A 72,089-nucleotide genomic window follows, 5' to 3' on the forward strand; every position below is an offset into this window, starting at 1 on the left:
TAATAAACTTCAAATGGTGGAGAGTGACCAATCTTGGGGGCTTTCACTTTTACAACTTTTTTTAGTTGTACAAAACATTTAGATAATTATTCCACCATCGGAGATACTGGTAATCAGACCTTGGTCACTACATTCAACAGAACGCATGTTGTGCCACATAGGCCCATTACATAGCAGAGGCACATTAATATGCACATATTATACATGTCATTGTTAAGGAGTTGGTATAATGTGATAGTAGGCGGTATTGTGTAGTCATGTGATTAGCTTTGGTGACACTTCTGTGACAGACCACAGGCACGCAATAAGCATCTAATCAGCATGGGCGAAACAGATAGATGCATTATACATAAAGTATGGGCTCTGTGCCTCCCAGTAGCTCTAATCTGATTAGTAGTTTACAGAACACGCAATAAAATTCTAACAATAATATAATCCTACATTTATCTCCAAAGTTGTTTACTGTTGCTACTGACCTGGTGGTTACTAAACTTTACAATCTACAATAGTTGCTGGTTGTGTTGTGTTATCTATTGACAACCTCTCATTTATTTTGCAATTTATCAGGGGACCACAACGTGCAGTGTCTGAAAAAGAGCCAGAGCCGAAACCAAGAAGAAAAATAAAACTAACGCAGCTTGATAAATTTACCCACTGGACTTTATGATTACTCACTTAACCCATCCCTAAGGTCCAAGTGACTACTGACAGTCACTTGTTGCATCCTCACATGTCATGGGTTGGATACCTGCAAACAGAGAGTTGCTGTAGCCAATCATATTTCCCAGCGAGCCTGTCAGTAGCACATGTCGGAACATTTCAGATCTTGAAAAAAAACAAAACAGTAACTTGTATGAAATAAACTCTTTGGTGATTTGTAGGAGCCCCTCCTCTTATACTCCATCCATAACCGTTGGTCCAGCACCTGTGTATGAGAAGAAGCAAAGTATTTATTGTTATAATATATATGTCATGTAATATGTCTTGTTCTTTTCTTAGTATAACATAGCATTAACACACAGTTCTCCCAGATCATTTCAAAAGTGTCCTTATATTAGAATATGTCAGAATATTTTTGTTCTTTGCATCATGGGCAGCACAGTGGCCTAGTGGTTAGCACTTCTGCCTCAGAGCACTGAGGTCATGAGTTCTATTCCCGACCATGTCCTTTTCTGTGTGGAGTCTGTTTGCGTGGGTTTACTCTGGGTGCTCCGGTTTCCTCCCACACTCCAAAAACATACTGGAAGGTTAATTGACTGCTATCAAAAATTTACCCTAGTCTGTCTGTCTGCCTCCCTCTCACAGACAGAGAGTCTGTGTTTGAGCGTGTGTTTATATTAGAGAATTTAGACTGTAAGCTTCAATGGAGCAGGGACTGATGTGAATGAGTTCTCTGTACAGCGCTTTGGAATTAGTGGCGCTATATAAATAATCGATGATGATGATCATATGCATTTATGTTCAGCCTTTCAGCATTGCTAATTAATATGTTTGTTCAAGGCGCAAATTGCTCATATTCTATTGCAAACCACTACAAGTCTGTCCCTGAGTGCATATAGTTCTAAAAGTCTTAATGATAAGATTACATTTTAGTGAAGTGTATTTGTAATAATCATGTATTTTGCAGAACGGCTCATTGTGTCATGGTTAAGAAACCTTAAAGATCTGATTCCTCCACAGACTTCAGTTCACCAGAGGATGCGGAAGCTAGCAGGACTGTGAGACATTTTATATATGAACCTTTTCATTTGTCATGCCTGGTATTATAGTTTGTAAATCTACATTACATCCTCTGTGTGTATTGTACAAAAACAATATTAAATCATGTGTAGTTATATTTTCAAAACAGATTTCTCCGTCCTTCACCTATTTACCTATTTACTAGTGCTGTGGGGACAGCGATATTAGGTAATTTATCAAGCATGATAAATATATTTTTTCTACATAGGAAAGTTGTTACATGTTAGAATAAATTAGGCCATCACAGCAAACATATGCTTCCTTAAGTAAATATTATTCAACTGTCAAATAGAGCTTGAAATGGTAAAATTCTTATAAGACACTTAATTAACATGTTCAGATCCAGGTTATGTAATACCACTTGTATTTGTTTGTTGCTCTTTGAATTGTAACTTGCTATTTTTTTAATACATTGTATCCAATTTCTCCTCACAGGGAATTGGAATAACATTTGCTGAACACGGCATCAGGACAAAAACCCTTATTGACACTGAAACACCTATGTCAGTAAAATATGTAAATAAAATGTAAATAAATCTTACTGCAGAATTGTCCATTGCTGTGTTCTTGGTTTGATTCATCTAAACCCCGCTGTAATGAACTTGGATGAATATGGTTATATGGAATGCCCTCAGGTATTATAATTACTGTGTTTGACATTCAGGGCTAGATTTACTAAACTGCGGGTTTGGAAAAGTGGAGATGTTGCCTATTGCAACCAATCAGATTCTAGCTTTCATTTATTTAGTACATTCTACAAAATGACAGCTAGAATCTGATTGGTTGCTATAGGCAACATCTCCACTTTTTCAAACCTGCAGTTTAGTAAATATACCCCACAATGTATATGAGATGACCCCACCTTTGATAGGACTGTAATCATAAATTAATACTTTTTGTTTATAAATTGGTGTCATGATGAAGAAAAGAAGCAAAGTCGCTATTTCATACAACTTTAATGGATATTGTGAGGAACCTCATTCAAATGGAATTATTACTATCTGACTTCTGTATTGGCAGTCAGTAATAATTTGTTAGGGGTAATATTAATGTAGCATTATATTATGTATGAATATATCATTATATGAAGGGGCAATACAATTGATTGTTAATGGGGCCAATTGTTTTTTTTTTGATGGGGCAACACTTATTATTTCATGATGGGAGCCCCATTTCTAATGCACACATGTGGCACGACAAGTGCCAGCCTGCACTTGCGGCCATGTACATATTACATTGTATAAATATAAAATTTCATGGTATTAAAATAGTAAATCAGGGTCAGTGGTGGTGACAAGTTAGCACGCCTACGAAAATGTAGAACTTTTTGCATTTTTACTTTGAATACCTTCACACCGCATGGTCTTAAAAATTATTATCATTTTATTGTGTTTTTGGAGGAATGAGCTCTCAGAGGGGAGTACTCAATTCAAAGCGATCTGCCAGCGCTCATCAACTGTATGTCCAGCTGCGCAAATAACATTATGGTATGGAATCTCTGTTCATTTTCCTGTGCCACTCTATGGGGTTCGGGGAAAAATAAGCGGAGATACCTCAGTGCAGACTGCCTTCACGGACGGTTCCTGTGGTACTCTGCGGCGCATCACTTCAAATTGATTTCTCCCCTTAATGTAAATATTGTTACTTTTAGTATTCCAATTGCTTTATATTGGAGATGAGTGGTTTGGATTAGTGGAAATACGACAGATCCAAGTTTTGGGGTTCTGAGTGAAACAGAGTCATGATTCGGTTTTGGGCGCCAATTTCAGATCTAAACATGAGGCAAAAGGTAATTTCTGGAAGAATTTCCATGGAAAACTCTTGCTGAAAATAGGACTTTTATTGTGCCTTCACAATAAACAGCACACTTTTGTCAGGATGACACCAGTAAACACAGTAAACAACATCAAGTTGTATACAACTCCTTGTGACCTCAATGCTAGCTAACACAGTGCAGCTCTCTAGCCACTGGCCGGCTTGTTCAGCATCAGTCACACCTTACAACTATATAGGCAGGTGTAAATACACATAGCCTTTGGTCTAATTACCCCATTAGACCATATTGTCCACATTTGTTTATTAAACCTAGTGTTATTAGTCTGTAAGAGCTTAACCCTTTCTACAGCTTGTACCTGCAAACTTCCCGGGACCCCACCTGTCCCTATGCAGGAGAGGTGTGGAAAATAGGCCTCTTTGCTACAACAGTTATATGGTGTGGTTTTTTTTTATAAAAAACTTAATAAATGATCTCTAAAAAGCCAGTATTTTCTAGAGCTGGAGAGACATAATTCTAGAGCTGGAAAGCCATAGCTCTAAAGCTGGAGAGCCATAGTTCTAGAGCTGGAGAGCCATAGTTTGCCTGCTTCTGGTTTTATGTTTAATATGATAATAATGCTTACAGATAATTGAGGCAATGTATGCATCAGGCAGGACAAACATTACTATTGAAAGCACAAAAACAAGGAAGTTTCTTAATGTGGAGAATTAAAGGACACAAAGTGATATTTATTTTATTCAAATTCTCATTCTCTGTCTCTGTTTTATTAAAATATGCTCTATTATAGAGCATCTATAGGTATAATAAGGAGAAAGGATTATTCTTTATTATTGCTTTGTGCACAATTGTTTCAGTAGGGTCAGCATAGTAAAATCTTTAATTTACTTACTTAGATTTTACAGTTGTTGGCTAAGGTAACGGCACACAGAACATATCCTTATCAGAACTAAAATCTTACGCCAAATATTATCATGGTTTTAACAGGTCCGTTTCTCAGAATAAAACATGTTTTAGTGTATAAAAGTTTTACAATACATTTTAATAATTAAATTTCTTTAATCAAAATATTTTCCAGGGCCATTCTAAATTCCCAAATCAGTATTCCAGGGGCATCTGTCAGAGATATCTCCCAACTGTTCTGGAATCCGGAGAAAAGTCCTAATGTCAGGACTGTTCTGCCTAAACTGGGACACTTGGGAGGTATGTTTCAATGTATCTCAGCAGATAGGGCCCGTGCCCACTATACTCTGGCCTTCTTATACCAAAGAAGGGTACCCAGGGTACTCTATGCAAGCTTCACCCGCCTCTCGGTGCCCCTGCTACTACACATGAAAACCACTACAGAGAAAATGTACCCCCTTATCTGGATGTGGAGTGGAAGCAGGCTTAAGAACAGAATGACATGATGGACAAGACCGACATAGAGAAGTTACTATTCCTACAGATGTAAACGTAGACTGTTAATACCCTTATTAATGGCAGAACACTAAACCATTACACTAAAATTACACTTGTATTATTATCTCTTTTATATACTGACCTGTTAATATTTTTTTTAACCTTTATTAATGAAATTATATATGCGGTATTCATCTAAGGCACGTAAATTGTTCTTTAAGTATTAGTTATTAATATAAATTATTAAATAACAATTTAGGGCGAAATCTATCCGCCATAAGGAAAATAGTTTATTTGTCAGTGGATTTGGAATATAAATCAGTAGTTAATATCTAAATATTTCCTTAACAAGTACATCCAAAAACCTGATACTGTCATTACTTAAAGAGAACGTTCACGTGATGTATTAATATCGCCCATCATTATGTTAAAGTCCTTTATACATCTAGTCCATATGATGAAAATATAATCTAGATATTCAAGATAGATATGTATGGAATAATTATATATGGGATGCCTTTAGAAAAATAAATGATCAATTTGTAAATAAGGAGACGCCATACTCATCCTTTGTTGTTGTTGTTGTTGTAAATAAAAATAATTTATAAATGTAAAATAATTGTAATCAATAATTCAACGCTAAATTGTCTTAAATCATCTCCTATATTGGGTGTCATTTAATATTTTCATACAATGAAGATTAGGACCCTGGGCATACACTGTATTAGAGGATACAGTAGGCAATTATCTACTGCCAAATTAAAATTTAGGACAAATATTTATAGTTGTGTCAGCAATTATTATAAATAAAATGAGACCAATTCAGGCTGGCTGTCTGCATGGAGTAGCCATCATCATCATTACAAAAAACAACAAATATAATGGCACAAGATTATGGATATGATAAGAAGGAGCAACTGCACGGGATCTGCAAACCCGTAAGTAAAATATATATATATTGTTATCAAAATCCTCAAGAGATGGTGGTCAATACCATCTGAATATCGTGTATTTGGTACAAGTTTAAGTTTGTGTCTGTTTTAATAAATATTATATATTTTTACTCAATCACATTACAGTGCCAGTGTTTTATGATTTGAGGACGTACTGCAATTTGTGTTTATCATCATCATTACAGCCCCATTATTACATCATCATAACATTCCGGATTCTTGTTATATATCTAAACTACTGACCTGTGATTTCAGTCTGAGATCGGGTGAAGTTGGAGACTAACCGCTATGCAGATAGCAAGAATGAAAATGATCATTTTTAACGTGTTATTTTTCATGACACTGATTGGGAAGACAGAAAAATGTAAGGAACAATTAACCTGTAAGAATTTTTTTTATAGTAAATAGCGCTAAACTAATTTATTTAAGATTAGAGGCCTATTTATCAATGGTAGAGAGCCCTATTGCTGGAGAAAACAGCCCTATGTATCAAAGGGATTTCCCGCCGGCGTTAAGTGTTGTCGCCAAAGACTCCCCTGTGCTTATGTATGGGGCAGCCTAGTTATTGCGGTGGTAGCGATACCATGATGCCTATTCCAGTAATATCATTGCAGAATGGGTGTCACTCACCAGACTGTGAGTGCTTCTTCCCGTGTGTTTAGGAACCGTGGCCGTCCACCATCCTGAGGGTCTGCGCATGCGCAGCCCTTTCAAACCTTCAGTACCTGTTCCCTTTAGTTAATTGGCTGATCAGGCAACACTCCCTATTTAAAGCAACTGACAACTTCCGGTTTCCGGCGCTTCTAACGTGGAATTGATGAGAAGCGGGCATTATAAAAGAAGGCTTGTTATGTCTGGTAATTATTCATCCTTTTGATAAAGTCTAACAGACGAAACGCGTCAAGGATCTTTTCTGAGGTGCACTCGTTTTTCGGATTCACCAGCTGAGGACGCATTGTCACTTGCCTGAAAAGGGCTGAGGAATCTTATCCCCTGTCGGTATATTGATGTCAAGGAGCCAGGATTACCGGTGTTTGGCGAGATCATAACTGGACTGTGGATGATTCTAGTGCACAGATAAGCTTGAATTGATTTTATATAATGTACGGGCAATGAATTTGCTGTTTATGGATACAATTTTATGAATTAAATGATGTTTCACTTTTGTTAAAACGCACTACTCTATTGTTTGCTATTTTCTATCTGAGTTTTAGTCTGGAATACCCTAATCTGCATAAAAAGGATCTGGAGTTCGCAGAGGGATACTGTCTCAGATAAGCGAAATTTTATTATTTATCTGGTACGAGGATAATTTGATAATCAATCTGATCACTACTCCAACTTGGAAATATCACACTATGTTTTGGTGCTTCTTTTTCTCGTTTGTTTATTTAGATTGTACATCTGCAAGCTGATGTATTAAAGGGAAGCAGCCTAATGTATGTGATTTTAAATATTTTGAGCACAGGTTTTTAAACACGTGATCATTGGTGTTTGCACTGAGCGCCGTTGTCTTTTCCACATTGTTTTAATATATATATATATATATATATATATATATATATATATATATATATATATATATATATATATTTATTTATAGTAACAAAATGCACCCTTCTCGTGGCACTTTTATCACCTTCTGTTGCAAGAACACACAGCAGATATCAGCAACACGAAAAATTATTGTTTTAAATCAAATATATTTATTGTTTGCATCACAATAAATGGCACTTCTGTCAGGATGACACCAGCAAGCAACCCCTTTTGCTTGCACCTCTTGGTGACCCTTATGCTTACTAGACATAGACCATCTCTCTACTGACTGGCCAACTAGTTCAGCATCAGTCACACCTAACAAGAGCACAACTCAAGATTAAATACACAGGGCTCCTCCTACAGGCTTGGGTGACTGACAGGCGACCTTCCCACCTTGTCTTTAAAGGAAGTCTCCTCAGGTGCTCTGAAACGCCTATTCAGTACAGCCACCCTTATCAGCTCTACTGCTAGCTGTGGAAACAAACACGTTTAAGCATGTAAGCAAATCACATTTTACATCTACTTTATCACATGTCTCCGACATTTACATAACTGAACTTAAGCACAGTGCTACACCTGTATATAACTTGGTTTGCAGCTCTTTACCTGCAGACTGTTAGCTTCATAGCCATTTCCACTCTGAGAGGCCTGTGGCAAACCACTCCCATTGCCACATATGCCTTCCCCTAGCGTCGCCAAGTAAGGTGGCGCGAACCTCACGAGGAGCACCTCTCTGTGGAAGAGAACCTCTGCGACCATTTTGTCCACCTGACATTTTATAGCCTGAGATAAAGAAGGTTCTATTGTATCTTTGAATGTCTTCACAATCACACCCATCAGTGCATTCATTGGGACCTTCTCTTCTTGACACCTAAGAACCCTGTTTTGAAACAGCCAATCCTGTCTCCACTCATAACCCCTTATTTTCTTAATAGGACGTCTATGAGCTCCTTCTGATTGTGGTTGTACTGTTACAGCGGGATAGGCCGTCTGGCATTCCGGACAAGCCCTACAAAACCTTTTTACTGCCACATAGACTCCAGGCCAGTAATATCTGCGTAGAACTTTTGCCCTCATTTTACCTTTCCCTAAGTGTCTGCCACTCTCCTGCATGTGTGCAGCTTCTAGCACTAAGGGTACATGGTTTTGTAGGACTACCAACTGTTCTACTATTCTCCCTTTCACAGTAGTCACATGAAACAGCACATTATTTTTAACAATATACAATGGCACGCAGTCTGTCGAATTGACAGGCTTTGATATATTCCCAACATTACTAGCCAAATTAAAGATACGCTTTAAAGCTATGTCATTTTTCTGTTGACGTGCAAGGTTTGGCACAGGTAACAGTTCGGGATAGTCAGACCAGTCTATATTGTCACCAACAGGTAAGGTGGGCACATCTGCAATGTCACCCGCCAACACTGATTCCGTGTTTCCACTTTTCTGTGAAAGTTCTGCTGTGACCCCCACGAAACTATTCCGGCTTGGCGGCTCCCAGTGATTGAGGTTCAGACATTGTGGTGTTTTTAGCAGATCCTTTAAGATCGGGCTTCCGACCAGTGAATCAATTGCCGGCATGTCCAGCCGGATTTGCTCACCGAGGACCTCATTATAGAGTGGGAAGTCTCGCCCCAGAACAATTGGATACGGTAGCTTGGTCGCTATAGCAGCCACTACCTTCACAGTTTGGCCTTTCAGACTAATGGCCAAAAGAGTTCCTTTTAATCTCCTGACTATGCCATGTGTGCAGCGCACATTCATTTTGGGCAACCACGAGATCTTGGCCCCAGCCAGGACAGAATTGGAAACCAGCTTAATGTCACTCCCAGAGTCCACAACTGCATGTACAATCTTGTTGTTCAAAAACACATTGTCACTTTAAATAAGGGTGAACCACCGCTAGTGAAACTCTGGCAACAGCAACGGGAAGAGACAGGCCCAGCTTGGCCAACTGAACAGTTCACTAGGTTTTGGCGACTAGTGCACCTGGCTTTATAGTGACCAAGTTCTCCACACATGAAGCACCCTTACAGCTTGACCTAAATTAGCAGCAGGGTTCCCCTTTAGGCCCTTGACTTTGGGTTTACCCACTTGGACACGCTCATCTTTGGCATTCACCAAACTCCTGAGTGGATGTCAAGGCCACTGCTTGGTCACGTTCCTCAGCATACCTAGAAGACAGAGTTTATTCTTCTTGGAGCAACTGTTCCAGCTTTTCATGCTGTTCATCAAGTACAAGCTTTTCCAACTTGCACTTCTCAAGCTCTCTTGCAGACTCTCTTGCTATGAATACCTCTTGCTGAGCCAAGACAAGCTTCTGTTCTAAAGCAGCAATTTCTCTATCTTTCTCTGCTACTATTTCATTAAGAACTTTCTCAGATTTTTCTCTTTCTTCCCACACTTTTTGCAATGCATGCAACTCATTTTCCACAGATTCAAAAATCATATTTTATTGCGCTCTCTGTTGCTTTAAATTCCACACTTTTTAAGACAGCCGTTTTCCTCAATAAACATTTTCTCTAAAGAATTATACTCTTCCCTGGTCACAGGTTCTGACACAGGTAACACTAGGGTTGTACAGAGAGCATGAGATTCTCCTCTCTGATTTTCCATGTTTTCCTGTTGAGAATGTACCTCAGACACACCTGTTTTCACACTTTCCTTTTGAAACATTTTGTGCTTTTTCTTGCCCATCTTAAGGAGTAAAGACAATTTTGTACTAGCAGCTTTCAAATGTCAAGCTTCACATCTGTCCAGCACTTCCACAGACAATTAGTAAAAAGGTGCATTAGTCTCCCACACAGGTAAAACAGCAACTTCAATGCATAGGCAAGACAGCAGACTTGTGGACCACACCCAACTCACAGCTCAGTGAATGAAGAAGGTATGGAACTACAATGCCAAGCCATTTTATAAAAAAAACTTTTGCTTTCTTTTGCAAAACAAATGCTGAATAGTTCACAGTAATATTGCTTCTGTCTCTCCACAGACAAAAAAAAATTGCTTGCTCAGCAATAGCAATCTCTTCACTGCAACTGACAGCATATACAGTTTAAGGTGTGACAGCAGTATTCAATCATTTCCCACTCACCACCATTTGCATCTGGAGGTTGGGTAGACAGCTGTATGTTGGCTGTCCTTGGCAATCCTACTTCTGACACCACTTGTAGCAGTAAACGGCTTGAAACATCATTTGTCCATCTGCAGTCTACTCACCCAGACCACTGAAACTCCCAACAGCACTGAATTTCGACAAAGGCGTTTTTAACTACAACTGTGATTAGAGAATTATATGCCGGTGAGTACGCTGGACGTCATTACGAGCACACAGGTGCGTTCCGAGTGACTGAGTGTTTGGTTAGAAAAGCTATCTGGCATGTTTGCAAAGTGTATTCAATGTATGGTAAGTGTCTTTTGTAACAATTATTCACATATTTGACAAATGAGCTTAGCTGTTTGTGTTGTTCAAAGATCATGGTTTAATGAGTGTACATTTGAAAGGTATGCAAGAGAACATATTTTCCATTTGGTGTAGATGATAGTGTGGTGGTTAGGTATTCAACCCATCAATGCTAAGGTCTGAAGTTCGAGCCCACAAGTCAACCTTTATTACAAAGTGGTATAAGAGCCTTCAGTAAGTTTCCACACAAAGAATAAAAGTCAAGTTAAATACGCGATTGCTCATAATTCGGCCTAAGAATTGCATTTGCGATCATTCATTGTTTCTATTTTAGTATTTACAGCTCTGCAGGTTTTGAAAAACAGTCATTCGTGTGTGTGTGTAGGGTGATCTACTTGATTGCCCATTAACCCTCATGTTGATAATAATAACTGGCAAATCAAACAGTATACATGAACAAGACAGAGAAGCAGCTAAACCTAATAAGTTGATTGCAAACACGTTTAGGATTCATCCACTAATGAGAGTGGTGTAATTTCCAAAATGTCCCCCAAACCCCTATGACCCAAAAGTGTCCTAAATGGTCAATGCAATATTTTACCCACATTTAAAATACTGGTGTGTTTTAATTTTTTTTAACGTTACACAGTCCATATCCCAAGGAGTGCCATCCTAATCATTTATTGTGAAATGATTGCCATTATCGCTACCTATAAATCCCAAAACTTTGCCCCAACTAAGGTTGCTAGTCTGTATTTCATTTTATGCAATTAACATCATTTTGAGATAACTTGCCAATTGGTGTAGCAGTTAGAGAATGCACTTTTGCAAACTCTAACCCTGAGTTCAATTCCTCCCCAACACTCTTGTGCGTGTGTAATCAGTAATTTTCTACTTCGTATCTATGTATAAGATCTAAAGTGTCTCTATTGTAAAAGTTAGCTAGCTCTATTTTCTATCACTTCTGCCGATAAGAGTGAAAATGTAGCAGTATAAATCTGAGTAGCGTTTTTTAGCAATTTGGTTTACATACAATAGAGAAAGATGTGTAGATACACGACCCATGTTACCTTGAGTATAAATGACAGATTTTGTGTTTTAGACCAAAGTTTCCCATACATATACTATGCTATAACTCCATGTAAAAGTGAGAAATGCTTTATTCAGGATACAAGAATGTTTTTGCACGTACCTTTTCCATCCTTTCCGGCTGCCGGAGTGGATGGAGAATACACTCTGCACTCCATTCCAGGAGTAAACTGCACTCAGCACTCCATTCCGGCAACCAGAATGGATGGGGAATGAACTCTGCACTCCATTCCGGGAGTTAACTGCACTCAGCCCTCCATTCCGGCAACCGGAATGGATAGGGAGTGATAGTAGAGAAGATATCTGCGTAGCATTTGAAAATGCAGTGTACAGGCCTATAAAAGCCAGGCATCTTTACTGAAGACCCAGCAAGCAGCATAGTGCGCTATATTAAGCTACCTAATTCCAGCATTCCGGCAGTTCCGGATTGAACCCAAAGGGCCAAAATATCATCAAACATCTTAAACTTGACAGTGGCATTTATTAGAAAGGTGACTGAAAGGAAAAGAGGCTTACACAAACGTACTAATGGAACATTTGTAATTTATATATATCTCCTAATAAATGTAATTTTTTTAAAAAAAATGAAAATTCCTAAAAATGTCTGTATTGATATGTATGTATGTTGTGCATATTTCGTGGTGCATTTTAAAAGCACAGGATGTATTTATAGTAGTTTAATAGTTGTTTAAGCTACCTGTTTTGGACTTAAACATGTCCCTGAGCTTCCTTAACTTTTATCAAGGATTTGAGGCATGAGTGATGTCAGTTTCCCGTAAACGCAGAGAGGGAACGCCTACTGTTCTTAAGTTAAAATCCATAATGCCTACTTTACTCAAGTGATCTCTCATCTCCGCCCAGTCCGCGCCCACTCTCCTCCCATTCCCACCCCTTTCTTCTCAAGTGGTCAGCCACCATCTCAAATGTATTTCTGATGGAGTTTGCATTTGAGTTGCCTTTGAGTGCCGGATCTGCTCGCCAGATTCGCTGTTTGAGCAGCGTATGTGGTGTTTTACAAGGCTCAAGTCCCGTTTTCGCGCATGCGCAGAGACGACTACCAGATTATCTGTATACGGATGCGTTTGCGTACCTTGATGAATCGGGCCCTCCATTATTATCTTCTCTGAGTTACTTCCTAGTGTATGCCTACAATTCAGTATATCCTGTCTGCAGACCACATATTGGACTTCCACGCTGTTCCAGTAACTCCGTTATTATCTTCTCTGAGTTACCTCCTAGTGTATGGCTACAGTTCAGTATCTCTTGTCCACAGACTACATATTGGACTTCCACGCTGTGTCACTTTCTCGTGTATCGCTGCAGTTCAGTGCCTCTTTTCAGCAGCCTACGTATTGGACTCCCCCATTGTTCAAGTGAGTCTACTACTTACCACTCACTCTGTTCACTTCTCTCCAAAACCGGTCTGTCTGGTACTCTCTCAGGGGGCCGCAACCTGCTGGACAGGGGCTGCAAAGACCATACCTTCTTGCGGGGGCTCCTGGCAAAGGCCACCTTTTCCGTTAGACTCCACTTCCTTGGGTACAGTTGTTTCAAATCAGGAAGATCCAGGGGATCCTAAGATCACCTGTGAATTTCGTGACAGTTTGCCAATCTGCTGCAGGAGACTGCCAGGACGTTGATGCACAAAGCTGGCACCCAGACTGTGGAGGAGGCAATAGACTTAATGTGCCAAGAGCAGTGTCGCACTGGAGGTGAAAGAATGTTTGCTGGACAAGAAGCCAGCCACCTTGGAAGAAGCGGCCCAGTTGGCAGATAAATATGTGACTGTTGGGCCCCACTGCAGAAGCGCCAAGTTAACAGCCAACCCCAAAGGACTGTACTATCAGGGGGACACCATTCTTCTACTCACCCCCAAAAGCAAGTATACAACCATCCGGATACTTCTCACCAGCCACTGCCCCGCCCTATCCCTGGGAGTTATCAGAGACCATAGGAGCCCAGGCTGGAGAAGAAGTGCTACAGCAGCGGGAAAACTGGTCACCTAACGATGAACTGTCCTACAGCCCAAGACCCCAGAGTTGTGCCCCTAATCTGAGTCCTGGGGCCCGGCTGACTTGTTTAACTGGCAAAGGTGAGCCTATAGACACTGTTTCCATCTCTGCCAGCACAACAGAGTGTGGTGCGATTGAAGTTAACTTGGAGGGAGGAGTCAACTGTTTGTCCAAAAGACCCCCCAAAAACATGTGGAGGAACCTGCAGCCCGTCCAAGTGGTACCCCTGCAGGGAGAAGGACTTCAGACTCAGGGACCTCAATCATTGTAGTGAGTCTCCATCTTATTGAGATGCCACGGTATTGCAGGCTCACACTGCCAAAGTTACTTTGGAAGATGGACTGGAAAAGGAAATGCCTGTAGCAATGGTGTATCTAGACTGGGGAGATGGCCAGGAGTTTCAAGATGTTGTCAATATGGATGGCCTCCCAACCGATGTGATACTGAGCAACGATGTTGAGGGTGGAATTTGAACCGCATTTCTCTTCTCCATTACTTGGAGCCAAGCTGCTAGACTACAGTGTTCAGGATCTACACCTGCACATCCCAGCCCAGAGGAAAAGACTCAAGGTGCTAGACCTTCAGGACCCAGCCAGTTGTTTGCCTCTGTCCCTTAGCAATACAGAGGATTTTGTCTTCCGCCAATCTGAAATTGTGGGGGATGCCCGGTGATGCTCATGCCCCTAACAGTATGCCAGATACGGCAGTGTTTATAGCTGACCACACTGACCTCCCATTGACTGACTCCACTTTGACTGGCCATAGTAACCCCAACATATACCTCCCCTGCAGAATATCCCAACTTAGATGACAGTGAGGGCCACAGGAAAGAGTTCAGCTCAGTTCTATAATCCCTCACTGGAAGGCATGAAGCCACCAAGCTGGTAGCGACCTTCCAGGGATGGAGGTGTGGAGTGTGACCTGGCGTAAAGGGTTGCTGTACCATGTAGCTAGAAAGGTAGACGGGGATAGACCAGGCCGGGAACAAGTTCGACTGGTGGTCCCACAGAGCTGTCCCTCACAACTGATGTCATTTGCCCACAAAATCTCTATGACTGAACACCAAGGCAGGGACGGTACACTGAAGGGCCTGACGAATAACTTTTTATGGCCTGGAATGTCGGATGACGCATGGGACTACTGTAAGTTCTGTGCTGTGTGTTAACGGCTTGGGTGCCCCAGTGCTTGTACTTCCCTCAGGTCCTTGCAAATAGTTGGGCACCTTTCCAGCAAGAGGCTGTGGACATTGTAGTTCCACTACCTGTGCCCAGTAGATCGAAAAAGAGGTACATCCTCACCGTGGTGGATTAGGCTGCCAGATATCCAGAGACTGTGGCTCTGTCCGCCATCCCTGCGTAAAAGGTAGTGGACGCGCTGCTAGGAATATTTAGAAGAGTAGGGTTCCCTAGTGAGATCCTAACTCATCAAAGGATAGAGTTCATGAGTGAACTAGTCCAGTGTCTTTAGTCAAAGTGTGGAGTGTGGCAAACTTCGTACTGCTATCTACCATCCCCAGACCAACGGACTGTGCGAGTGGTTCAATGGGACTCTGAAACATATGCTACATGCACTTGTTATTTTGGATGGGGGGCTGGGAACGTTACCTGCCACACCTCCTGTTTGATTATCGGGGGTGCCACAGGAATCTACCAGTTTCTCCCCCTTTGAATTTCTACTGTCACGGGCACTAGGAGTCTTTGCCCAGGATATCACCAGATGATGATCTTACCAGAGTAGTGTGGGTTACACAGTGGTCCTCTGGTAGCAGGGTGACTAGCGGAACATATGACTCAGCAGATGGTGAGAGGATGCAAATAGAAAAGTCAATGACTAGCAGCAATCTGTTTAATGATTAGGTAGATATGAACACGAGGATCTTGATGGACGTGAAGAAGTGCAGGAAGGTAACAGGGAAGTCAGTGGTCTGCGTACAGCAAGTTGTACCACTGCTTATGATGAAGAGACTTGTCCAGGTGCAGGTAGGTAGCGGGGAAGTCAGTGGTCTGCGTATAGCAAGTTGTACCACTGCTTATGGTGAGAGGACTTTTCCAGGTGCAGGTAGGTAGCGGGGAAGTCAGTGGTCTGCGTATAGCAAGTTGTACCACTGCTTAATAGGTGAGGAGGTGTACAAGTGTTGATGAGTGGAAACATAGAATGTAGACACTGAGAGCACAAGGAACTTGATCCCAAACAATATGCACAAGTCTATGTTGGTGTGGCAGGCGCTGCTTGACAGAGACAAATTCACTACTGGAATCCAGGCTAATAGCAGAAGGTCAATTAGCATATGTATCTCACGACTGAACAAAGAGGTAAACTTCCCAGCAGATATGCGGAGTAATAACACAGTCTCAGGGAGATAGAGGATTCCGTGGGTAAGTGGAGAACAGTCCAAGCGGATATGCAGTAAACGAATACAGTCAATAGAAAGTAAGCATACCGCGGTTTAGTTGAGCAGGCTGTCCACGAGAGGATACAGGAACAGCTGAGCGGCTGCACGCCAGCACGAGTAAAGAAACCACAGGTGAGTGGTAGCGGTAATCAGGGTCCGGGTCAGCACACAGGCAGAGAACTTGACACGGGTAGAACAACGATGAGCAATGCAGGAATCACTGGAGATAGCGAACACGAGTAGAACACTGGAGGTAATAGCGGACTGGAAGCCGCAGATGATTAGAGCAGGAATCAGCAAGGAACTGAAGACATAGTAGAACGCGGGAGACTTGTAGCGGTCTGGAAACCGGCAGGAATCAGCAGGGAACTGAAGACATAGTAGAACACAGGAGACTTGAAGCGGTCTGGAAACCGGCAATGAGTTGAGCAGGAATCAGCAGGAAGCTGAAGACACGGAGAAGTACACAGGAACACCTTCAGAGACTCACAGGGAATGAGACTCCAAGATCAGGCAACGAGGTAATGAACACAGGTGCTTTAAATAGGGAGCGTTGCCTGATCAACCAATTAACTAAAAGCAAAGGTCAGAAGAGTTCTTAGGAACTGCGCATGCGCAGACCATCAGGATGGCGGGCGGCCACGGTTCAGGATAGGTGCTGGCAGGAATACTGGAGAGCCACGCACCAGTGAAAAGGCACTCACGGTCCGGTGAGTGACATCTACATGGCTGCAGATCCGGGCACCTGTTGACCTGTTGCGGGAGTCTTAGGAAGGGGAGTTACCTACCCAGTATGTCTCTGTGGTGGAGTATGTTATCAAGCTCAGAGATCAGTTAGAGAATGTCATGGGGCTCGCGCAAGCTAACTTAGTGGAAGCGCAGCCAAAGCAAGAGACTTGGTATGATCAGGGCTTTCGCAAAAGTATTTGAGGTAGGGCAGAAGGTTCTTGTTGTGATGCCCACATGTGAGAACAAGCTCCAAACTGCCTGGGCTCAAACGTGTACGGTCTTAAAACACCTAAGTGACATCACCTATGTAGTGTTGTTTGAGAGCAACGGTAGGCGGCAGCAGACCTACCATGTGAATATGTTAAAGGCATACTACAAGCACGTGGAGTCGGTAGCTAGAGTTTGCATACCTCACAACTGTCCCGATTCCAGTGGGACAGTCCTAATTTCAGTGTGACTGTCCAGCTGGAATCAGGACAGTTGTGAGGTATGCTGCTAGAGCCATGGATTCTTGAAGTGTGGCTGGGTGATTTTGCAAGGGAAGCCAATCACGTTTCCTGCTCCTTGCTTGTTATTATGACCGTCTCCAGTACTTGCTTTGCTGACCAACTAGAGAGGAGTAACATCTACGCAAGCCTTTATATCATTGTCCAGCGACCTGTAAGAAGTTGCGCAGCATTCTGGGTATTGTAGTCTTGCCACCTACCTTTTATCAATTGCTTTGAAAAACATGTTTGCCCATAATAGCATTCACTGCATAGTCTCAAAATGCTGACAATGATCATTAGTAAAACCCAATACTTCCAGTGTTAGATAGTAAATATTGCTAATAATAATTTCCTGAGAGGGTGGCCACACCCGTGATGACAGACACAACTGATGAGGCCATAGACAAGACCCTGTGAGAACAAGCATGCCCCCTTTAGTCGACTGTCCGACTTTGAAATCCTCCAGTGTTGGGAGGTATGCCAATTGTAAAGCGTTACTGAATTTACTGACACAATATAAATAAATGTTGAGGATGCTTTATTTTCCACATATGTATTGCATGTATCCTTGCAGTGTAATGTATGTCAGAACAGAGCAAACCTAGACCCGTATTCAACAACAGCTGTTTATTTACATCTGCTCCTTGTAGAACGTGGACATTAATATGCTGGATTTTTGTGTATTTTTTTTAAAAAACATACAATGGGCCTGATTCATTAAAATAAGTAAGGCAAAAATATGAGTATGTTTTCTCTTGGACAAAACCATGTTACAATCCAAGAGGTGCATAGTAGTTTATTATTTTCCATGTAAGTTAAATACTGTCTGTTTTTTCATACAACACACAAATACTTGAGAACTTAATTTTTACACTGGAATTTAAAGCTGATCTAGCACATGCTCTTCCTCAACTATAACTCTGTTCCCACACTTTAAATTTACCCTCCCTTCCTGCATTGGGGACATCATTTATCAAGGTGCAAAGTTACTCTTTTTTTTGCATTCCTTTCCGTATCGAATCAGGCCAAACATGTTCATTTTGTGTAATCTTGCCTTAATAATCTATTTCTACATTTGTGCAGCAAACACCTATGGCATTGCGCAAAAAGTGCAACTATCTTTACTCTGACAGTAAATAGAAGACTTTATAGTAAGATCACAGCACCGCCTCCAACCTATTTGATTATGTCACTTTGTATAGCGTAGTCTACTCGGTAATCCTAGCTTTCCTCCCGCCTTTGTCTTCCTCCTTCCCGCCCCTTTCTTCCATTCTAAATCACATTACTGTATTTTTCTCTTCCTACAGCCAGTGACGTCACCACCACCTTGCTGTAGTGGGCGTGGATTACCCGTGCCGCTACCACCACCTTGCTGTAGTGGGCGTGGTTTACCCGAATAGACTATTGCTGCCTAATGAGAGGTAGAAAGCCGCGCTGGGAGCGTGAAAGAGTGTAATTACAGTTCCGGGTTGGGCGTGGCTTCTGTCAGAGAACCGGCTACCACGAGGGGGTTGGAGGTCCGAGTGGATTCGAGATGGTTGATGAGTAGTTTAGAACAGGCCAAGTATAGGGAAGTAACACACATATGTAAGTAAATGTTTATTGCTACATTGTGTAAATGGATGACGTTCTGACGTTTAATCATCCAATCTGTATGCTTTGTTAAAGAATATGCTGTGTGTCTTTTTTACACATTCTGTTTTACGCCCCACAGAAATCTTTTTTTAAAAAATGTGAATAGCAACAGCATGGGTGTTAATACACTACAGATTCCTTTAATTTTCTCCAGCACAACAATCATCCGTTCACAATGGTCTATAATAAAGTAGTATATTTTGGTAATGTTCACTAATAAGTAGCTGTAAACCTCTATATTAAAACTTTGCTTTGGCTCTAACAAACCAGTTCCAAAAACTTGGATCAGACTCCACTCATTATTCCATTAATATTTAAGATAAAATAGAATCCAATATTTGACCTATATGTGTCAGACAGGTGTCTGTGATACCTGTACATGCCCCAGCACTCCTCCAGATCAGTATTATATGACTGGACGAGAAAAAACGGCAAATGACAAGAGAAAAAAGACTGGCAAAGCAATTTTTGTTCTCTGAAGAATAATAAAGTTTTGTTGAAAACGAACAAGGGAAACAAATGGCAAGGTTGTTAAGGTGATGGTAAACTAACAATATGGCTCTTATCTGTGCAGCCACATGTCAGGAAGTGAAGCTGCAAGTGAAAAGCAGGAAGTATTTGAGGACTAAGTGATTAGTGCAGCAACTAATGTAATAGTCCAGGACACTGATAATATAGATACAGGGGAGAGATGAGGATTAGTAGGTGAATAATGTAAATACAGGTAGTTTGGTGCTGCATTAGTTACTGAAGAATATATGACAGTGGTTCTAATTATAGTGTAGGCCATGAGATAAAATACAGTATAATGGGGGATGTAGGCATTGGGTAATTTTAATACCATCTCATATATCTCATATATATCAATTATTTGGATAGAAATGCCCCTTAAAATGTTAGGAGTAGGAAAAAAATGTAGCGTAGTCACTGATATTTGGTACGTTAAAAATAGACAATAACTTTGTTATTGTTTGATTTGTAAGGCTCTTTAGCGCTGGTCAGTAGGGAAAACCGAGCATACATAAAACGGGCACATACAAGGTAGATAAAATAAATGCCTGTTTTATAACAAAAGGTAGAAGACGTGAGTAAGTTTACACATCTAGTCAGAAATGGACAGAGCTTGACAATAGGAGCAAGTGTGGCTCAGACAGGATTTTGGGACTGTATAGAAGGTGTACCAATAGTATAGTAGTAAAGGTGGGAGTGTGAAAGGGTCTAGTAAACATTTGGGTTTTCAAAAAGCATTATAAAATGTGAAAGTGGGGGAGAGCCTGATGAGGTGTAAGGAATTCCATAGGCGAGGAGGAACACAAGAGAAGTCTTGTATGCTGGACTGATATGTGGTGATCAGAGAGGAGGCACGATAAGGCACAGGCCAGAGGCAGCTCTTAAGAGGGAGTGAGGATGAGTATTTTCATATGAGGTGTGAGATGTATAAAGGGGCAAGTGTTGTTGAGGGCTTTGTAGGTGAGAGGGAGTAAGTTGAATTTGTTTCTGTAGGATATGGATAGACACTTTAGTGATTGCCATAGTGGGGTGGTGGATGTGGAGCAGTGAATGAGAAAGATGAGAGCGTGCAGTCCCCTATAAGAGGCGGTTGCTATAGTCGAGGTGATGAAGAAATGTATATTTGGATGCATTTTCTGTAAGAATTATTCTGTCAATATTTCAAAGGTGGAGATGACAGGACTGTAAAAGACTGGATGTGAGGAGTAAAGCAGATGATGGAGTCAAGGGTGACAAAAACAGGAGGGGATGAGAGACCGGTGCTGGTGTTGATGGTGAGGTAGATTTGAAGAGAGGCAATGACTGGAAGTAGGCAGGATGATGAGCTCTGTTTTAGACATGTTGAGCTGTTGTTGATGTTGGAAATATCAAAGAAACAATAATGGAGGAGAGGCCAGGAAAGGAGAGAGAGATTCCGGTGTCAGCAGTATAGAGGCAGTATTGACTGCCAAATAAAAAATAGTTTACCAAGAGAAGAGGTGTACTGTAAAAAATTAAAAAAAGGGAGGGCTGAGCACAGTCCTGTGAGACCACCATCAATGGTGGGAGGGGAGAGTAAAACATACTGAACTAATTTTTGGTGAGGTAGAAAGTGATTTGGGAAAGAACTGCATTAGAGAGGCCAATGGAATGAAGAGGGTAATTAGTGGTGATGAAAGTGGCATAGAGGACCAGAAGGATGAGTATTGAGCAGTAGTCCTTCGACTTTGTTGTAAGAAGATCAGTCGTCTTTTTATAAGGGGCAGTCTCGGGAGGAATGTTGGGGGTGATGTCCAATTAAAGATTGAGAATGGTGAATGTACACAAGCCACAAGTAGTTTGGAGACAAAGTGTTGGAGATAAATAGAAAAGTAGTTGAAGGGAGAGACTGGGTCAAGAGTAGTTTTCTTTAGGATAATAAAATAACAGTGTGTTTAAAAGAGGATGGTAATGCTCCATGGAGTGAGACTAGTTAATAGCAAAATCTGACTTTTCTATCGCTTGTTAAAATGCAAGTAAAAGGCAAATAAACTTCATTGAATTTATGTATGTGTTTGATATGTACTTGCATTCAATATACATTTTTGTAAACATATCTTATGGAAAAACAGAAAGTCCTCTTGTCCAAGCCAAAAACACGTCATTGCAGTGAACTCTCATTGATATCAAGTTAAATTTAACTACGTTGTTGCTTGTCAGAGGAACTGCTAAATAGAACAAGAAGCCTTTGAAAAAGGGCAACATAAGTTACATGCATGTAAAACACATTTGATAGTCATTTTTATATTTGCATCCATTTCCATGCATTTAGCTTGTGTAAGAAATGCATGTCAAATGCAAAATTGTAACACCAGTATCTAAGTAGCTCTATTTTGTCTATGATAATAAATAATGATCAAATTAAAAAATAAACTTGCTATTTTTTTAAAATTTGTTATGGTTTCCTTTTAACCAAGCTTATTTTCAAGGCATTCTGTCTATTAATGTATTGTACATCCATTGCTGGTGTAGCGATTGCTTTATCCTTAATATGGAAGTTTAAGAAAAACCTGAGATCTTTCTCCCAAGACATAGATATTTTATTACATGGTGCTCCTCACTTAAAAAGCTACTTTTACTGTAACTCCTACACAGGACATACTGGTGCTTGCTGTGAAAAAAAAAATGGGAAAGCCACCAAGAGTCCCAAATATAGTTGCTACAGCTGCTACCTCTTTTGCTATGTTGCTACATTTGTAATTCCTACCTTTGCTGTCACACCATCTGTTTCATATACAACACATATATTTTTTTCCAGACATGTCCTTCTCTATTTTTTTTCTATATCTTGCATAAGTGTGATATTGGGAGTACAGTTTAAGTAAAATACTGATTTTTGAAAGGTGGAAATCATGTGACATAGGTGAAAGTTGGTCGTATATCACTTAAAAGATAGTCCCGTAAAACAGCGTCTGCCTGTTCTCATAAAGGTTCTGCTTGGATTCATTTAATGCTTCATAGTTCAGAGCACTGAATGGTTTCTATCATTAGTGAATGAGAGATACATAATTAAATTAGATGAAAGCTGTGTGCTGAACTAGGAGTTGTCCTGTGTGTTGTATTACTCAATATAACTGACCTGTGTTTAATTCCTCTGTCAGACAAGAATAGGTTACTATAGCACAAATGTAGAACATAAAATATAGGTATAGGCATTCAAATGTATACTGAGGTATCAGCATTGTAACAGTATTTATTTGTGTTTTACAGGAGTGGAATCATGGAGATAAGACGCTGGGATCCGGCACTGGTGCTACCTGTGTGCATAACATGTATTCTTGTATCTTCTGTGACACTGGAAATGTTTTATCTAATCCTCACAAGTTCAGGAAGTGCACAGTTCCCCCTTCTGATGCTAACGTCGTACCTTTTGTTTAATGTAGTTGGGAACATGTTAAAGTTTGTCCAGAGTAACTCTACCATTAAAGGTGTCTTCTTGGAGCATGGCATTCTGGGTCAAGGCTGGGTGTGAGTATAATGTGTACTGTAATCCACCAGAGAAATCTGTATTTCATACCTGCTGCAATCCTTCAATTTAAATATTTATATGTGCAGCACAAACTGTCAAGTCAGCCATTTCTACACAAAGTAAGTGGCTGCAATTATTTCAGTTGCATGCTGCAAGTGTGCAATTTTTACTATGCACAGACATTCCACTACACTAATTGGAATGCGGTATATATTAAATAAACTACTGTAGCTGTGTTTCATGTGCTAAGCCTTCCTGCTTATTGTACTGCGGTATAAAAAAATAAAAAAAAATCTGTTCTAATGCATTCTTTGAGTCATATGTATGATACCACATGCTCTTTGTTAGGTGCTTGTATGAATACTTCACCTCCTTTTTTTTATTTTTTAAGGTACTGCTATACCTGTCAGTCACACATACCGCCAAGATGCCACCACTGTTATGATTGCAACGTTTGTGTTCTTCGACGTGACCACCACTGCACTCTACTTGGAAAGTGTGTTGGCTACTCAAACTATCGATACTTCATTTGTGCATTACTACATGGGTGGCTGGCATTACTTCTTGCTACCATTCTCAATGCTGAAATTTTCATAGACTTGCTGCATGAAGGTTTCAGCCTCCACAGCTTCTTCCTGCTTCTCATGCCTTGGATGATGTTGATCATAGGTAACAATTAAGTATTTATATAACTCTTATTCATCATTTGAGAATGACAGCTGTAGATTTAGTCCATTGTTTCTCTGCACCTCAGTCATATATATATTTTTTTTTTTTTGCTTTTGTTTTAACCTCCAAGAAGTAACTGTATCACACATATAGAGATTATGTTGTTTCTGAAGAAACATTCAGGGGGAACATCTACTTGTGCCCATTTCCAGGCACTATGGTACCCGAACATGTACACGTCTATGAAGTGCGATGAGAAATCCGTGATGTTACATTGGGAATTCCCCCTTAGACTTTTGAATGATTGTGAACTGAATGTAAATATTCTGCGCTTCCCTAGGGTAGGGGGATGCAGCCAAGGGGATAGATGGTAGGGTATGGTCCCAAACCCTAGAATAGTTAGAAAAGGTCAATACCCCGGCGCGGGGAGGGGAAGAGAGACGGGGGAAAAAACTAACAGAAAAGGGACAGAGAACCAAACCAACAACAAAACCAAAAAAAACACAAAAAAACAACACAAAAACAAAAAATAATTTCAGACAAGTAGGCCAATCTGCGTACTTGTATTTTATGCTGATAAAAATAGTGAAGTACACTTACTTCATCATATAAAAGCAATGCAGGTGTAAGAAAAAAAGAGTAATTGTAGAAAGGTACAGGCTAATAGCCAAAACGTCTCATGTTGGCAGTGAATAACTCCTAGTGTTCAAACCAGCCGGCTGAATAACTGGATGACAAATGTCTTGGTTGAAGCAGGATGTACAGTATGGAAATACTGATAAGAAGGTAATGTGGAAATTGTGAAAAATTCCCAGAAGGGATAGGTAGGTCTAGGTGAAAAATAGTCATATATATCCAAACAAAAATCAGAAAGTTTGTATGGTACTTATTATTGAGTCCGTGAACTGGACTGTCAAACTGGATGTATAAATCCGTATAGAAAGTTATCCGGAAGCAGCTGGGAATATGTAGTATAAGTAAAGGGCAGTGCACTTACCCTATCCGGGAAAAAACCATCCTCCAGGTGTCCAGTTCCTTAATCTTTCCTCCCAGTCCGTTGCTCATACAGGGAGAGCCCGCCGGAAGTATGAGGAATTAAAGAGCCGGTTTTCCGCGCATGCGCGCTGGAGGTGATGGAACTGGAAGAGTCAGAATAAATGTATAAAATATTAGCGATATCGCAAAAAGATGTGCTGTGTAAGGTCCTACGCGTTACACCCAAATTAGGGCTTCTTCAGGGAAGGCTAGCGACACAGTAATCAAGAAGAAGATCCCTGAAGAAGCCCTAATTTGGGTGAAACGCGTAGGACCTTACACAGCACATCTTTTTGCGATATCGCTAATATTTTATACATTTATTCTGACTCTGCGGCGTTCCAGTTCCATCACCTCCAGCGCGCATGCGCGGAAAACCGGCTCTTTAATTCCTCATACTTCCGGCGGGCTCTCCCTGTATGAGCAACGGACTGGGAGGAAAGATTAAGGAACTGGACACCTGGAGGATGTTTTTTTCCCGGATAGGGTAAGTGCACTGCCCTTTACTTATACTACATATTCCCAGCTGCTTCCGGATAACTTTCTATACGGATTTATACATCCAGTTTGACAGTCCAGTTCACGGACTCAATAATAAGTACCATACAAACTTTCTGATTTTTGTTTGGATATATATGACTATTTTTCACCTAGACCTACCTATCCCTTCTGGGAATTTTTCACAATTTCCACATTACCTTCTTATCAGTATTTCCATACTGTACATCCTGCTTCAACCAAGACATTTGTCATCCAGTTATTCAGCCGGCTGGTTTGAACACTAGGAGTTATTCACTGCCAACATGAGACGTTTTGGCTATTAGCCTGTACCTTTCTACAATTACTCTTTTTTTCTTACACCTGCATTGCTTTTATATGATGAAGTAAGTGTACTCCACTATTTTTATCAGCATAAAATACAAGTACGCAGATTGGCCTACTTGTCTGAAATTATTTTTTGTTTTTGTGTTGTTTTTTTGTGTTTTTTTTGGTTTTGTTGTTGGTTTGGTTCTCTGTCCCTTTGCTGTTAGTTTTTTCCCCCGTCTCTCTTCCCCTCCCCGCGCCGGGGTATTGACCTTTTGAATGATTGTATTGTTGCCATTTTCACCATGCACAGAATAATTACATTTTATATTGGATTTTTTAGTCATATACAACAGTTGTTATATACACGCCTTTAAAGAGGGCATATAGGGGGAAATTCAATTGACCGCAAGTATTTTTTTCTCGCCGCAACGTTAAAAAAATAAACGGTCGCTAAAGCAGTTAACACAATGTTGGCTCGTGTAATTCAATTGAAAAAGAGGTAACTCTGCTCCCCGCGCGTTAATCATTGGTGGTTGCGAATTTTTAGGGAAGTGAAGGAGAGGTTTAACGCGGTCATGTATAGAAAAAAATAAAAAGGATTGGCATATATTTGTATACATTGCATTACACAACCTTTCTATTTGATAATATCTACATACAGTACTTTCTCTTAGCATATTTTTTATTTCACTATTTTGTACTATAGAATTGTCTATACCCATGTTAAAACACATAATGCATACATATTGGTACAAAAAACATACATAAATATAATTAATTAGTTATTTATTTTTTTTACTAATTTTTTTTAAAATAATATCAACTTTTTCATGTTATGCATTACTGATGAACATAGTTTCTTTTTTTTTTTTCCCCCATTATTGCAAGATTTCAAATAGTTTTCTGTTTTTTATTTTTAGCACACCCCAAAGAGGTGCGATAAAACAGCATATTGGCCTGTTTAACGTGCAGCGTTAAAAAAACAATTGAATAGCTTTTAACGCGGCGGGCTCTCACCTACTCTATACTTTCAATAGACCTTATACTGAAGTGCGATAGGACTGTTTGATGAAAAAAAAAGCTGCATTAAAATGAAATTGAATCGTGAGTAAAGTTAACCTGCACGAAAATTATAAAAAAAGCGTTAAAATTAATTAACGCGGTGTAAGAAAAAAAAAAACAAAAAAAAAACTTGTGGTCAATTGAATTCCCCCCCATACTGTTACCCAATATTTTTTTGCTAAATCTAAAAGGTAGCAACACATGTTTCAATATAATCATTTCACAACTGTGAATGGCTTTTAATCCAACTGATTGACTTTGTATTAGCCCAGTTTTCATATTAAACTGTCTCAGCTGTGCTACTTACAACTATGTAAACATCCATTTATATGGATCTATCTATAATATAAAAGCCTAGCGGCGTGTGTTAGTGTGTGTGTGGAAAAAACTTTTCTCAGAAAGGACTCATCCAATTGACCTGAAATTATACTGACATTATTTGACAAAAAAATTAGAATAGTGAAGTCCGTTAACTTCCATCATCCCCCCTTCCCCCCGTGGGAGGGGTAGTAAAGGCTAAATTTACGAGTTGAGGGGTCAAACTCATTTTCGTGAGGTAATTTTACCTCATGAACACACATTAAAAAGGGCGCTTGCGTCGGGAAGTAACGCTCTTCCCCTAAGGAGGCCTGGGCTAGGCCCAAATGCATGTCAAGAACCTTTTTAAGACCTCAAGTAGCTTGATTTGACTAGAATGCATGAGTATCATGCACGGGTTAACTTGTATGTACATATATTTGCAGACATTAATGGTTCTAAGCTGCCATGTTACTTTGTTGATATAGAATGAAACATCACCCATAGATTCTAGTGGACAAGTGAATGAAATACCTTAACATTAATAAGCAATACATTGAATGATGTTTCAATTAGACCTGAGGGTATCCAGTCAAAACATTTATAATACAGGAATAGTTTCTAAAATAAGAAAAGTGTCCACACATTGGGGGGCATTTATGAAAGTAGTTTGCAAATAAATCTTTTACATTAATGGAGCTCAGTAAAGCGTGATGCATGTAAAGTAGTGTACACAGTAACACATAATTTTCAGGGCCCCTTGTACCTCTGAAAATGTGTCGGGGCTCAGCTGGCAAGGGTGGAGCTTATTGGTTGGACAACTGCTAAAGCATGCCACAAATAAAAAGAAAACTGGCACTGCTAAGGTACCTGTCCTACTCCAGATCAAATCGTACATATAGCAAGCTATTTGGGGAACATCTGTAAAAATTGTCAATGCAGTTTTAGCAAAATAGAGCTTTTTTTTTTCTACACATTCATTTTCCACTGTTGTCTTTTTGCAATTTTTTTTGTGTATATTTTTAAACCTATCCCTTGTAACAACATTTGTAAACATAGTACACATATATAGCTTCCTTCTATATCAATACTGTATTTACCAGACATAGCCATGTTCTTCTTTAGATCGTGTTCCTCTTACAAAAATTGCTAAAACATTTGCACAATTTTCATTTTTCCGTAGGTCAAGTGACAACATCTGCCTTCATTTTTGCCTTTGTGGCTGATACCTGTGTGGTGGGCTTCCTGTTTTGTCTTGCTTTCCTCATTTTGCACTGTGTTCTTCTCTACCGTGGGTCAACCACCAAAGAATGGTTTGGTGGCCATGCAAACGATTATGACCATGGGTGGAAGAAAAATGCCAGGAACTTTCTGGGAGAAAGGTGGTACCTCATTTGGCTGTCTCCATGGATTCAATCAAGATTGCCCGGAGATGGAATTAACTTTGAGCCTGGGAATCTCTTTGTTACTGAGTCATCCAAAAAATCTACCCAATAGCTCCTTGTATCCCTGTTTGTGAATTCCTCAGCTACGTTTGTTAAGTACTTATTGCACACATTCATGAGAATAGCCCATAGCTTTCTTAGCTTTTTTTCCCTAATTCATTAATGACATTACCACCTTAACCATTTTGCAGATGAGCGATTAAAAAGGTCAATTTTTGTCACTACTCACACTTCAGGGGTATGGATTAAATCCTCCATTCTCTGCTTCTGTGGAATAAAGCAGGGTATTCTAAAAATAAATAGGCACACGTGAGTACCCTTTTTAAAGAATGGTTTGATAATTTATTTAAATTGATATATTCACAGATATAGCATAATATTCCTTCTAAATTACTTGTTATTGTTGTTACCTTTTTATTATGTTTCATAATTTTACATTAATTTTTAATACATTTGCCTTGAAATTTATCCCAAGACTTTTTTTTTTTTTTTTAAAACATCAATTTGTTACTGTATAACACACAATTGGGCAATATATAAACTGATGCTGATCTTTACATAACTAATAAGAATGGAAATCAGTTGATTTGCATGGTCCATTGTATGATTATAATTGTTTTATGCACAGCAAACAAAGTGACACAGGCTCAGAAATTATATTTCTGTTTTGCTGTTAATGTGTTCCTTGTGAGCTGTGCTGATAATAGCCAATATCTTGGGTCATTGTAGCTAATAGGTTCCTTGTCGCACACATAGGGGGGAATTCAATTCCCCCCAGAGTAATCCCGCGCTAAACCTATTAACGTTAATACAGTAATTTTAAACCCAGCTTGGATCTGCGAGTAAAAAGCCGGCAGTGAAATTACCGTATTAACGGTAATTACGAACACTATTGCCGTAATAAAGTGCAGTCCGTGTTTTACTTATTGAAGGAGATAATGATTTGAAGGAGGACCACTCATAATAATTACTATTTGCTGCATGCTTAAAAGCTACTTAACTTGCTATTTAAAGAAAAAAAGTCTTTGGTTTTAAATATACTTCTTCCTCATATTATACGTGATTGCCTATCTAAAGTGGATGCAAGTAAATTACACCTAAATATGTAAAGTTAGACTTTTATTACATATTTCAAATATGTGTTTGAGTTAAACACACATTAAAACCACCTGCCTAATATTGTGTAGGCACCCCCTCGTACCGCAAAACAGCTCTGACCCATCGAGGCATGGACTCCACAAGACTTCTCAAGGTGTCCTGTCGTATCTGGCACCAAGACATTAGGAGCATATCCTTTAAGTCCTGTAAGTTGCAAAGTGGGGCCTCCATGGCTCAGACTTGCTTTTCCAGCACATTCCACAGTTGCTCAAATTGAGATCTTGTGAATTTGGAGGCCAAGTCAACACCTTGAACTCTGTCATGTTCCTCAAACCATTCCCGAACAATTTTTGCATTGTGGCAGGGTACTGCCATCAGGGAATCGTTTTTACGATTACCACTATTCCGACATGGAGAAGCCCTACAAAGAAAATCCGAAATGATGAAAAATCGATTGGAAAATAAACACTTACCTTCAACCCGACACTGGAGATCTACGATTGGAGCACCATGTTGACAGCAAGTGATTCCGATTGGAGAAGTGTTTCGGAACTGCAGGCAGACGTCATTGCGACGTCTGTCAATATAAAATTTAAAGCGGCTGTAGGCCTTTACCGTGTCGGAGTAGTGGCCATTGGTAAAGTTACCCAACCCGTTGCTCCATGGTCCAGTTCTGGCACTCGTGCCCATTGTGGGCGCCTTCGGCGGTGAACAAGGGTCAGCATGAGCACTCTGACCGGTCTGTGGCTATGCAGCATGCTGCGATGCACTGTGTTCTGACACCTTTCTATTATAGCCAGCATTAATTTTTTGAGAAATTTGTGCTACCATAGCTCTTCTATGGGATTGGACCAGACAGGCAAGCCTTCATTTCCCATGTGCATCAATGAGCCTTGGGCGCCCATGACCTTGTCACCAGTTCAGCGGTTGTCCTTCCTTGGACCACTTTTGGTAGGTATTAACCACGGAACATCCCACAAGACCTGTCGATTTGGAGCTGCTGTGACCCCGTCATCTAGCCATCATAATTTCACCCTTGTCAAAGTCTCTCCAATCCTTACGCCTGTCCATTTTTCTTTTTCTTACGTCCAACACATCCACTTCAAGAACTGACTTGACTTGTCACTTGCTGCCTAACATATCCCACTCCTTGACAGATGCCATAGCAACAAGTTAATGTGTGTATGTATATGTGACCCATCTGATTAACGCCTTATGTGCTAAGCATGTATAAAACTCCTGCACTGTACATTCAAGACTGTAAAGTCCTTTACATTGCATGGGTTGATTGAGGAGGCTTTGTCCTTACTCAGTATTTGATTGATAGGCTTACACAACCGCCTTTAAAATCTTTTATATTTTCTATATGCAGCCAGAGTATTTGTTTTGTGGAAATGAAAGCGTTCACATTCAGTATGTAAAGCATTTCTAGTTGAAGGTCTAATCACACCCTCAGTTTTTATTCTGTCTTAAAGCTCCAAAATGTATCTGTGTTTCAGGTATGTTTTCATATGTTGAACTGGAGTCCATTAAACTGAATGGATGGAGCCACATTTGAATGCTTGAGATATACATCTGCAGGTGAACACAAGTTGGTTATGTCATCAAAGAATCAGTGTGTTGCACAAGGTTCTGACGAAACAATTCTGAGGATTAACCATGGTATATTCATGAAAACTGTTCTTCAGCTAAGAAGAAATTGTGGAGTTGCCCAAAGCAACCAATCAGATTTTTGTTTTCATTTTCTTTGTACTAGAAAACTAGCAGAAGCTGGTTGCTGTGAGCAACACCTTACTTTCTTACAAGTTACCTGTAGTACAGTTTTCGTAACTGTATCCCATTGTGACTTTACCTAAGAACTTCTAATTCCCTGTTCCTGCACTATTTATAATATTGTTTACAGGAGCTTGCTGTTGTTTTTTAAGGTCTATATGTTATGTTCAACACCTAAACTTAAACTATGATACAAATACCATATGTGACTGTGTCCAGCATTTATTTGAATGTGCAATATGTTTTATTTGAAAAAATATATAGCATACTTTGTAAATAGACTCGCTTGCATGGAGTATGTAAGTTGCACTATCTCCTAAAGTATTGATGTGTAGGAAATAAAATAAATGTTTTCCGAGGACAGCATCGCAGTATTTTGTATTTGAGTGTACACACTGATGTAGCAAGCATTAAAGTGACACCTGGTGCATCACAATTTAATTGCATTGTGACATTCATGCGTTACTGTTTTGCCTCATGTCATTGTAACATAACAATAATTTTTGTTTCTAGTACCAGAACTGGCAGCTTGGGGGGCTCTTGCAACACATTGCAAAAGTGATTTATTCATATGATTCTGCACCGGGTATAGATCCGTTCAGAGGCAAAGAAAGTCAGTCAGTCAACAAGTTCTAATTCAAACCAATATGTTTGAATGGCCAGATAAAGAAATAATAATGACTATTTTGGTCTAAGGCTCTTTCGATGTTTTAATAAATAATTGTAAGGGGGAGGGGGGGACACCATCGTTAAGATCCACTACTACCCAGCCTGCGTTGGTTCCTGCTAAAGCAGGGTAATAATGAGTGTGCTGTTAACCTGCTAAAGTTGAACCAGCTCCAAGCTATACTGGATGGGCCAGTCCCACTATAACAATGCAGCATTTGGGGCCCCTCCTGTCCTAATGTGAGCTTGGTCAGCTTGGGACCTCTATGGGACTACACAAGAAAAAGGATCTGAACAAAACAAAAAAAGCACACAATGGTTAAAACATTTTCTATTTAAATTTCATTAATTACCATCTTTTCCTTTTCATTTCAGTGGGTGCCGATTGTTCGGTTCATTATGGCATCTAGTGGTAGAAAAAAGGATACTGTAAACAAAAAATGTACTTAAGGCTTTGAGAAACACTGCACAATGCAATGCATTTAAAGTGCCTTTGTTTATTATGTGAATGGCTCATGTATTGTGTGTTATCCTTATTTGTAGTAAATAGGTTTTTTATTGAACCTACCTATATTAAGCTGGTTACACACTACAGAAATTTCGACCAACTTTTTATGCTGAGCAATTTTACATGCAATCGATGGTCCGATCGCTCAGTCCATGGACTGCATACACACTAGCCTTGTTTAGGACGATAAAGGGAAGAGCGGACGTCCCTTTAACGACTTTTTACAGCCATGTTGTCGCGAGTAATGACTGTAATTTTGTACTCAATGTTGTGGATCGGTCGGAAGTTTATACACACTACACAGCGGAAACGAGATTGGACCGAAAATATTAAACGGTACGACCAACCAAATGAGACAATAATCGTCCATTTGGGCAGACTTTCGACCATTGTGTCACTGCACACACTGACCTGACTTTTGAACGAGCGGTCGTATGTCGGCTATTTGAGCCGATTATTGGACGAAAACAGTGTAGTGTGTACCCCGCTTTAGAGAGAGTGTGAATGCAGTTGGGACAAACTCCAGGGTTATTGTGGATTTGTTTTCTTTTAATTGATAATATTTTAATGCATGTGGTTAAGCCAGTCTAATTTATCAAGATAAAGCTAAAATAGTCCAACCACTTTAGCTACCATATCGCTACGTCATTGAGCACAAGTGTAGACTGTTTAAAACAGTTGTGAAGAATTCATTAACTTTTTTTATTTAAAGGGAGAAAGTACTATGTGCATAGCGCTTCCTCCCATAAGGGATCTGGTGATGGCATTACTTTGCTGCAAAACGCTTTACTTTTCACAGCTTGATCAGTTACCTAATGTTGCTTTCCCCACTAACTAAGTTAGTGCCAGAGAAATCTAGGATTTCTAGCATTAACCCTTTAATAAATAAGATAAAATGGGGAAAGAACACTTTACCTCCATTTATGCTGGTATTTTGGCTCTTCACCACTTTTTTTAAATAGTCCCCATAGTCTTACATTAACTGAGCATTTGTAAAATATAAAATAATTGTTGCTACATATGTAAACAAATGCATTTCTAGGATTGATTTATTACTAAAATTCAGTTCATTTTACCAAACATTTGGGACTGGTAACGATATAGAACAATAATTGAAAATTATTTTTATATTGTTTCTTTTACTTGTGTTTTAATTCTCTTCATTTGGATGAGTTATGTATTATGCACTGATTTAAATGTTTTAAGATACTTTTTCAATAAAAACTATTTACCATTTTGATGTGTATTTACTTAAAAATCATATATTGTAAACAATGACTAGAATATACTTTTTATTCATTCTCAACTTATATCTGTTATAGCCACAATTTTATTTTATATGTTTTTACAGAAAAATAAGTTACATACACATTAGTACAGTTTTAAGTACATAAAAAAGTTGAGTGTTATAGTATTTGGTGGAATTTTTCTTTTCTAAACTGACTATCTTCAAGTCAAGGTTTTGGCAGATCTTCATTAGGTCTAAGCATTTTTTTTTATTGTGTCTAAACAATCAAAAACAAAAAAAACTACAAAAAAAACATCCTTGATTGTATTTATTAACAAACCATTATTTCCCTTCATTGTGGTGTCAGATATGCATAGAAAAGCATTTTGTAATGTAACACATTCAGTATCTGAAAGCTATAAAATGTTTTTTTCTATCCATATTTTTTTTTTTCTTTTAATTATGAAAATGATAATGTTGACTAATATATAAATAACTCCACTGGCTAATGAATTTCTATAAATCTGCATGATGACTCCAAACACTGTTTAACAAGTACAGCCGTGAGACATATGCTGCCTTCATAAGCTTATTTAGATTAACATGTACTGACATTATTAAAATATAAAGTTCCATCGAGGTTTGGAAACTTCTACCATTATATTTGTGAATGTTTTCATTTTTCTCATATTTTAAGTTTCATGACCATTTAAACCAAAATCTTTACCCCCCTGTTAGCTTTGTTAGATTTGTTTAGAAGATATTTTGCTTTACAGCAAGTGTATATAAATTGACTATGGGAGTGTGGTAATCATCAGAATAATGTGCTCCCTCTTTTATCAACCCTCTTGATTACCACCAGGTATACTGTCCACACAAAAAACTGAATTAAAATATACTAATCGCCATCACACCAGTTTTTAAGCTGGCCTAATATAGAGGGAGATCTATACTTAAAATTAATGTTTTAAAAATTTAAATTCTTTCAAAAGAATTTTATTTCTTGCAACATAACATAGCAATGGAAAATGCCTCTGAGAGATTTTGAAAGGAGGTGATATGTCAACACAGTTCATTCAAAATAATGCAGTTATTCTTGCTGGTACACTTCCAGGCAAATATGTAATGAATAAGGCATGTTCCAGTATTTGATTGTGTTTCACTTGTCCTAACCAGGGGAGATGGATGAATCAAGTTGTCCGAATCTTAAATGTAGCCATTTGTAAATTGGTCCAGGTTTGTAAAAATTTTCTGAAATTTTTACGCCCACCTGGCCAGTCCCATTCCATGTACAATAAAGAACCAAGCATCAACAAATGTCATATGTCTATTACCCTTCTGAAAAGAGCTTTTAGCTTCCTTGGATTGGCAAGATGGCGATGATTGCGGAGGAGCAAATTTTTGCACAGAATAAGGTGAAGCGTTGGGCAGAATGAGGTAAGTTATAAGTTGCAATTTAATGTCCTATCCGCATGCATAAAAAAATATTTTAACAAATTAACTCAATACTATAATTATTAACAATATTTGTGCATTTTTTTGGGAGTCTGTGTTAATAGTAAATACATAAATCAGAATGTTCTTTATGTGTACTGTACATACCATGTATTTTATGGTCTATCTTACTTGCATACATATGTTGTAGCTAGCTGTTCTAACTAGTGCCACGCATATGTGTATTATTTTTAAAACAAACACTATAACATGTTAGTCATTACTATTGGTCTACACTTACACCTGTCCTGTAGCTTGTGCAAATGATGAGAGAAACCCAGGACTTAAATCATCTGCATCTGTATTGGCATGCCTTTACTGTACATTGCCTACATTCAAATGCTCTTTCCTTCCCCTATGCAGCCCCTTCAAGTCGTAAGCAATCGTAAGTGTAATTTGCATTCAGACATGAATTGCGTACAGTGACTCAAGGTCTGTTTCGAGCATATGCAGAGCTATTTCTTGCAAGATGCAGCACGCAAAGGGATTTATGTCCGAAGATTAATCAGGCCCAGAAGCTTTATTTTATTCTGTACTGTAATATATTTAAAACCCATTGTTTTGTAATTATCTTTAATACCTATATAAGTGTTCAAATACTTCAGGCAATGCATTGCTTGCTATTGCTATCTCAACAGGTGTATTGTTTCACAAAAGCAATCCACATACGTACATACATATATGCATACAATACTGGTGCAAAGTCATTGAAATAGCTGCCACAAAGTCTTCTGCAGATGTGATTATATCATCACGAGTACAGAGTCTGATGTCATGATGTCATTGCAGCCGCCTGAGATTTTGTGACGACCAATTCATCCGCTGAGTGCTAGGCAGTAATATTGTTAAAGAGAATAAATAAGTTTAATCTGTTTTATACTGTGACTGTCATGCCAATGAGTATAATAATTGATAATATTACACCCACATGAGAGTCTTTGGGTGCTCATAGTATCTGAATATAATCAAATTGAGAGTCCTTGGGTGCTTTTAGTATCTGAATACAATAAATCTGAAAGGTACACGATTTATAAGTGATACCTCACTAAATACAAACTTCAAGAGCACCTTTTGTATATACCCACATGTGTGAACATCTAGCAGGCAGACCCACTCTATGCTTCTATACCAGACCCAAGTAATAGGCCTACTGTGATATGCTTATGGGTATACTAGCTTTGTGATATCCTTTATATTTCTTTGGATAGGCTTCTTGACAGATCTTTTAGAACTAAGTTGTACAGCATATGCAACTATACACTATATAAATTGTATATAAAGTGAACACATGATGATTAAGCGTGTCCAACGCAGCACTTTGATGAACCTGTGAAATTACTGTGATGTTATAGTGGACACATTCCATCATCTATTTATTACAGTTATATTCTGACCGGCTTCCCGAAAGGATCTTTTAATTATCTACATCACTTATTTTCTATACTTTTTGCACTTCTTTCTTTTTTAATTAATTCGCCGAATATCATTAATACCTGGATAATATACTTTTAACTTGATACTAATAAAATATGTTTTATATAGAGTAGGGACAGGAGTGCCTCATAAGCCAACTTCCTTTAGGTGCCATGTGTCACCATTTTTTGTTTCAGTTATAGTCTCTTAGTTGGTGAGAGCACCCCCTCATATCTAGCCCCTTTATATTGATGAGGCAGAATCTACAAGGTTGTTCCAGCCTTGGAGCGGAAAGAAACTTTTCTCTTTCGTAGGTTTTGGATTCTATAAGTACCACCCTCCACGGCGATCCAGCGCCATTTCACAGAGGTTCACAGAAGGGGTAGCACAGTTCTTGGCAGTCTCTAATGCATTCAGGGCTGCCAAGAGGAATTCAGGGCCCCGGTACAACAACTTCATGGGGCCCCCTTATAGTTGAGCATGTAAAAAAAATACATGCTCAACTATAGCTTGCCAGAGCATGACGTATGTCTCAGCACTCCTGACTTTCAGGACATCTAGTATTATAGTGTAGTATAGAAAGAATGCAGTGTGTACATAAAGAATTCACAGTCTTGGCCTGCCCCTTAGATTGGGCAGAACAGTCACCAAAAATCGGGATTGTCCCAATATAATCACATTTGACAGACTGCCCTACCTGTTCTTCTCACTTTCACCACCTGTGGCTGCTATTTTCTTTAGTTGTGGCTTGTCTGGATCCTGGAATGTTGGGGGCCCAAAAAATGGATACATTTAGAAAATTACAACCAGCCCCATTGTTAAATCAATAGCACACACGAGTAATAATTAGGCCTTCCTCCAGCCCCATTAAAATAATAGTATTAAAATAAATTTTTCTCCCTGCAAACAGCTCCAGCAATACCTATTTCCCGCAACCATCACTGCCATTAAAAATTCATACTCACATTTAATAGAGACCTCAATCTCCCCAAACTTACCCCCACATTTAATAGCCCCCAAACAACCCCATCTTAAATTAATTGTCCCCACTATTAAATTGCCTCACCATCACCCCACAAACCAAATAGCACCCGTTAATTAGCCACCACCTACCTCACACACACTACATTGCCACAAGCCCCCTTTGTCATCGCATACACATTACTGTGCCCCTTCACAACCATGCTGTGTCTCCTTATGATCACACTCCGCCCTCCATGCTGCTTATCCCCTCTTCATCATCACACTGTGCCTACCCCCTCTTCATTACACTGTGCCTCTCTCTCCCCCACTTCTTCATCACACTGTGCCTCACTCTGACCCCTTCTTCATCACACTGTGCCACTCTCTCCCCCCTTCTTCATTACACTGTACCCCACCCTTCATCACACTGTGCTTCTCCCCCCTTTCTTCATCACACTGTACCTCTCTTCCCCCCTTCATCTTTTATCACACTGTGCCTTCCCCCCTTCTTTTGCACACCGTGCCTCTCAAGTCGGAGCTTAAAACCCTCCTCTCGCAATGGCCCGCCTGCCCCCCATGACGAGATTTTTTTTAAAAAAAGATAAAAAGGCAACAGAAAAAATTAATTAGGATATAAAACAATTAAAAAAATTTTTGTCAGTGAGGGCCCGGGCCCCCTGACATGTCTGGGCCCGGGTAAATAGTACCCGCCCCCCCTCTCGGCGGCCCTAAGTGCAGTTGGGCAGCGTCATAGGTAAAAAAGAAGGAGGAGGGCTAGCAGTGTTTTTCAAAGTCTCCAGTGACATTCAGGAGAGCTCTATTGCTCCACTGCTAATTGTCATTGCTGAAATACAAATAATAGGACTGGCAGGCTTGGTCTTCTGAATTTGCAGTCAAATTGTACGGTGTTATATAGGTTACACACAAAGAGGAGAGCTCCATTGCTCCATTGCTAATTGTCATTGCTGAAGTTGAAATACTAGGCTTTGTCTTCTGAATTTACAGTCAAATTGTACAGTGTCATCAAAATGGATTCACAGCAGTACACAGAGGAGCAGGAGCACCAAGCAGCTGCTGGCACCAGTCATGATGATAGTAATCCTTTTACATCATGTGGTAAAGCCTATGTTAAAGTGCATAGTGTTTGTAAGTCAGGGAAACAAAAATGCCAAAAAAACACCTTTCACCTTGGTCAAGAAAAAAAGACCTGTAATCCAGGCAAAGTTGTCTGCAGAAAAAAATAAAATTGCCAACATGCCATTCTACACACACAAAGGCAAGGAAAGAATGAGTGCTAGTTCTGAAACTGTCACTGAGGCATCTTCTTGCAAGGTTAGTCATGACCAAGCAAGACCTTGTCATTCGGACTCCAAAAGTGGTGTCCAAATACTTTTACGTGTAAAAGCCAAGCTGGAAGAAATCAGTATTTAGAGGAAAATATATGTTCAGATTCAGAAATGACACAAATCTCTGAGGAGAGTCTATCCACGAGTGCTATGTGTAATCCTGACCAGTCTGATAGTATACCCATAAAAAAGGCCCCTTTCAGCATTTCTGCAGATGTGTGCATGAACAGCCCAAGTGTAGCCGGTGATACACAAATTGAGGATGCCACTTTGGAATTGCAACAGGATGAGGGGGATATTTGTGTAGTCGACGAGTGCGCTAATGAGGATGTTGATGAGGATGATGTTGTTTGTGTAAGTCCTGCATTGGTGGAAGCAGTTCTTGCACGTGATAAGGCCATTGTCATTCCTGGACATAAGACCAAAAAATCCACCTCTTAAGTGTGGAATTATTTTTCCCAAATCGTGACAACAGTTGTCTAGCCATTTGTAGCAAATGTAAAGCCACAGTCAGTCGAGGTATGGACCTTAACCATCTAGGATCCTCATCCATGTTACGCTATTTGAAGAGAGTTCATGGCAAGCTGTTGGGAAAATTGGAAACTTATGCTAAAAAAATGACAAGCAGTCCATCATCAACTAGGTCGCTTCTGTCAACTAGATCCCGACACCTGTAATCTACACCCACAACACCGTCCTCATCTATATCCTCAGTAGCGATCAGAGTGAGTCCTGCATCCAAGTTGCTAAGGCTAGATGACTCCTCCACTATCCTGGATTCCTCAGAAGAATTCTTGAGCATAAGTCCCACTGCTGCTGCTGTTGCTGCTGGGGGTGAATCTTCATCCCAGAAGCAGACCAACAAGAAGATTACTAGTAGTTTACAACAATTGACTGTTAAACAATCCTTTGCAAGAGGAAGCAAGTATGAAATCCGTCACCCAATCGCAAAGCGGATCATAGACGCCATGGTGACTATGCTAGTATTAGATCTTCGTCCAATATCCACAATTAATGCAGCTGGTTTTAGACAGTTACTTGAGGTCTTGTGTCCAGGTTACCAAATTCCATCACGACACCATTTCACTAGAAAAATTCCTCACCTCTATCAGAAGGTTCGTAAAAATTTAATTATTGGGCTAAAACAATGCCATTCTACCCACTGTACACTTAACCACAGATATTTGGACAAGCGGAACTGGGCAAACTAAAGATTATATGACTGTGACAGCCAACTGGGTTTGTGATTCGCCTTCACCAGTAGGAACAGCAGCAGCATGTACCCAAGTATGTCACATTTGTCAGAGACAGGCTACTCTGTGTATCAGCGGCTTCACTAAGAGGCATACAGCTGACAATCTGTTACAAAAACTAGGGGATGTCATTCCAACATGCCTTATTTTGCTTGGACTCTCCTCAGGATGTCATTTCTGATAACGCCACCAATTTTGTGAGAGCATTACAGCTGGGTGAATTCCATCACATTCCCTGTTTTGCTCACACAATAAACTTGGTGGCGCATGTCAGGCGCCGTCCCCGTGCTGTGTCCGTCGCACAGGGACGGACACCTGCTATTGCTGCAGAGCGCTCGGTTGCTAGGCAACCGAGAGCACTTCCGGGTTGGCGGCAAGGCAACGGAACGCTTCTCAGTAGTTCCGGCGGTGGTGTTCAGCGTCACCACCGCCACTGATTAGGAGATGCCCTATAAAAGGATCACTCTGGCACTTGGAGAGTGCCAGAGTATTAGGTCCCACCTAGCTCCAGCGTTCCTGTGCATTCCTCTAGTGACTCCTGTGTATTGCCCGGCTTGCTCCTGACTACCCTTCATCTGTGCTCCTTGTGTACTGAACCCGGCTTGTTGACCATTCTCTCCTGCGCTTCTGATACCTGACCCGGCTATTCCTGACTACGATATTGGATTCTCCCTGTGGCATATCCTGATTCTCGGTTCTGACCCGGCTAGTTCCTGACTATGATATTGGATTCTCCCTGTGGCATATCCTGACTCTCGGTTCTGACCCAGCCTGCCTGACACCGTTTCCATCCTACCACTTCACTGGTTGCTCCCTCTGAGGACCGCGACCTGCGTGTCTCCTGCAGCTAAGACCATACTTCCTTGTGGGGGTTCCTGGCGAAGACCTGGGACACGTTAGACTCCACGCCTCTTTGGTGAGTAGTGCTAAAACCAGTAAGCAGTATACTCTGAGTTCGTGACAATATACGCTGGCCATGACGTCAGATGGAACAGGTGAGCCCTCAGCTCGGGATCTTCTTATCCACCTGGGCCGCCGAGTGGAACAGCAGGAGGCGGACCAGGCTCGTTTACTTCAATGTGTCCAAGGGATTATGTCTCGTCCAGACTCCCTGCAGGCAGTCCAACCTCCCCCGACAGAACCTCCCGCTGCTCCTTCTCTTGCCGCAGTGGCTCCGTCTTCTTCTTTGACTCATTCTACTGTGCTTAGAATTCCTTCCCCGGAGAAGTACGACGGAGATCCTAAGAGATGCAGAGGTTTCCTCAATCAGTGCGCAATCCATTTCGAGTGCAACTCCTCTGCCTTCTCATCTGAACGCACCAACGTAGCCTTCATGATATCTCTGCTCAGCAGACAAGCATTGGCCTGGGCTTCACCGTTATGGGAGCGCAACGATCCTTTACTAGAGAATTCCGCAGCATTCATTGAGATGTTTCGTAAGGTTTTCGATGAACCTGGTCAGATCTCCTCAGCTGCTTCTAGCCTGTTGAATCTTTGACAAGGTTTGATGTCAGTCGGTCAGTATTCGGTACAGTTTCGTACCCTTGCTTCGGAACTTCGATGGAACAACGAGGCCCTCATCGCTACCTTTTGGCAGGACCTTACTGACCAGATCAAGGATGAGCTAGTCACCAGGGAACTCCCCTCTGACCTGGATACCCTTATTTCCCTGTGTATCCGGATTGACCTACGTTTCAGGGAAAGAACGTCGGAGAGATCTCTCACAAGACGCCCTCCCCGCTTGGCACCTACCTTTCAAAATCCTATTTCGGCTACGGAGGAACCAATGCAGCTGGGTCGCTCAAAATTGATGCCCGAGGAGCGTGACAGATGGTTCAAACAGAGACTGTGTCTATACTGCGGGGAGTCTGGACATGTGTTAAGTCTCTGTCCTAAGAGACCGGGAAACGCTCCCTCCTAAACAGTAAGAGGGAGGCCGCCTTAGGACTAGCTGTTTCCACTCCCTACTCAACTTCTAATCCTGAGTTCCTCATGCCAGTACTACTGGTCAGTCCTAAGGGACCCCAGCAGACCCTAGCCTTCGTGGATTCCGATGCCGCTGGGAATTTTATCTCGGCCTTTCTTGCCTTACAGCTCCAGTTATCCATTCTGGACCTTCCTCAGACGCTAACGCTAACAGCTGTGGACGGCAACCGCGTCAGCAACGGTACCATCTCCAGCATCATTAGTGCCGTTCAGTTGCGGATTGGAGCCTTACACCAAGAGTGGATCCAATTCCTAGTGATACCACAATCTGTCAATCCTTTAATTTTGGGTCTTCCCTGGCTCCGGGCCCACTCACCACAATTTGACTAGGCTCGTGCCGAAGTTATCTCCTGGGGTCCGCAATGCCATAATCAGTGTATCTTCTCACCTCGTCCCCACGTTTGCCTTACTCGGACCAATTCTGAGACAACCACACTACCCTCGGTCTACCAAACCTTTAAAGACGTCTTCTCCAAGCAAAGATCAGATATTCTTCCACCTCATCGCCCATGAGACTGCCCGATTGATTTAATTCTGGGAAAACAGATTCCTCGTTGTAGGACTTATCTCCTGTCTTTGCCAGAAACCCAGGCAATGTCACAATATGTCTCTGAAAACTTAGCCCGAGGGTTCATCAGAAAATCTTCCTCTCCGGCCGGAGCAGGGTTCTTTTTGTTAAAAAAAAAAGATGGATCTCTACGTCCCTGCATCGATTATCGACAACTAAATAAAATTACCATAAAGAATCACTATCCTTTGCCCCTAATTATGGACCTTTTTGATAGAATCAGCAGAGCCCGAGTCTTCACCAAACTAGATCTCCGAGGGGCAAATAATTTGGTACGAATCCGTCAAGGAAACGAGTGGAAGACAGCGTTCAACACGCGGGACGGACATTTCGAATATCTAGTTATGCCCTTCGGGCTTAGTAACGCCCCCGCTGTCTTTCAATCCTTTGTTAAAGAAATCTTCCATTACCTGCCATCGTTTTCACGTTAAAGAATTTTTATCCCGACTACGAGCTAATCAAATCTTCTGCAAATTAGAGAAGTGTATCTTCGAAGTTGAACAACTCCCTTTCCTTGGGTACATTGTTTCGGGATCAGGACTACGCATGGATCCAAAAAAGGTATCCGCCATTACCAGTTGGCCTCTTCCTTAAGGCACCAAAGCCATTCAAAGATTTATTGGGTTCGCCAACTATTACAGGCAGTTTTTTTAAGGGGTTCTCATCCATTATTGCCCCAATAACCGCTCTGACCTGCAAATCATCCAATCCCAGAGACTGGCCTTCCGATGCCCTGAAGGCATTTAACCTCCTAAAGCAAGCCTTTTTGTCTGCACCAGTCCTTTCTCAACCAAATCAATCAGAACCCTTTTTTCTGGAAGTTGATGCTTCCACTACAGGTATTGGGGCAGTGTTCTTCCAGAAATCCGAACTGGGTACTCATCTCCCCTGCGGGTGTTTCTCTAAAAGATTCTTGTCTCATGAGAAGAATTATGGCATTGGTGACAAAGAGTTGCGCGCAATCAAGGCTGCCCTTGAGGAGTGGCGACATCTCTTAGAAGGTTCCCGTCATCCAGTAACAGTTTTAACTGACCATAAGAACCTGGTTTATATCAGTGAGGCTCGGTGCCTCAACCTACGTCAAGCTTGATGGGCATCATTCTTCGCACGCTTCAATATTATTCTAACTTACCATCCTGGGTCCAAGAACATCTGAGCGGACGCTCTGTCTTGATATTTCGAAAATACTGACCTCTGCACTTCCCTGAAGCCGCTGCCGATTCTAACACCCACCAGGGTTATCGCCCTTACCAACACCTCTTCTAGGACACCTCCTAGGGGTTGTTCCTTCTTGGAGCCTAATCTACGAGCCAAAGCTCTATGGTGGGCACATTCCTCCAAACTGGCGGGACACGTCGGGGTGAAGAAAACCTACGAATTTCTTCGTCTAAGATATTGGTGGCTGGTCTTGCATTTTGACATACGAAAATTCGTGGCCTCTTGTGCTACGTGTACTCGTTGTAAAAACCCCAGATTGGCTTCACCAGGTCTTCTACAACTGCTTCCTACTCCAGACCTTCCTTGGCAAAGTATACCCATGGATTTCATCACTGACCTTCCCCCAGTGATGGGTTCACCATCATTTGGGTCTTTGTTGACAGATTCTCTAAAATGGCCCACTTCGTTCCTTTGCCCGCTCTACCATCTGCTTCTCAGTTGGCTCTTATCTTTATTAAGGAGATATTCAGAATCCATGGCTGCCCTCGTGAAATCATTTCAGACCGTGGAGTGCAGTTTGTTTCCCAATTCTGGAGGGCTTTTTGTGAAACACTTGGTTCCTACCTCAAGTACTCGTCCGACTATCATCCACAAACCAATGGCCAAACGGAGTGGGTTAACCAGGACCTCAAAGTCTTTTTACGATGTTTTTCTTCTGACAACCAAACAGAATGGGCTAATCTCCTACCTTGGGCAGAATTTTCTCACAACTTTCATCATCACGAGTCTTCTGGTGCCTCTCCGTGTTTTGTCGTTTATGGAACCCAACCCACCCTCCCAGATTTCTCCGGTCAGGTTTCCTCGCCAGTTCCAGCTGTTGAGGATTTAATGTGGAACTTTTCCCAGATTTGTTCAACTACCGAAACCAAACTCAAAGAGACTTCTCTGCGCTATAAGCAAGCGGCTGACCGTCATCGGAGACTTATTCCTCTATTACACGTTCACGACAAAGTATGGTTGTTTACACGCAATCTCAAGTTGAGGGTACCTTCTCAGAAATTGGCTCCTCGCTATATCGGGCCCTTCCCTATAACACATGTTATCAACCCGGTGACCTACAGACTCCGGTTACCTCCTTCCCTGAAGATCCATAATGTTTTTCATATCTCTCTTCTGAAACCACTTGTACTCAATAAGTTTCATCGTTTGCCTCATCATCCAGCTCCTGTACAGACTACTAATGGTGAAGAATTCGAAGTGAGTCGCATCCTGGATTCCCGTTTCCTCCATGGACGACACCAATTCTTAGTCCATTGGAAGGGCTTCGGCCCAGAAGAGATGTCATGGGTGCAAAAAGAGGATCTTCACACTAAAGCAATTTCTTGAGCAAATATCTATCCAACAAAGTAGGGGAGGAGGTACTGTAAGGCGCCGTCCCCGTGCTGTGTTCATCGCACAGGGACAGACACCTGCTATTGCTAGGCAACCGAGCGCACTTCCGGGTTGGCGGTCACACGTTCCATTGCTAGGCAACGGGACGCTTCTCAGTAGTTCCGGCGGTGGTGTTCAGCGTCACCACCGCCACTGATTAGGAGATGCCCTATAAAAGGATCACTCTGGCACTTGGAGAGTGCCAGAGTATTAGGTCCCATCTAGCTCCAATGTTCCTGTGCATTCCTCTAGTGACTCCTGTGTATTACCCGGCTTGCTCCTGACTACCCTTCATCTGTGCTCCTTGTGTACTGAACCCGGCTTGTTGACCATTCTTTCCTGCGCTTCTGATACCTGACCCGGCTATTCCTGACTAAGATATTGGAATCTCCCTGTGGCATATCCTGATTCTCGGTTCTGACCCGGCTAGTTCCTGACTACGATATTAGATTCTCCCTGTGGCATATCCTGACTCTCGGTTCTGACCCAGCCTGCCTGACACCGTTTCCATCCTACCGCTTCACTGGTTGCTCCCTCTGAGGATCGTGACCTGCGTGTCTCCTGCAGATAAGACCATATTTCCTTGCGGGGGTTCCTGGCGAAGACCTGGGACACGTTAGACTCTGCGCCTCTTTGGGGAGTAGTGCTAAAACCAGTAAGCAGAATACTCTGAGTTTGTGACAGCGCAGAGCTTTTTAAAACATGATAGGGACGTGCAGGAGATGCTGTCTGTGGGACGTAAAATATCTGGACATTTCCGGCATTCGGCAACAGCATGTAGGAGATTGCAACAGCTACAAGAGCAATTTAATTTGCCCTGCCACCAACTGAAGCAAGAGGTGGTGACAATGTGGAATTCCACCATGTATATGCTTCTGCGGATGGAGGAACAGTGAAAAAGCCATCCACGCTTACTCCACAAGCCATGACATTGGGAAAGGAGGGGGGATGTATTTTACTCAAGCGCAATAGTGAATACTTTCCGTGTTGTGCAAGGTGCTAATCCATTGAAAGTAGTCACCTGTGAGGTGAGTTCAGACACTACTAGCTTGAGTCAAATGATTCCCTTAATTAGGCTTTTGGAAAAGGAGCTTGAGAAACTGAAGGAGGAGATTAAACAAAGCACTTGCGCTAAGTATGTCGGACTTGTACCTCAAGTACTTTATTCGCTTCACCAGGATCCAAGCATTATCAAAATCTTGAAATCGGATCACTACATTTTGGCGATTTCCTCGGTTTAAGAGCTATGTCTTCTCTTTGTTCCAAACTGAGCCAGATCTGAAGAGATACAAGGAGCTCCTGATGAGCAAGATGAAAGCTCAAGTGTTACGTGACAGAACGGCGTCTCCTCCTTCAGTTTCTCACTCAACTGCTGCTAGGAAAAAACTTAGCTTTCCCAAGAGACACAGGGATGATGCAGATGACTCAGCCCAACATTTAGAAATCTAGGAGTACATTTATCAAGCTGAGAGTTTTCTGGCGGGTTTGAAAAGTGGAAATGTTGCCTATAGCAACAAATCAGATTATAGCTATCATTTTGTAGAATGTACTAAATAAATGATAGCTAGAATCTGATTGGTTTTTCAAACCTGCCGGAAAACTGTCAGCTTGATACATTTACCCCCTAGTCTGGTCTGAAAGAATTGACCAAAAAACATGACACCTCTGCCGTAACTCCACCTGATTCTATTATCAACATCCAAAGGATGATGGAGGATTATTTTCACGACAGGATAGAAATACACACATCAGACAGTCCCTTTACATACTGGGAGGATAAAAAGGGAATTTGGAGACCCATTTACCAACTCACTTTGCACTGCCTAAGCTGCCCACCCTTCAATGTGTACCCGGAAAGAGTTTTCAGCACAGCCGGGAACCTTTTTCAGTGATTGGTGTAGGAGGCTACTTCCTCAAAATGTGGAAAAGATAATGTTTATAAAAATAAACTTCAATTTCCACGAGCAAGACCTTTTCCGCCAATTACATAAAAATACTGAGATTTCTGTAATGGTAGATTCCAGCGGTGATGAATTAATAATGTGTGAGGAGGATGTACAAACTGATGAGGCTGAGGATGATGACAACAACAACATCTTTCCACAGTAGAATTCATTAACAGCACTGTTACCTTAGGTGCCATAAGCCCATAGTTAGCTTGTTTTATGGGGGCCCAAACAAACCAAGCACTTCAGCCAAAAGGAGTACCACTTTTGTGGCTGAAGTGATTGGTTTGTTAAAGTGTGCATAGCCTTTTTAAGATCTAACATTAGGGTGGGTGGTAGTTCCCAAGAACAATTCCATCTTGCACCACTTTTCCTATCAGCTACAGCTGTGTGCCAATGTTACCTACATGTGCTATATACTGTTGTGTGCTTTGCAAAAATCTTAGACACCTATTGATGATGCAGATGACTCAGCACAAATTTTTTGCCATCGGGTCTTGTGTACTGAAAAAGAATTTACCATAATTAGTGACACCTCTGCTGTAACAATACCTGATCCTACTATCAACTGTCAACATCCAAAGAATCGTGGAGGATTATGTTTCATTTTTTTGAACAGTATAAAGACAACAGTTTTATTAACAATGAACACCATTACTTGCAGAAGTAATGTAAGCATGGATGTCTAAAAAGACGTGTATATGTATTACCTTCCACTTTGCTGCTGTTTCATCAGTATTGCACAAATTGTTTGTAATCTGCACTTTATGTCAAAGGTACCTAACTCTATTATATTCTTTTGTGAATTGAGGCTGATTGGAAGCTCAGTAATGAACTTGCTTTTTTTTGTAAATGACAATGGCTCTTTTTAGTGCATTGTCTGGCACCCTGGAGGAAACCCACGCAAACACTGGGAGAACATACAAACTCCTCACAGATAAGGCCATAGTCTGGAATTAAACTCATGACCCCAGTGCTGTAAGGCAGAAGTGCTAACCACTCAGCCACTGTGCTGCCCAGTATATCAAGAGTATCAATAGGCACCCAGCTCATCCAGGCGTGGATAGAAACCAGGTGACAGCAAGGAGACAATATACAGGCAGGGTACAAAACCAAGCAATGGCAGTATAGTAGTGGTCAGTATGTAGGAGGGGTTTAAAATTCAGACAGCAATCAGTATAAACAGTGGTCAGTATCCAGTTAGAGTTCAAATTCCAGATGGCAATCAGTATAAGCAGTGTTCTTTATCCAGGGAGAGATCAATATCCAGAAAGCAAACAGACAAGAAGCAGGTTCAGTTACACACAGCCTGGTTACAACTTTCATCAGCAAATAAGACAGGGCAGTCTACATTATAAAGGGCAGTAAGCCAATCAAAAATCTCCTGCTGAACTAAGCCTTCTCTGTGCTGGTTTGCTCCAGTGCAACCATGAAATCACACAGATTTGATTAGGTGGTAGCTTGAAAATCGTCCCCTGAAAGAAAGTTCAGTACAGCTCACTGCATTGATAGCTGCAGCTGTGGGAACAGCTCAGATCCAGAAAGCACCCCCTTACCATGAGGTTTTTCAGGAAAGAGCTTGTGAAAGGTCTTCCTTAGTCTTTCTGCATGGCGCACACCGAAAGAGGACACATGGTCTCTCTTCTGGCACATACTATTTCCAGTGGAACAATGCTTCTGAAAAATTTGGACTGAAACAGTGGTCTAAACAAAGGATAGTGAAAAGTTCTTGGAATTTCTATAGTTTTAGGTAATTCCACCTGGAAAGAGATTGAAGTAATTTTCCGAATGATCTTTAAAGGTCCAAAGTACCTATTATCAAGCTTGATAATAGGCTGTCGGAGCTTAATATTTTTGGTGCACAACCAGAATATCACCTTGTACAAGGCTATGGTGGCGATCTGAAAATTTAAATCAAAGGCGCCATGCGTCAAAGAAGCTTGAAACTTCTTCTAAATAGACTTAAACCATAATAGTATGCAAACATTTATGTAAATATTCAGGTGGTCCCGATAATACTAGCAGAAGGGGGGAACTTAAAGGAAATTGTTGGGATCAAAATCAATATTTAAACCGTGTGGAGTAAGGGTTTTGATGATAAAGATGAATCTGGCTTCTTGTTGCGAAATCAGTCTAATGTAGTCTCCCCCTCTCCATGGTTTTTGGACCTTATAGATTCCTATAAAACTCATCAGGGAAGGGTCATGGTTGTGATAGAGGGAGAAATGTTCTGGGACGCTATGTGTTTTGATTTAAGAACAAAATAATTTCTCTCTTATCTCTACCAACCGGAAACCGTTTGTTTAATGAGGTCCCCCTATATCCATTTTGATTGCTATTATAGAGTGATCACTCTTGTGTATTTTGTAATTACTTACTACACAATACATTCCATACATCTACTTCTGTGTCAACATTATTACATCCACTCTATCCCACTCCCCATCCTTTATTTAGTTAAACCATGATGTGACTTATCTGATCTCATGGATCTCAAATGTTTGGACAGCTGAAAAAGAACAGGTCTTAGGGAGAAGTTCCCATGGAAGTGTGAGAAGAGTTGTAATAAGCAAATTCATCCCACTGTAAGAATTCTGCCACATCATTGTGCAATTCCAAGATGTAGTACCTCAGGTACTACTGTAACACTTAACCTTTAACCTTTTCAGTTTTACTATTGGTCTACAGATGGTAATCTGTAGACAATCTAAGATCAATGCCTAAATTAGAGTAAAATGCTCTACAAAATGTAGAAATTAATTGAGATCCCCTATTAGAGACATTGTTTTATGGGCTACCATGTAACTTGATGGCGTGCAGGACAAATAATAATGCGAAGGTCTAGGCTGAGGGCATTCTACTCAAGGGAACAAAGTGAGACATTTTGCTAAACCAATCCACGAGAACCCATATGGTGTTACTACCCATAGATAAGGCTAGATTGACAAGTACATTGAAAGATGTGACTAGTGCCTTTTGGGAATTGGTAAAGGAAATAGTTGACCTGGAGGAATATTTTTTTTGATTCTTACTTCAGACACACTTCTCACAAGCATGAGCAAAGTCCCTAAAGTTCGTCTTCAAGTATGGCGACCAGTCTAATGTAGGAGATGTAGGAAGACCAGCTAGCTTGCTTTCATGTGTTTCAGTCAAGATTGCATGTCTTAGTGCCCTAGGAACAAATATGAGAATAGGAGGAGTAGTAGCAGGGGCCTGATCCTGGACCTGTAATCTGTATCTGCCTAGAGAGAATCTGGATTAAAGCTACTCGTATCTAGTTAGGAGGAATCATTATCATCTTATTTTATTTTTAAGGTGCCATAGAATCCGCAGCATCACATAATCAACAGATAATAAATACAACAAAATGCAGATAAGTAAGGGGCAAGAGAAAAAAAAGAAGATTCAAAAATAGGAACATTGGGAATATTTTTTGGAACTTCCATATGTACTTGTAGAAAACACCAAATAGGACATCGAATTTCAGATTTTTGGATCCCAGTCTAAAAGTGATAACGAAGATAAATCTAGAAAAGAACAGAGCCCATCATGTCTATCTAGGGTTTAAACGTTGTGCAGATTCAATATACTGTTCTATATAATCTATCTATGTTCTATATAAGTTCTTAAGGGCAGTATGTATAGTAATGGGATGAATAGCTCCATTTCTCCAAGGCCAATTTTATGGCAGATGTTCACAATTCCCCATAGTTCATCTTAGCTGGGCCAAATTTTATAGAGAAAAAGGCCCAGGGATGTAATTTATTGTGAAAGAACAGCACCAGCTAACACATCAGAAGTGTTCACTTCAACTAAGAATGGACGTTTCACATTAGGGTGGAGGGAAAGAGGTAAAGACTAACTTCAAAGAATAATCACATGGTTGGGTTGGCTCCTTTTCTGGTTACAGCTGTTATGGGAGCTACTACGGTAGAGAACTATTTTATAAATCTCCTTAGTAATTAGCAAAGCTCCAAAATCTATGGATGGCTTTAAGATGGGAGGGAAGTGTCCAATCCAGTGGATGTAGTAAAAATGGCGACAGTGAAAATGTTGCCATTCAGAATGGTGAAACCACACATTGACAATCAGAATGTCAACACAGTTAAAAGGTCAACATTCAGAATGTTGACACTTTCATTGTGTCGCCACAGTTTAATTGAGACATTGTGACTGTCAAAAGGTTGTAAAGTCAACATAATGCATTAGATTAAAAGCAGCAATGCCACTGGCGGCACTACATTAAAGAAAAAAATGAAATAGCTGTAAATAAGTAAATACATTTTTTAAAAAACAATGTTGCCCCCCCCCCCCAACAGCTTAACTGACCCTAGTGCTGCCAGCCTACTGTAGGCTAGTACAAGCAAAATTGAGAAGACAAAAAGTGAGGGGCCACCCAATTTTACTAGTACCAGCACAGGCTTTGCCAGCACTATAGCAAGGGAACCTGCAACATGGGGTCCCCCTGCCATAATGAAAAACCAGCTCCTTGGTTAAGTTGTTTTGGGGGAGCACTGTTTTTTTTTAATATTTACTGCCATTTTTTTTTCTTTTTTAATGTATTGCCAGCTGTGGCATTGCAGCTTTTAATCTGATGCATTTTGTCGAAATGATATACGAAAGGAAAGAATGCTTAGAAATTTCAAATTTGCATTTTACTAACTGGGCATATAACTGCTTCTCCCTCTGTAGGCCTATCATGGCTTGATACTGATGGTCAAAAAGGTAAGAGGAGAAAATGAGAATGTTATCTAAATAGATCAGCATGAATCTCCAGGGAATTCTCTTAACACCTTGTTAATGAGATCCGGGAAAGCCACCGGGGTATTACAAAGGCCAAACTACATCACAACATATAATACCCAGTGTGTGTATTGAATGCATTTTTCCACTCATCACCTTCCTTGAGTATAACTAGATTATAAGATCGCCACAAATCAATCTTGAAAAAATTAACAGCTCCTACAATTGATCAGAGTTCAGAGATTAGAATTAATGGATATTTATTATTTACAATCATTTTATTGAGTCCTCTATAATCAGCACAGAATTGTAATCCACCATCTTTTTGGTGTTCAAGAAAAGAATCTAGCTCCAGCAGGAGATTTTGATGGTCGGACAAATCCCTTCTCTAGGTTCTCTTTAATGTAATCCTCGATTGCCTTAAACTCTAGAGCAGAAAGAACGTAAATCTTCCCTTTGGTAAGTTTGGAACCTAGAATGATATTGTTTTCACAATCAAAGCTTCAATGTGAGAGTAAAGTATCAGTAGACATTTTACTGAACACATCTGATAAGAATTGGGTAATATTCCAAAGTTAGCAACTCCTGTATGAACAGGTCAAGAGAGACAATTAGCTATATAAGCCCTACTCCACAGAACAACCTCCCCAATTGACCAGTCATTACCAGGCTTGTGTTAGCCCAACCAAGGGAATCCTAAAATCAGTGGGTAAGTATGGGAGAGTATCAAACAGTAAGACATATGTTATGTATGTATTACTTCCATTGTCAAGGTAAGCTCTGGTGTTACAAAACAAACAGGTGCCACAGAAAGAGAACTCCCATTTAGACAACAAATAGTAATCAAAGCATCTAGAGGCGCAAATAGAACATTAAGCATCTGATCAACAGTGATATCTAAGAAATCACCCGTTGCACCACTGTCCCCAATGGCACAAAAATGAATGGACATTGACTCAAATTATACTTTAGTACTTAATTAAAGAGCATTCATAGAAGTATCTGTAAGCCTAGGTGAATCTCTTTCCTGATTTTCAAGCAAAATGAAACTTTTTTGCCGCAATACAGACACGACCTTCAAGTACGCTTTCTTTGTTTTTTCTCTGTATATAATGTGCAGACAACAAACTACATAGGCTCTGAAGATTTTGCTGACAGGAGGGAAAGTAAAACTACAAGAGTCTACATCATTTCATTCTAGAAATCCTTTTTTAATTTGTCGATCTATCTTATTTGATAATTGAATAAGGTACTCCATAGTCTCAGGCACTGTGTATTGCACCAGAGAGTCTTTTATCTATTCAGATAATCCTAACCTGAACTGACTGGGTGATGACCCTACTGTAGGAAATGTAAACGACACAGTGCAGAAGTAACACTATCTGGTTCATCATATAGGAGACCTAAGGAAGCATCCACACAAAATAGAGTGGGATTATGGGACTCTAGCCCATTTTTGCAGATAATTATGTAATAAGGAGATCATTGTTTCCACCATTTGCTACTATGTACCAGAAGAGTTGGGCCTTAATTTAAAATACAATTTACAGCAAGAAAATTCTGAAAAACTCTGCTGTCACTATAAAAACGGTCTGGAAGATTCAATTTAGACTCTGCTACAGCGCAAATTAAAAGCTGTGGAGCTCTGGGTGCTTCTTCCTGACTAACAATGTGAGGATTCAACACTACCTCCAGATTACAGCTGTTTCCTTTGAGCCGCAAGGACCATGACATTTGCCCCTGCCAAACATGGGCTATGCTGGGGTAGAACTGTGGTGTGTTGCATTGCAAAACAGCTCAGAGATTCATAAAGTGGAGATTGGTATTCTGAAACAAGCAGTCCTCTGAAACAAGTAGCTAATGCCGCTGACACACCTGACCACAGGATCTCAGTTTGCTGTTTGGAAGCCTAAAGTTACTGCACTCTTGCATTTTGATGGTAAACCCAACGAGTGCAGGAGAATCCTGTCCCAGATTTTTGTACAATTTGAACCACAAACAGTTCTCCAAACAGAGGGCATCAAAGTAAGATACCTCATCTTTCTACTAACTGGCCAGGTTTTGGCCTGGGCCACACCAATTCACAAAAAGGATGATCCACTGATGAGAAACAATAACGACTTTTTGGTCACATTAAGATTGATCTTTGACTCTCCAGCATGAACCACCAATGCTTCTGCAAGTCTGGCCCAGATTGAGCAATGCATTCATCAATTGCTATAGAATTCTGGTCCCTTGCAGAAGAGACTGAATGATGAACCACTGCTAGCCTCCTTCCAGAAAGGAATGGCAGACCCAACAACTTGTGGGATGTGGGAAGGTCACTTGCCAGTACCTTCCCACATCCTTGGAAGGAATCATCGCCATGTACATTCTGCTTGACACACACATTCAGGAGCGACACCTACATAGGAAAGAAAAAGCTACCCACTAACTCCCGTAACTCACCAGCCACGAAAAATCAGGCTGCATCTCCTCGGTGACCTCTCGCTTACTCAGACTACGTCAAGGCTTACGATCCATTCCCCAGTATGTAATCCAGTCCAGTATGTAATCCTGGTCGCAAGCCTTTTGGCAGAGCCTTATGGGTCCAATTAAGTATGTCCTGGCTTCTCAGGAGCTACCTAAGACCCTCAATGCTTTGATCTCTCTCTGCCATGGCACCCAATTTCGGTTTACGATTTCAGAGAGGTCTTCTGAAAAAGAGTCTCCCCGTCGATCTTCTTTCAAGTTGGCCCCTCGTTTCCAACCTCCTAATTCTCTAGAGGAACCTATGCAGCTTGGACGGTTTAGACTCACTCCAGAAGAGCGTCACAGAAGGATGAAAAATAATTTATATATTTACTAAGCAGAACCTGGGCATCTCCTGGCATCCTGTCTTAGGCACCAGGGAAAAGCAAAACCCTAACCTGCTCTGGGGAGGTCAGGCTGGGAATATTTAAATCCTCTCCAGAATCAAACAAATCTCACATTTGTCCCATTCCAGTCACAATTTATGGATTACTGGTCCTCAGACCGTTTCTTCCTTCCTAGACTCTAATGGCACTGTACAGAGTCAAACTCAGCTGCTATTTTTTACTTTGAGGAAATCAATTTTTTCTATTCTTGCTCTCACCACTAGTCCTGTCATTTTGGGTCTTCCCTGGCTCCAAATTCTTTCCCCCCAGATTGACTGGACTCTGAATTATTAGCCTCAGGTAGTACCTGCCAATCCCATTGCCTGGCACAAGTTTAACCGTTACAGGACTCATCATACTCGCTGAAAGAATCTGGTCCGTCTGTTCCTCCTCAATATGCATCTCCACACCGTCCCTGGGATTGTCCTATAGACTTTCTTCCTCGTAAGACACCATCCAGGGGATGTGTTTATCCCCTGTCTCTGCCAGAGACCCAGGCAATGGCGGACTATGTCCAGGAGAACCTCCAACGTGGCATCATATGACCTTCCATTTCTCCTGCTGGATCAGGGATTTTCTTTGTAAAGAAGAAGGACAGGTCGTTACGTCCTTGTATTGATTACCAGGGTCTAAATGCTATAACTCTTAAAAACTAATATCCTATCCGTCTGGCAACCAAACTTTTCGACCGTATCAAGGACACCTGGATTTTCACCAAGCTGGACCTTTTTGGTGCATACATTCTTATCAGGATTCGTAAGGGAGACAAGGGGAAGACTGCTTTCAACAACAGAGACGGACACTATGAATACCTAGTGATTGTAACGCTCCAGTCCCACAGATAGTACCTGTCTCGTTACCTGCAGTCCATTCATCTGGAAACTGCCATGTCCCAGCATCAGACACTCTCCAGTTCATTCATTCAGCTATATTCAGATCTGTGCAGGTGCAAGCCTATTTCACTTCAGGACCCCCTCCCTCTTTTTTATTGGCTAAGCACTTCTGGAGCACTATTTAAGCCTCCTGGATTTACCTGTCTGATGCCTGTTCTTCAAGCTCACTTCCTGCAGCCTGTGGTTCTGGTTCCTGTTCTCCTTGTGGTTTGCCTGTGTTCCAGTCTGCTCTCAGTTCGTGGTCTGTGCTGAATCTTCGCTGCTCCAGTACCTCACTTACCATCTCCAATGTACTTCATTGTGACAGCTCCGGTTTTCTCATCGTTACCACTCAGAGCCGCTACTACATCTGTGACTCATCAGCTGTTACCACGGGTTACCTCCGCTACTCCAGCCTGCTCTCAGTCTCTGGCCGTGTTGAACTATCGCTGCTCCAGTACCTCTATTACCATCTCCAGTGTACATCATCGTGACAGCTTCAGTTTTGTCATCACTACCACTCAGAGCCGCTACTACATCTGTGACTCATCAGCTGTTACCACGGGTTATCTCCGCTACTCCAGCCTGCTCTCAGTCTCTGATCGTGTTGAACTATCGCTGCTCCAGTACTTCTATTACCATCTCCAGTGTACTTCATCGTGACAGCTTCAATTCTCACATCACTACCACTCAGAGCCGCTACTACATCTGTGACTCATCAGCTGTTACCACTGGTTACCTTAGTTACTCCAGTCTGCTCTCAGTCTCTGGCCGTGTCGAACTATCGCTGCTCCAGTACCTCTATTACCATCTCCAGTGTACTTCATCGTGACAGCTTCAGTTCTCTCATCGCTACCGCTCAGAGCCGCTACTACATCTGTGACTCATCAGCTGTTACCATGGGTTACCTCCGTTACTCCAGTCTGCTCTCAGTCTCTGGCTGTGTTGAACTATCGCTGCTCCAGTACCTCTATTACCATCTCCAGTGTACTTCATCGTGACAGCTTCAGTTCTCTGATCGCTACCGCTCAGAGCCGCTACTCTCTCTGTGACTCATCAGCTGTTACTACGAGTTACCTCCACAACTCCAGTTTGCTCTCAGTCTGCAGCCGTGTTGAACTATCGCTGTTGCAGTACCTCTATTACCATCTCCAGGGTACTCTATTGTGACAGCTCCAGTTCTCTCATCACTACCGTTCAGAGCTGCTATTTCATCTGGGACTCATCAGCTGTTACTACGAGTTACCTCCATCACTTCAGTCAGCCTTCAGCCTCTGGCTGTGTTGAACTATTGCTGCTCCAGTACTTCCATTACCATCTCCAGAGTACTTCATAGTGACAGCCTCTGTCCTCTCGTTTTATACCACAGAGCACCTATTCTCCTAGTGACTCATTGGCTGCTGATCATCAGCCTATATTATTGTTGTGCCTGTATTTATACCACTCATCTGTGTACTCCATCATCTCTATCCACTTCACCTGGCTCCCCCACATCGTTATGCTATACACTCACGGGACCGCGACCTGCAGACTTGGTGCAGCTAAGACCATACCTCCTTGCGGGGGTTCCTGGTGAAAACCACCTGTCTGTTAGACTCCACACCTGTGGGTGGGCTTAGCCATGTTTAGCAGAGCCTAGGGATCAATTTCCTGTAAGCCAACCATGATAGTGATGCCATTTGGGCTCTGCAACACCCCAGCGGTCTTTCAGAGTTTTGTGAATGAAGTGTTTGGTGATCTCCTTTACTCCCCAGTATTTGTTTATCTAGATGACATTTTAATTTTCTCTAGAGACATTCCCTCTCATCGTCAGCAGGTTGCTGAGTTCTTCTCCAGACTTAGAACCAGCTGTTTTGCAAATTCGAGAAGTGTTCATTCAAAACCACCCAAACTTCCTTCTTAGGTTACATAATGTCCGGCACAGGTTTACAAATGGATCCCAAGAAAGTCTGTGTCATCCTAGACTGGCTTCTTCCATGCGGCCTCAAAACCACCCAACGCTTTTTCTGATTCGCCAACTATTATAGGCAATCCACAACTACTCTACTGTAGTAGCGCCTATTGTGGCACTTACTCAGAAAGCAGCGGATGCTAAAGTTTGGCCTCCAGATGTCGTTATTGCCTTTAACACCCTCAAGAAAGCCTTCCCTACCACTCCTGGTCTTAGACAGCCTGATACCTCTCAGCCATTCTTTGTAGACATGAATGCCTCCGCAGTCAGCGTAGGTGCAGTCTTGTCAAGGAACATCGGTCTTGGGAAAAGGCTTCTTCCATGTGCTTACTTCTCTCAAGTTTCTTCCAGAACTATTCTTTTGGGGCCAAAGAACTTTTAGCAATGAAGCTAGCGCTCTCTGAATGGAGATACCTCTTGGAGGGGTTATGATACCCGGTTACTATTTTCACCAATCATAAAAATCTATTGTACCTCCAGTCTGCTCAGTGTCTGAATCCACGACAAGCCCGCTGGTCTCTTCTCTTCTCCCGATTCAACCTGCATATTAATTTTCGACCCAGTTCTAAGAACAAGAAGTCAGATGCCCTCTCCTGGGCATTCACCCACGAACCTGAACACAGGACCTCTGTGCCTCATGTACCTGCAGAATATACTCCTCATTATTACTCCTATCAGCAACCATCTTACTCCTGTGTCTTGGTTCTCCTTTCGGTCTCTCTTATAAACCTCCTTGACAATCGCAACCTGCAGTTAGAGAGCCGCTAAGTCCAAACTCCCTTGTGGAGGTCCCGGGTGAATACCTCCCACTCCGTTAGACTCCGTGCCTCTTGGAGGGTAGCATCAACTCAAACAGACCATATGGGTTCTTCCAGAACCTAGAGCGTGACAAAACCATGGGTTCCATCTTGTTATTACTCTGTCTCACTTGCCACTTCTGGTACTTCCTTGGCAGACAAAGATATGCAGGATCTCCATGTGGAAAAGGCTGCATGAGCAGTTGAAGATTGTAGTAGCTAACCAGAAAAGGTTTTCAGACCAGAGGTGATGGGACAGGCTGGTGTTCTCAGTGTGCAGTAAAGTGTGTCTCTCCACATGAAGCATTGCCGCTGAAGATGCCTTGTTCAAACTGGGGCCTAGGTACATGGGTCCATACCCAATCATTGGGAAGATTAGTCCTGCAGTGTACAGACTATGGCTACCACTTTCCTATCATATCTATCTGGTTCCCTTCTGAAACCAGTGGGGAAGGATCCATTTTTAGATGAGTGGTGGTTCTTTCTCCTGCAGTGGAGGTAGAGGGCCAGCAAGAATATATAATACAGTCGATCCACGACTCTCGCAGAACTGGGAGAGTGGTGCAGTTCCTAGTGCTCTGGAAGGGCTTCAATCCTTAACACCGCTCTTGGATTAACTCAACCAATATACTTGCACTTGCACTGCTCATCAAATTCTTCAGGTTGAATCTGAATCCGGGCACGACTATGGGCTCATACATGGAGTCTGTTCCTAAAAGAGGAGGTACTGTGAGGATTTAACACTAGCTACAGATGAGAGCTGCCAGAAAACAGTTCACCATGACAGCTACTAACACCTTCTCTCAATCCCTGTAATGAGCACTCTGCTAAGAAAAGTAATCTACCTAGTATCCTCATCTGGACTACTGTCCCTCAGTTCTAATGAAACCTTTCCAGTAGCAAAGTTTTGTTTTTTATTTCTCTTTTTGTGCTTTGAAGAAGATTTGTTTTCCTTTGCTCTACATCGTGATTCTACCATCACTAACCCTTCAACCTCAGCCCCTATTATTTTAATTCTGCAGTGACGAGAATTTGGCTTCACCAATCACTAATCTGTCTTCTACAATCCTTTGACTTCAACTTGTACCTCACTTCCAGTCCATTCAAGCAGCTAGGCTGAACGGGATATGTCTCTGATTGCTAACCCAGCCAACTGGTGCTTTCCTGGGAGCAGAATTGTGTCAAGCAACATTCATAGGAAGCCACATCTGTGCTAATACTTGAAACTGATTGGCCAATACTTGTATTAAACTGGTCTCCATGAATATGGCTCTGATGTTGATGCAGGATGAATATATTGGAGACCAAGAAGCAAGAGGCACTATAACAAACAGAAAAACAGATCAGGACTCACCCATGTATTCAGAATAAGAAGTATAGCAGTTGGCATCCAGACACCTGTATATTGTCTCCTTGCTGGTCTTTGCCTGCAAGGAGACAATATACACACAGGGTACAAGTTCAGACAATGGCAATATACCAATGGACAGTATCTAGAAAATCCAGACAGCAATCAGTATAAACAGTGGTCAGTATCCAGGCAGGGTTCAAAATCCAGGCAGCTGTCAATCTAAACAGACGTCAGCATGCAAGCAGAAGTCAAAATCCAGAAAGCAAACTAACAAGAAGCAGGTGCAGTAAGACATAGTGTGGCTACAAGTATTGCCGGCAAGGAAGAGACGACAGTCTGTATTATAGTCTGTATTATAAAGGGCAGGAAGCCAATTGAAAGTCTCCTGCTTAGTCAGGCCTGTCTGTGCTGATTTGCTGCAGTGGAAACATGAGATCACACTGTCTTCATAAGGTTGTAGCTTGAGAATTGGCCTGGCAGCTGAGAGGAAGCTCAGTACAACACACTCCATTTATAGCTGTAGCTGAAGGAACAGCTCAGATCCTGACATTAGGGGGAAAATGTATCAAGTTACTACTTTCCCGGCAGGTTTGAAAAGCGGAGATGTTACCGATAGCAACTAATCAGATTCTAGTTATCCTTTATTCAGGACATTCTACAAATTAATAGCTAGAATCTAATTGGTTGCTCTAGGCAGCATCTCCACTTTTCAAACCTACCGGAAACTCACAGCTTGATACATTTACCCCTAGGTGCCAATTTGTTTGGACCCTTCTCTATAAAAACATTAACACAAAACTTTGACTTTCATGATCACAATATCATTTTCATGACTATGGAAACAAATATTTAAACTCCATTTTATTTCTTATAAATTCCATTTAGGGACAATTACTCCAAATTTACAGAAATAAATCATGCCTTGATACAAAAAATTATTTCTGAGGCCATGGGTTGTTAATGCTCAGGAAACACTTTCAAAATTTTACTAAAGATTTTGATCTGCATTGATCCACTGTCAATACTGTACAAATCAAAATTTCATTATTACTTCTAGAAGTGATCATCCAACATAACACTTCTGAGAGCAAGGCATACATTGCTCCATGATGTTACAGCTAATGCTCAAAGAATTCCATTATCTTGTATATTGTCTAATGTCAGTTTTCATGTATCGACGAAGAAATTCATTTTATAAAAGTGGTATGCATGGGAGAATGCCAAGGGAGAAATCATTGTATTTCAGAAATAACAATTCTATCATTCCCGGTTTCTCTTCCTTACCAAGTTCACAGGGAAAATCATAACGCTGTTATGAGCCGCGACGGGTCTGGGCACCGCCGCGTCTCACTTTCCCTGCAGGCTCTGCGTCCCGGCCGTCGTCATGATGACTGGGACGTCATTTCCCCCGGGTCCTGGCCGTTGCCTAGGACGCTCTCAGCTGTTAGCGCCGCATCCCGGCATCTAGGCAGCCGGGCGCGTGCGCACTAGTAGTTTAGTTTAAGCCCAGCTGGGCTAATTCCTCCTGCTGTGCAGGACACCTCTCATTAGCCACTACTTGTTTATAAGGCAGGAAGGGACAAGCCCTCCCTGCCGGTTATAGTTCCTGCTCCAGTGCTGTAGCCTGCTCTCTCTCTGTACCTGCTTATCCTTGATCCTGTTTACCGTTGCCGACCCTTGTCTGAATATTTGACTACGATTGTTTGCCTGTGCCCCTCGATTTATTGCCTGGACTTTGACGTTGCCGTTTTGCCTGTGACCTCTGACCTCAGCTTGTCTACTGGATACTCTGTTTTCTGCCGGCCCTCGACCCTTGCTTGGACTTCACTCTGCTGGTTGCTCCTATACTTTATCTCTGGGTTCTCCCCAGTCAGTGCCCAACTCACGACCCTCTGTTGTCTGTGGCCAAGTCTGTCCCCACCACTAGGGGCTCCAGCGAACACCAGACTTCAGAGCAGACTCCGGGGGGTAAATGTATCAAAGTGTGAGTTTTGCCAGCCTGTTTAAATCGTGGCAAATCGCAGGTGTTTACCCGCGAGTTTTGAAAAAAAAAACTGGAAATGTATCAAGCTGCGATTTTGACACTCATGTTCAAAATCGCTGGTCATCTCTGGCGATTTTGGGCGATGTAAACACTCCCGAGTTTAGCTAACTCTCCTGTGTTTGGCAAACTCTCCTGTGTTGTAACAGTGAGTTGTCAACACAGCTGTCAAAATGTAAAAGAATAGATAAAAGTTTAAAAAAAAAAAAGCGTGAGGTCCCCCCACTATTTATGCTTAACCCTAGTGCTGCCTGACTAGTGCTGGTCCCGTGCAAATCGTGGAAAAATTTTGCGTGGGGTTCCCCAGATTTTGACTTTACCAGCACTAGGCAAACCTATAGCAGGGGGACGCGCGGCAGGGGTCTCCCTGCCATAATGACTAACCAACCCTAGGCTGTTCAGCGCTGGGCTGGATTCCCTAGGCAGTGGGGTCCGCTGAAAAAAACGAGCGCCCCCCCCCCCTAGAAAGAACCAGCCCAGTGCTGATAGCACTAGGGCTCTTCCTACTACCCCTGGGCTGTGGGTAGTAGGGTAATACGGCGATAAAGTATAAAAAAAACAAACGGACGCCATTTTTTTTGCGGAACTACAAATCCCAGCCAGCCAGGTTGCTTAAAACAGTGTGGCCATGCTGTTGCTTGTATAACTACAAGCACCAGCATACCCACGGCAGCCAGGGCATGTTGGCACTTGGAGAACCACAAGTGCCAACATGCCCTGACATCCCTGGCTTGCTGGGACCTGTAGTTCCACAAAGAAAAAAGTTAAAAAAACAACAACACCCTAGTAAAAACCACATCTATTTATTAAAAATAAAACCCCCACAATAAATACACTAACCACCCTCATTTTAACCACATATATTTAATAAAAATAAAAAAAACCCAAATACTCACCAAAGATGTCTTCTTTCTTCTTCCAAAGTGTCCTTGCTTGCCACAGTCCCCTAATATTTTACCTCCAATAGTCCATGCTTGCCCCAGTCCCAGCAAATGTGTACTTCCAAAATGGCTTGAAGAAATTCAGCATCACTTCGGCCAGAAGGGCCCCATATTTGTAACATCCCGACTCTGTGTTTTTGATTGTAGTAAAATAAAAAAAATCACTACTAGGTAGGAGGTCCGAACCGCAATGAACTTACGTTCATTGCATAAGCTATAACTACAGTATAATGTGATTTTCCCACGCTAGTAGGGGAATCACCTAATACTGTACCTAGAGCTTACGCAAGTAACGTAGCTCATTGCGCATGCGCTACGTTACTTGCGTAAGCTGTAATACAGTAAATACAGCAGTGTAACAGTGATGTGTTTCTACAACACGCTGCTATCAAGCAGCGTGTTGTATCTGGCATGTTTAGAAGCAAACGCTCCTGAGTTTGCTAACTCACAGTTTCATACATTTGAGAGCTGTATAGCTGCAGTGGCAAACAGTCGGGAGTTTGATCTCTGGCGATTTTGCAAGTAGCGATTTTGACACTTGACTGGTGCCAGAATGATCAAAATTTGCCCATGACTGCATCTAGAGATACAGCCTACTCTACATCTTTAGCGCGTGAGGTCATTTACGCCAAGTGTAAAGAGAATGAATATACACCCATATGTGGAGCACTCTCAGCACATACTTTTTGAAGGAGGCATAGTGCTGTGAAATGTTCTGGGCGGCGATGTCTTCTGCCTCCTGGCCAGCAATCTTGGCCTCCTATTCCAAAGGCACCAAACTCTTAACAGCAATGTTATGAAAATTCACACAGTGAGCAATTATGCCACATATAACATCTGGTGCATATATAACGGATCCATCAAACCAGTCAAGGCTACAAATTCTGGCTTTTATAGGGACAAAAGTCCATTCAACAACCTGGTAGAGGTATGCTCGACATTGTATGCGACTTGCTCTGAGGGATGTAATATAGGAGTGAAGCGCCAAGGGCGTAAAGGATAAGTTCTGTCTCTTACGAGTAAAAAAAATAAAAAAAAAATTGACAAAGGAAAACATTTTAGAAAAAAAAACAGAAGTCTATACAGGTGACATTATTTTAGTTCTAATTTCATCAAGGTTTATGTTAAGACAAGTCTATAAAAATCTCATGGGCTGAGTGGAGTGGCAAATCATTAAACTAGTAGACATTATTACCTAAGATCCTTGCCTCTTTGCTAATTTATGCCATAAATCTGATTGCCTAGTAAAAATGGAGTCATGGGCACTCCCTGGGAATTTTGCTAACAGGCTCTGGATTTGGAGAGATGCATCACATGCAGCCTGAACATATATGGAATGAAAATGTTTTCTATTCTTAATAATAGATTCATTTTTTTCTGATGGTATCAGGTTGCATGAGTACCTGTCAGGATGCTCTAGGATGAGTGGGATCCTTCTGGTATTAGCTGGGATTGGCGGTATTCTACCCAGAGGCGCGGAATCTAACAAAGCAGAATGTTTTCACCAGGGATTCCCGCAAGGGAATTTGGGCTTTGCAGCTTCCACCCTGCAGGTCACGACCCTCTAGGGAAGTTCCCAGTGAGCAGTGATAGAAAACCGAGTACTAGAAGAAAAGGTAGTCTCTAGATAGCCACTAATGAGTGGGAGTGCAGTGCGATGCCCTGCGATAGTTCGTGAGAGAGATAGATGTGATGGTCTATGGTAGTTAAAACTAATAAGTGGAGCTAGTAAGCGATAATCTGCGGCAGCACTCTTGGAGAGATGAGAGTGATGATCTGTAGTAGTTACCACTAATGAGTGGTACAGGTAATAGGTGATCTGCGGCAGTACACTTGGAGAGATGAGAATGATGATCCGCTGTAGTTACCACTAATGAGTGGAGCAGGGAATCGATGATCTGCGGCAGTACACTTGGAAAGATGAGAATGATGATCTGCAGTAGTTACCACGAATGAGTGGAGCAGATAAGCGATAATCTACGGCAGCACACTAGGAGAGATGAGATCCAAGTGGAGATACTTGAGCTGCTTCCAGGCCAGGAGTCTGACGAGAAGAACCAGCACTATAAGGTGCGGGGAGGAGCCTTATAAAGGGGTGCCAATGAGAGGCAACCAATGGATAAGCGGAGTAGGTGGGAACAGATGAGACGGTCACTCGCGCATGCGCAGGACCACTGCCGACATGACAGCCGGAGAAGAAAGCGGGGAATCTGGAAACGGGTAGGCGTGCTGGTTACCGGGTAGCAGCCGCGGGAGAGTGCCAGTACCATCTACTGCCCCTATAACATATGGAAAACTAGCTATTTGATGGAACTGCTGTTTTATGGGAACAAGAGTTTCCTCATCCAAAGGCAAGTTAATAAACTGGGTGCTGCTTGACAGGAATTCTATAAAGTAGTCTGGGATATTTCTTCCGCATTCCTGGAAAGATCCAGTCCATAGAATTGTAACAAAGCCAACATTTTTGTCATCTGTGGTATTGCTGTCTGTATGCTGATCATAGGCTCCATGGGCCTGATTCCTTAAGGATCTTAACTTAAGAAACTTGTGCAAAACAGAATACTAATTTGCACCCCTTGCATTGTAACATGCTTTTGTCCAGGAGACTTAAATAAGAAGTTTCTTAAGTTAAGATCCTTAATGAATCAGGCCCCATGTCACTATGCACAATTACCAGGCCCGGCGCTCCCATTAGGCAAGGTTAGGCAGTTGCCTAGGGCGCCGGGCTCTGGAGGGTGCCACAGATTAAAAATTTCTTTAAAACTGTGCGGCGACCGCTGACCATACCTTTCACGGCCGCTGCACAGCTTCAGACACATCCACAGGGAGGGGGGAGGGACTATTGCTCACCATTGCCGCCTCTCTGCTCCGTCTCCTCCCCTCCACTCACTGACTGACTGTAGGGCGTGACATCATCATCACGGCCCGACAGTGTCAGTGAGTGGAGGGGAGCAGACGGAGCAGAGAGGCGGCAAGTTAGAAGCAGGTAAGAAAAGACGCACATTTTCAAAATCGGCGCCCCCACCCTGCACACTTACACACTATTTTGTAAGTGTGCAGGGTGGGGGCGCCGATTTTCAAAATCTGCCGGGCAGAGGGCGCGGGACGGGGGGCGCCGATTTTGAAAATGTGCCTAGGGCGCCATGGACCCTAGCACCGGCCCTGACAATTACCTGTGCATCTGACATCTCAAAAGGCTAACACGTGACCTGCATGCATGCTCCCTGGGCTAGAGATGTTATTCAAGTTGTTGGTATTGTAGGAGACTTGTCCAGAAGCAGCAAGGTAACGGAGGTAGCGAGAGTATTCTGCAGCGGGTAAGTTCTACTACCGATGAGGAGAGGAGACTTGTCCAGAGCAAATGGATAACACGAGCAGAAACAGGAAACACCTCAGAGTCTCAAGGAATGAGAACCAAGAACAGGCAAAGTTAATAGGGCAACAGGTGCCTTAAGTACTGAGAGGTGATTAATTAACCAATGAGACTAGAGGCGAGGTATTAACAGTTCAGGGTTTCTGCACATGCGCAATCTTAGTCAAGAAGGCGGATGGCCGCGGCTCAGGAGAGGCTCCGGCATGAGCGAGAGAGACCCATGTCCCAACCTAGAGGCACTAACAGTCCGGTGAGTGACATCATCATTATCCAGGATTTACTCCTGCCCTGTAGCAGGTGCAAATGTTATGCCTCCAAACAATTCTGCTGGTCTGCATGAGCAGCATTTGCAATAACATGCCCTTACTGTATATGACCTATGTTAGACCGCCCATTCACTCCCCTGGACCACCTGTTCAGTTGTACGGAGTCATATGTGTAAGTTGCGTTCAGGACTACATTTGTGCATTTGGTACGTTCACATTATGGGCATGCACAGTAAAATTATGAAAGATACACTACACATGTCTCACTCTGCCCCATAGTCATTTACCTAAATTGCTTTATTTAACATTGATGTCCTAAATATAATTATTATTCTAGTGCTGTAGTTAGCAATGAAAGTGACTTGTGCTGAGACTTTGGAAACTGTAATATTGGCTGGATAATGCAGCAGTAGCATTAATTGCAAATAATGGGGCAGTTATTGGTCCTCTTACCTGTCTGTCTGACTGTCTGTATTACCCAGTATTGTTTTATTACTGTTTGTTTCCAATTGTAAAGCGCTACAGAATCTGGTGGCGCTATAAATTAATGATGTTTTAGTATGGATTTGCCAGGCCATCAGGAGGCATTTACAGCCAGGGTAACTGTGACTCAAAAATGCTCAGTTATGTGTTTTTTTAACTAGTTTAGGTGAAGCAATTTTAGTTGAAAGATTAAACACAAACACTGCCAGGAAAAAATATATTCTACCTAAATATATGAGATTAGTGAGCGTTACCATTAAAGTGCAGTTCATATTGCATTAAAAATGAACATAAGAACCAAGCCCACAGACTACAGCAGAATTACAAAATAGAAAAACATTGAATGACAATGGTAAATGGTAAAAATAACTAGGTAGCAATTCACAGGCGGTAGACCATGGTAGCCCAACATAAAGGAATACATGATAAAGAACAAAGAACTTACTACAACTGTAAACTCCTCATTCACTAGCCAACAACTAAAATATAAAAAGTATTCATAGCAGATAAATACAACAAAACAGAAAATTGTCCCTTTGTTAAATATGACATTAATTCAGGCTGAACAGCATTTTTGCATGTTTTGGGAGGGGGACCTGTGTGCACATTGTATTAAATACAGTGGGGCATATTCAATTAGCTTTTAGATTCGCGGTAACGCGCCGGAACAGCCGCGAAACGTAATACACGGTACCGCAATAACGTGGATTTTCGTTCGCAGCCCATAGGGTTGCGAACGAAAATCCGCGTTAATGCGGTACCGTAATACCCGCAAGAACGCGCACTTTTCGCGGCAACGCGCGTTACCGCGATTCAAAAAGCTAATTGAATATGCCCCAGTATGTTGTAATTGCTTCCACTGAATGTGCAGGGCAAAAATTGACATTGTAAGAGTGTTGTGCCTTTGTTTTTAATGCAGAACAATATGTTAACGGAGGTATCCATTTATTTTTTTCTTATCTTACTACCCTTATTAGACACTCTTACCATATTAAATTAAAATTTCATTAGAAGAGACCCATCAGAATGGCTAAGCTAATTATCACCAAAAATCTGGCTCCATATCCAGATAAAATAATATTAACAGTACCAGACTGAATGTGGCATTCGTCCTGCACTGCAAAGTTATCCAAAATGCCCTTTAACGAGCGGTACCGTTATAGACTTGTGGATCTTACACACATATACAGTCACTCCTGAAAACCATATTTTTATGAACCAATCCTGAAACCAGCTGTCAACTTTGAAGACGCAACCAATTCACTGATTCTAAAGGCACCAAAGAAAGCAACAAAAATCTCCTATCAACATATCTTCTTCATCTTAAGCATTCTAAAAGCAAAAGAAGAATTGGCCCTTCAATTATCAATGGCTTGGCCCACCCCTAAATTATTGCATCCAAAATTAATGCTCTTGTCCCACAAGCGATCACTCCACAGTTCCGCCGCAACAATAATTGTAAAATTCTAACAACAAAAGGTTCATTGTGAGCCCCTTCTGATGCCACAAAAAAGTGCAATGAAGTGGCGCAAAATTCATCAGCCAGATAAGCTCCAAAGCCAGCAGACACTGCTGCATCTGTAAACAATTTTGTGGCAGGAAAACGTGTCCACAAGCCACTCCCATTGAAATGCGGCAGAGGACACAGCACATAACTAAATCTTCCCTAATCTCACCGCGTAACTTAGCTATTTTGGCCTCAGGCAACCTGCAAACAACCAGCCTGGGTATCAAATTCCGCTATCTAAGTACAACAGTTAACCAATGGTAATTTATTTTCTTAGCTAGTTATACTCACTGCAATAAGGGATTTTCAAATTGGCACAAGGTGAATGAATATGTGTTGTAATTGTGATTCTGCCAAATCGCTTTATTAAGCTATTTACATAGCATATATAAAATACAAATTGTAGGGGCAAGTATTTGCATTTAACTCTTTTATTTAGATTGCAGTTTTTTTCCTTAAATAGTATTTAACCATGTATTTTTTTTTAATTTGGCAAACCATTTAAGTAATCCCATTAAACTTTGCTTTTGATGTTAACAGAAATATGTGTTGATATTTTAATTTAGAAAGAGTCAAATTGATTTGGAGCATTTTTATTGAATTTTGTGGTGCTTGATATTCATTTTAGTGTTATATTTAGAGTATGTAATTTTAATTCCATTGTAGCATAATGCACTAATTACTAACAATTCCCTAATTTTAAATGCAATACCCACTTTCCTGGCAAATCTAAGAGAAAGGTGCATGTGTGTACAACTTTTTATAGAACTCTTTTGTTTTTTCTTTTGTTTTAATTAAAAATATACTCTTTGGCAAAATAGTAATTCACAAATACAGTGTTAACTCTGCAGTGTTTCAGACAATGAAAGTTTACAAATACAAAACAGGAAATGCTTAAATTTTCACTCACATTCCAGTATTTGCAATGTTATCCTATGACTGCCTCTACCTTGAGGTACCTCAGAAAACTATTCTGAATGAAACACAGGCAGTTTGTGGCTTAAGGAAGACCACCTAAAACAAGGCCTACTAATGTACTCTTTTTTCCATTGTACTAGGAAGTGGTTATAATCACTCAGTCACACACTTTTCACAGCACATTCTTACTAATCTTAACAATTTAACTCTAATTTAGTGTGTTAAATCTAGTCTGTCTTGCATAGAAGCTCTTATATATACAGTTAATTTGAATGGCCCAATAGAAGAGATTCCCAACACAAGTTAGATGAATTTAACTGGTGACACTTGAACACACTTGGCTGAACAAAATGGCTGCTCTGCACTGAAGGCTGCTGAACCACAAAATGTCGAACAGTAACCTTAGTACAATCTGTGGTATGATGCTCACTGGAATTTGCAATGTCCCTAGCCAACCCTTATTTCATTTATCTGCTGTATAAGTGAGTGTTTTTCCTCAAATTCATCTACTTGCTGACTCTCAGTAAAATTCTCTTCAGCACTTAACAGCAGGTAACTCACTGACTTCTTCAATGACTCTCTGCTCTCTTTTAGCTGACTGGTTCTCACACAATCTGTCTCTATTCTGCCTCATAGATCTGCTCTCCTCCTTTTATAAACCCTCTCTCACTGGAAAATCTCCTCAGCACCTTCTGCCATGTTCCTTCCTTATGGAATTCTCTTTGGCAGCAAGGGAATCTGGGAGGTGTATTTCTTTTCTTCTGCAACAATGTTAGGTCTGGGCTGTGTGGCTCTATCAATTGTTTTATCGGCGTATGTCTGATCCGTGCGCAATGCTGGGGTTACATAAACATGATATATTGGGAGATATTTTATTGTATGGATCATAATGTGATGCTGGGATCTAACTTACTTCCGCTTTCAGAATAAAGAAGTTTGCAGTTTGCTAGTGTGCAGAAGGTTCTTCATTTTCATGTCACCTCACATTTTGGCGTTGCAGATGGGCGAGGAAGTAGAGTTTATTTATTCTTAGATATTGCATATCTAGGGCACTGGCTAAATTTGTGTATTGGCTACCTTGGATCGGCAATCTAGCAATTCTGACTTTTACCAAATGGGCTGATATACCTGAGGACAAAAGGTGCTAGTCTTAGTTATAAAACTTTTTTTAGAATGACATGGTGAGACTCCCAGCCTTGCTTGCTTTTAAGCCCCAGCCGTCCCTGGTTAGTGACTTTGTTTAACATATTAACAGCATGACCACAATTTTTAAATTTTTACATAAAAAAATGTTAGTGGATGTGTTTAACAGATTAAAATAGCAAAGTAACGTTATTTGTTCTCATCTAATACAGCATTTTGGATTTTCCGCCAATCCGCATTATTCATAGACATATAAACAAACGGTTTCACCCACATACTCTATAGATCTTATCTTGATTGAGGTTTAATTTTAACAAATTCCAGCATTCCTGTAGCATAGGCCTATCTGCTTTCATTTACTGTAAATTACATTCCTTCAGAGGTCTTTGAGTGTGGGAGTGTTTTTTTTAACCTGTGTCTTACATTGTGCTTGTCAGATTGACTTTTGCCATTTTAAATAGCAACAGGACAGACAAAAAAGGTAACAATTCCCAACCCTGTCTGGCTTGTTGTGTTTTTACATACTAGCTTAACATTGTTTTAAGAAAATTTATGAGTCAAATATATGAGACCTATAAATATGAAACACACATAGTACACAGCTACCCACCCACAGGCACAAAATACATGAATAGAGGTAGATTTTAATAACTTAGCTATTTAAAGTACTCTTCATATGTAGTAGGGTTCAATATTCATGTGTTCTGTAAACTCTTAAAACTAGAGCTGTTCACTGATCCCCGTGTTTTGGTTTTGGTTTTGGATCTGGATTTGTTAGAAAAAAATATGCTAAAATCATATCATTTTGCTCTTTTTTTTCTTCCTACATTATTATTAACCTAAATAACACTAATTTGCAGTCATGTGCAGTCAATTTTGACCACCTCACAGGTCACAATATTATTTTTATACACTTTCGGACAAAGAGTGCAGCGACCTGGCTGGATGCTAAGCGACAGAGCAACGACTCAAACACATGGCAGTTCATAGCACATCTAGGAAACATTGTCACACAGCAGTGGCAGAAAAGGAATGTGGTGCAAGATGGAATTGACCTTGGGCCCTCCCAACCACCCTTATGTAAGATATTGAAAAGGACATGTACATTTTAACAAAGCAAGCACTCCAGCGACAAAGAGTGCCACTTTTGTGGCTGAAGTGCTTGGTTTGTTTGGGCCTCCACAATACAAGCTACCAATAGCTTAGCTGACTTAAGCCCAACAGTGCTGTCAATGAACTCTACATTATTAAACCATGTCTGCTCGTGCTGCATCCTTAATATCCTTCTCCTCTCTGGATACCTCCCTCTCATTGCTGAAGAACTGCCAAACTTATGTAAACACAAGAATGGATATTATAACTGGAGTGGCATTACATCTACTTCAGACGACTGTGACACAGGGATATGTGGGCAGCATGGAATCCATCATGTTGAAATACGCTGCATTGAACAGAGATTTAAACCAATATATAGATGCAGTTGAGGAAACCATACTTAATTTTAAATG

At 41.3% G+C, this 72,089-nt stretch overlaps 1 protein-coding gene across 4 annotated transcripts; it reads left to right on the forward strand.

Annotated features, from left to right (window-relative positions):
- Positions 1 to 18,898: 18,898 nt before the first annotated feature.
- Positions 18,899 to 31,701, forward strand: ZDHHC24 (zDHHC palmitoyltransferase 24). 4 transcript variants are annotated; one of them, XR_012679525.1, is made up of 6 exons: positions 18,899 to 19,107; positions 20,833 to 20,944; positions 22,894 to 23,151; positions 23,544 to 23,821; positions 28,206 to 28,776; positions 31,065 to 31,701. XR_012679525.1 is itself a non-coding variant. In XM_075188720.1 (5 exons), exons 2-5 carry the CDS (start codon positions 20,880 to 20,882, stop codon positions 28,517 to 28,519), a joined length of 915 nt encoding a protein of 304 aa, XP_075044821.1. In that variant the 5' UTR covers positions 18,899 to 19,107; positions 20,833 to 20,879; the 3' UTR covers positions 28,520 to 29,913. The 4 variants fall into 4 exon arrangements, 3 of the variants coding, with proteins under 3 accessions (XP_075044821.1, XP_075044822.1, XP_075044823.1); XM_075188720.1 differs by lacking the exon at positions 31,065 to 31,701 and having other exon boundaries at positions 28,206 to 29,913; XM_075188721.1 differs by lacking the exons at positions 20,833 to 20,944; positions 31,065 to 31,701 and having other exon boundaries at positions 18,902 to 19,107; positions 28,206 to 29,913.
- The last annotated feature ends 40,388 nt before the right edge of the window (positions 31,702 to 72,089 follow it).

This window comes from Mixophyes fleayi, chromosome 10, assembly GCF_038048845.1.
Source record: "Mixophyes fleayi isolate aMixFle1 chromosome 10, aMixFle1.hap1, whole genome shotgun sequence".
NCBI classification, from domain to species: domain Eukaryota; kingdom Metazoa; phylum Chordata; class Amphibia; order Anura; family Limnodynastidae; genus Mixophyes; species Mixophyes fleayi.

What these genes read in the sequence shown, in the direction of transcription:
- ZDHHC24 (XM_075188720.1), top strand. Translation starts at nt 20,880, where the DNA reads ATGATGGAGTCAAGGGTGACAAAAACAGGAGGGGATGAGAGACCGGTG. An exon ending in GTGCTGGTGTTGATGGTGAG is followed by an intron (nt 20,945 to 22,893) that starts GTAGATTTGAAG and finishes TGTGTTTTACAG; the next exon opens with GAGTGGAATCATGGAGATAA. An exon ending in TTGGATGATGTTGATCATAG is followed by an intron (nt 23,822 to 28,205) that starts GTAACAATTAAG and finishes ATTTTTCCGTAG; the next exon opens with GTCAAGTGACAACATCTGCC.